The sequence below is a fragment of the Dendrobates tinctorius genome, unplaced genomic scaffold (assembly GCF_039654945.1).
Source record: "Dendrobates tinctorius isolate UK_male_01 unplaced genomic scaffold, ASM3965494v1 ptg000059l, whole genome shotgun sequence".
NCBI classification, from domain to species: domain Eukaryota; kingdom Metazoa; phylum Chordata; class Amphibia; order Anura; family Dendrobatidae; genus Dendrobates; species Dendrobates tinctorius.
The window spans coordinates 19,307,567-19,379,655 of NW_027361727.1; the positions used below are offsets into that span (position 1 = coordinate 19,307,567).

A 72,089-nucleotide genomic window follows, 5' to 3' on the forward strand; every position below is an offset into this window, starting at 1 on the left:
CCCCTCTCGTCTTCTATATGGAACCTAAAAAAAACGACAGTTTCTTTATTAAGTGCAAAATTAAAGCTTTTCTGTACTATTAAAAATGCATCTGCACCAAAAATGCATCAAATAAGGGGAGGCAGATTGTTATTGTGTAGTTTGGTGCAGATTCTGCACAAAACAAGAAAAAACCACAGTATTTCTGCAATGTGTGAACACGGCCTTAGAGACACAAAAAAAAAAGGCGGATGTCGTATATTGAAGCTACATAGAGATAAGAAAGTTCTGGAGGCTCCAACTGTGAATCAACAAAAATTAAACACACAGGTCCCAACTAGAGATGAGCAGGACACACAGATGACGTCCCGCTGCCCGGACTATGAAAAGCCGCCAGAAGGTTAGAGATTTGTGGCCTTCCATCCATCTGCCAGGTACCACTGAGCCAGAGACTTGTGAATCGATCCGCTCATCTCTAGTGCCAACTGTCCCGGATACAGTGGACAGTCCCGGATTTGGGTCTATGCCCTGCAGTCTCAGGCGTCTACTGAATGTCCCTCACTGCCAGCGCACCTCTGACAACTCCTCCTATCAGGGGAGAAAGAAATGGGAAATAGGCTTGGCTTGGGGAGTGGCCAAAATTTGCCACAACGTGCGCTGCATCATCTGTCCCCCTCTCCGTTCTTCAAACATTGGGGGGTATGGGCACCTACGATGTTGGACTTGGTCTGTTTCGCTACTCTCCTGTTCCACTACCGATATCCTGCACGGATCGGTCACATCCTGCAGTTCTTGCTATGAGAGCAATTTGTGCAAGGACTTCTTATTCCCAAGCATCGAGGTTCTCACCTGGAAGGCGACGTGATGGATCTGCAGGACGTCCATTCAGGCAGCGTGTCACTTGTATTACACAAAGGAACCTCTGATCTCGGGAGCAGAACAAGCGCAAAGACGGCTGCAGGAGGTGCTTCAAGTTCTGCGGATCGGAGGAAAACTGCGATCGACTTTCCTGTTTAGAGAAAGCCGGAAAGGGAAATAATAAAGGAAATGCAAAAAAAATTCCTGGGGTGGTTTCCTCCGCATCTAATGATTGCCTATGGGAAATTTACTGAGCGTCGCCACATCGTAAACAGACATGCTGCGTTCTGAAAAGACGCGCCTAATGTCCGCTTATGCAGGTCTGTCGCCTGCGTCTTTTAACGCATAGTGGAGGCGGGATTTCATGAAATCCCCTCCACGATGCTGTAACATCTGGACGCTGCGTGTTTGACGCTGTGTGGCGCCCTGAGGGTTCAGTCGCCACAGAGGTACTGCACCTCCTCCTGAGGTATGGTACCCCACCATCCAGGTAAGGTGGAGACACCTGACCACACTCCAACACCTGCATCCGACACAACATAGTAGTGTAGCAGAGCACCCTTTGGTGGCTCCCTGCTTGGAACACGAAGCGTGCTGGGAGGCGGGTGGAGTTAGTTGGCACCAAAAGAGCGGGAAGAGGATAGGATTTAGTCAGTCTGACAGAGTCAGAGGAAGAGTGAAGATCCCGAGTGGGATGGATTAAGGAAGTGCTGCAGCCGACCTTAGTGACCTGGGTCCGCTGGCACAAAAGAGGAACATTGATGGAAAGCCTGCCTGACTCTCTCCATAAGAAGGAAGGATTAGTACGGAATGTAAGGAGAGGAGGACTAAGGATTAGGGTTAGAGCAGAACCCTTCCCAAGTTCACAGCGCAAGGCCGGGGTCCGGTCCCCGAGGTTGTATGGATACTAATGGTCCTGCAGCAGACACCGGAGGAATAGAAGTTGTCACCACTTTATTCCCACACAAGACTTGGGGGCACAACAGCAACTATAGTGAGCCGGGACTAGGTAGTAAGGAGTCCCCGAAGCAGGCTACAGCTGTCTGCCGTACAAGTAGAGTTCATAGGAACATCTGACAGGAGGAACTCCAGTGTAACTCAGTACTGTGAGTACTTCACTATAGGCGCAAAAGGGAGACGTTCAGAAAAGGCACATATGTTGGCGGAGTGTTGGAAGGGAGTACTTCATCTTGCCTGGAGGTTGGCTGAGCCCCTGACCTGGAGGACACGGCACAGAGGCGGGCACCTGTGTGCACAACAGACTGTGAGTAAAGCTTTGGAATTACATGCCCTGGTGTCCTCCGCTTATTCCGGCGCCAACCTGCCCAGCACTGCTACATCCCTTGTGCCTGACACTACACCATCTACATGTCACTTCACCTACTCTGCCCTGAGACCACAGCCCTGCCTGTGGAGGGCTATAACATCATTGCTGCACCACACCATCTGTCCCAGAGGATCTGTCTGCAGCATCGGCTTAACATCTCACTTGCCGAACACCACAGGTGGCGTCACAAATCATTCACTCATAAACTTTATTCCAACATTACTTAACCCCCCTTTTAAAAATGGACGCCCAGGGCCACGGACCGGGTCACAGCTACCGTGACATCTCCCATTGAAATCCACCGGGTCCGGCTCCGAGTACCCCACGGCCCTGGCACGGGGCGATCCAGCTGCGGCTGTACGCAGCGTCAAACCCGCAGGGTTTCCTGACCCTGGAAACATATCCTTAGGGTTGGTCTAAAGTTAGGGTTGTAGTTATGGTTGGGATTACAGTTAGGGTTGGGATTAGTGTTAGGGGTGTGTTGGGATTAGGGTTGGAGTTAGAATTGGGGGGGTTTCCACTGTTTAAGTAAATCAGGGGTTCTCCAAACGTGACATGGCGCCATTGATTCCCGCCAATTTTGCGTTCAAAAAGTCAAGCGGCGCTCCCTCCCTTCTGAGCCCTGCCATGTACCCATACAGTGGCTTTTCCACACATATGGGGTATCAACGTACTCAGGAGAAATTGCACAACAAATTTTGTGGTACATATTCTCCTGATATCCTTGTGCAAAAGAAAAAAAAAATGGTTCCAAAGTAAATTTTTTGTGAAAAAAGTAAAATGTTCATTTTTCCCTTCCACATTGCTTTAGGCCCTGTGAAGCACCTGAAGGGTTAATAATCTTCTTGAATGTGGTTTTGAGCACCTTGAGGGGTGCAGTTTTTAGAATGGTGTCACTTTTGGGTATTTTCTATCATATAGACCCCTCAAAGTGGCTTCAAATGTGATGTGGTCCTAAAAATAAAATGGTGTTGTAAAAATGAGAAATCGCTGGTCAACTTTTAACCCTTATAACTTCCTAACAAAAAAAATTGGTTCCAAAATTGTGCTGATGTAAAGCAGACACGTGGGAAATGTTATTTATGAACTAATTTGTGCGATATGACTCTTTGATTTAAAGGTACAAAAATTAAAAGTTTAAAAATTGCAACATTTTCAATTTTTTTTCCCCATTTTTCGCTTTTTTTCCATAAATAAACACAAGACTTATCGAAGAAATTTTACCACCAACATGAAGTACAATATGTCACGAAAAAACAATGTCAGAATCACCGGGATCCATGGAAGCGTTCCAGAGTTATTACCCCATAAAGGGACAGTGGTCAGAATTGTAAAAATTGGCCCGGGAGTTAAGGGGTTAAGGTAAACAATGGGGGAAAATGCAATGAAAACATTCAAGACAAAAAAAAAAAATAATAAAAATTAATAAATAAATTAAAACGAATTAAATCAAGATGAAAAAAAAATTATAGATCTGGGAAGACACAATTGAAACTAATGTATTTATTTTTGCAGTTTTTATTTTTTTTTTTAAGTACAATTAATGTAAAAAAAAATGCTTTTTTTTTTGTTTGCTATTTCACACAATGCCACCAGGGGGCGCTGATGGTCACAGAGCAGGGAGAGAGTGGAGCACACAGACACTGGAGGAGGCGGGACACGGCAGACACGTGATGCGGTGGACGTGGTCAGAGCGGGGTGACTTTCTGCTGCTGCACGCTACTTCCGGTAACGCTTCCACTGCCCGTCATGTCATCCACCGGCGGCCGTGAGTCTCCGCTGTCCCCGCGGGCTTTGGAGAATTGTTTTACCTGTAAATTATTGTGCGGGGGCGGCCTGATCGGTGCCGGCGGCTACGTCTACGCTAAAGCTCGGAGACACGTGGTGGGAAACATGAGCTCAATGGGCACCATGGCTCAGATCATGTTTGCTATGGGTAAGCTATAAATGGACTAATGGACAGCCAATCAAGGTAGAGAAAGAAGACGGTGCAGGAGCGATGTCATCCAATCGGATGAGAGTAGTGAAGTAATGGCAGCCAATCAGATGAGAATCGTGGGATAATGGCAGCCAATCAGATAAGTAGTTTGTAATGGCAGCCAATCAGATGAGAATCGTGGGATAATGGCAGCCAATCAGCTAAGTAGTTTGTAATGGCAGCCAATCGGATGAGAGTAGTGAGTATTGGCGGCCAATGAGATGAGAATTGTGGGATAATGGCAGCCAATCCAATGAGAGTATTGGCAATTAGTATAGTTCTAATATATATTTTTTAAGCAATGTTGAACTTTGTAGAGATTAGCTTGTGGTGTTACTTTATAAGATCAGCTACTTTTTCATTTTTTCACTGATGGAGCGATGTGAAGTTTTGTGCCTTTTAAAGACATTGTTGACCGTTCCTTCTCATTCCCCACGCTTGGTCCTGGTAATATAATAAACCCTATACTCTCCTCCCGGGCTGGCACCGTTCCCTCATTCTCGTCATTCGCTCTCCCTGGGGCTGTTGTGACCCGTCGTACCCAGTCAGCTCCGGCGTCGCTATCGCAACCTTCTGTTGAATTGGGCGTGAAGAGGAGTCACAGAGATCAGCTGCAGCCCAGACTCCCTCTTCATGTTTGATTTGTCCAAAGACGGGGCCCGTGACGCCAACGCTGATTGGGCGCCGGGGTCACAACAGCGCGAGAGCCGACCCGGCTGGAACAGCGCCGGCACAGGAGCCCCGAGGAGAGCGAGAGCCGACCCCGCTGGAACAGCGCCAGCATGGGAGCCCCGAGGAGAGCGAGAGCCGACCCGGCTGGAACAGCGCCGGCACGGGAGCCCCGAGGAGAGCGAGAGCCGACCCCGCTGGAACAGCGCCAGCACGGGAGCCCCGAGGAGAGCGAGAGCCGACACCGCTGAAACAGCGCCGGCACAGAAGCCCCGAGAGCAAGAGGCAACACCACTGGAACAGCGCCGACACAGGAGGAGAGTATAGGTGTTTTTATTTTATCCTAGTAGTGGACAAACCCTTTAAGCCTGTATGATCACTGACAGGCTGAGCTTCATAACAATGGAAAGATGGTGGCGGCGGCAGTCTTCAGTACACCTACGGCTCCAAACTGGACACCCCACGAGGATTGCGGCATTTAAGTGGTTAAACAGCAGCAACCAGAGCGGGCTCAGAATGCAGCTGTTAGATGCAGGTCCTGGCTGTGTTACACAGCCGGCACCCGCCATGTATGGACTCTGCTCCCGTGCCCGTTCCATGCCCACACTCCTGACATGGGCTTTATATTACCAGATAGATTCCAAAGGGGGTATGCCTTGAAAATAGTTTGTGATCTAGTCACAGTCCCTGTGGTCCGATGTCCCCCTTTCTGAAAGCGGTGTACGGAGCAGTGGTCACACTACTGCTCCGTTCATTGGAGCACTGTTATCTCCATCACTCCCATAGACATCGATGGGAGAGGCAGCGGGCAGGCAGGACCCTAAGTCTGTTCCATTCCCTCTAAACTGGGGGGCTGCAGAACCCAGATTTAGTGATCATTGGGGGGTCCAATAAACTTTTTTTTTTCCTTGTTTTATTTGGGCCAATCCATTTAAAATGGATTTCTAGCAGCTATAGCTTATGTTTACTTTGGGGTCAAATAATTCCCACATCGACCATTAGTCAGAGTACTGATTGTCAGGATCGCTGTGGGCCACAGAGGTCGGACCCCCATCGATTTTTTTTTTTTTTAATTTTTTTTTAAATGGACAACCCCTTTAAGTGCCGTAAATATCATTGATCACAATGTTTTCTTTTGTCTCTCAGGTTTGGCGGCATTTGGAATAACAATTCTAGCGAGACCTCAAGGTTCACCGCCCACTAAGTAGGGGCGATCCGGTGACGGGATGGACATCGCGCCACTCAGTTATTATTTAAGGACTTTTCCCCTGGCCGGCGGTCATCTTCAACAGCTGCCATGGGGATGACGTAATGGATGTGTATTAGATGAGGAGCAACAGAGCCAAATGTGACAAGATGCACAGGGGCTTCGGCCTTGGAGTTGGAGGCCGCTCTTAAGTGAGGCCTGAAGGCCCCGCGTGCATGAAATCGTGTAACCCTTAAAAGACTAGTGGCACTCACGTTGCATTGAAGCCTATGAGGCGAGATTGCCTGCAGCCGAAAAAATCATCCACTAGTTGCCAATAGCACAGCGAGGCCGGCAGATGCGCAACCACCATCTACATATCACGGGGTGGTCCTGCCCTAATGGGGGGGTCCCTTTACATCATCTCTACTGACTGTCCGAACAAGCGCTCAGGACTCCTCCGTACCATCGGGGACTAGTGAACTGATGCCACTGCTTTATCCATGACTGCTTTATGGCTTCTGCGGTGAACTGATGCCACTGCTTTATCCATGACTGCTTTATGGCTTCTGCGGTGAACTGATGCCACTGCTTTATGGCCTCCGCGTTGTATTGATACACATCTTTATAGAATGCATCAATAAACCAATGCTACGTAATATTGGATTACCGGTCATTTGTGTTTTATTAAAGGGGGTCTATATATAGATTTTTTTTTCTAATAGGTGAAAGCCGGCAAATCAATGGAGGGGGGGGTCGAGCTCACCACCGACTGTCTTAACCACTTGCCACATGTGCGCTGTTTCTGCAGGAAAGCATGCACAGAGCGGCGTATGGCTCATAGAAAGGCTCCAGGATCCGGCGCGTTCATGCTTCACCTACACGCTACTTATGCGGATGGCTGTAATTTGCCGCGGCTGCATGTCTCGTGGCCGTAACACATGCAGTGATTGGCTGTTTGTTAGGTACGGTAATTCCTGCATGTGTTGCAACTGTTGAACAGCCGCGAGACATGCAGTCGTGGCGACTGGAGCATTTTTTCGAGCATACTGAAAATACTCAGGACAAGAGCATGCTCAGATAACACCTGATCCTAGCACACTCGCTGATCACTATTCACACTTCAGGATGTAAACTCTCCCGTAAAGATCAGCGGTGCCAAACGGATAAAAGAAAATTTGTCATCAGGAAATAACTGTGTTTAAGTCTGATTTTAACGTATTTTATATATTTTTTTTTTTATCAATCTATATTAAATAGAAAAAATATCTTGGATTTTACACACTCTGGCCATAAGGTCTAATGTTAAGACTATTGCTCCCTGTTGGTCACATGGACGTTAGCCGCAACAGAGTGACGGAAACCCTAAGACTATGTGCACACTGTGAGGAAACGGAGGCAGACATTTCTGCACCGTTTTTTGCATCTCTTGGCAGGAAAAAGGGCACGGTTTTTGCCCTGCGCTTTTAAGTGAAGTCAATGGTGCAAAACGCAGAGAACGGACGACGCAGATTATTCTCTGCACCAAATCTGCAAGTCAAAAAAATAAGTAACTTGTGCCAAGAGACTACAGGTTCCTCATTCACTTTGCTGGCATCAGGATTGCTGTAAGTTTTTCTAGCAAATCTACATGGCAAACAAAACGCACCAAACTTGCAATGTGTGCACAAGCCCTATTTGTTTGCGTAGAAGCATTATCTGAGCATGCTCTAATCAAGGCAAAAGGTCATTTTTAAGGGAGGAGGAGAAAGTGAGCTGTGACATCACCCATTCTGAATAGTGGATCTGCTGTTAACACTTCTATAGACAGCAGATGGATCAGCTCATCTTCTCTCCCTGCTGTACAATGCCTGATAACACATATATATATATAGTAGGTAAGAGGATCCACCTTTCACAACGGGATGGCACAGCTCACCTCCTCCTCCTAATAAACAATGACTGATAACACCTCTATATACAGTAGATATCACCTATTGTGAATGGTGGATCCTGCGTTATCTACTGTATATAGAGGTGTTATCAGTCATTGTACAGGAGGAGGTGGGCTGTGATATCACCTATTGTGAATGGTGGATCCTGTGTTACCTACTGTATATAGAGTAGTTATCCATCATTGTACAGGAGGAGGGGGCGAGTTGTGACATCCCCTATTTTGAATGGTGGATCCTGTGTTATTACAGCTCACCTTCTGTACAGTGACTGATAACACATCTATACAGTAGATAACACAGGATCCACCATTCACAATAGGTGATGTCACAGCTCACCTCCTCCTCCTCCTGTACAATGACTGATAATACCTCTATATACAGTAGATATCACCTATTGTGAATGGTGGATTCTGTGTTATCTACTGTATATAGGTGTTATCAGTCATTGTACAGGAGGAGGTGGGCTGTGATATCACCTATTGTGAATGGTGGATCCTGTGTTATCACAGCTCACCTCCAGTACAGTGACTGATAACACATCTATACAGTAGATAACACAGGTTACACCATTCACAATAGGTGATGTCACAGCTCACCTCCTCCTGTACAATGACTGATAACACCTATATACAGTAGATAACACAGGATCCAACATTAACAATAGGTGATATCACAGCTCACCTCCTCCTGTACAGTGATTGATAACACCTATATACAGTTGAAAACATGGGATACATCAGTCACATTTGGTGACGTCACAGCTCACCTCCTCTTCCTCAACAACTGATAACACCTCTATCTACAGCAGATAACACAGGATCCACCATTCACAATAGGTGATGTCCTCCTGTACAGTGACTGATAACATGGGATACATCATTCACAATAGGGGATGTCACAGCTCACCTCCTCCTCTTGTACAATAACTGATAACACAGGATCCAGTCACAATGACCTCATGCTCATTAGACCCTTCAATACAGGTCTGGGGATCTGAGTATTGTGGTTATGTACATGTGTTGTTTCCTGAAACAACAGGAACCTAGAGTTTAAAAGCCCCAGTGACTGGTGTGAACCCTACAAGATTACCATTTTTTTTTTTTTTAAATACAGATTGTGATTGGAAAAAACAAATAATGTAAGACAAAGCATGAATTAAACAAGTGTTCATTTTCTGATGACACATTCCCTGTAAGTGTTTAATGTCGGGATAGAATCAATGGGTTACGATGGATTTTCAGGCAGTTCTTCTGGTCCCTCGCTGTCGGTGGAAACACTATAATGACCCCCTATGACAGACATGACCGAGAGAGCAGGGTGTCACACAACAGCTTTATTACCCCGGAAATACTTAATCTAGTACATCACACTCCGGGGAGGTGAGGGAGTCAGTCTGTGTGATCCTCCTTACAACACAAGTTGCTGATTTTCCTCCGTGTTGGTCTCCGTTTTCAGGTTTTCTCCGCTTTCACTTTTTTTTTTGGTTGATTTCAGACGGGAAAGATCTTTGTGCAGTTTTATTTTTTAGCAACAATCAAGACTGCAGAAGGCACCAAACCTGGAGAAAAGTCACGACAATCAGAGCAGGCGAGAGACAAAAAAGGCCACAATAATCCCAGATAAAAACACATAAAAGCAGCAAAGATATCAACAGAAAAGGTCTAAAGGTGGCGCAACGTGTCAGGCCACAATACGTTTATGGCCTCAGTTGTCTCCTCACAACTTTCATCGCCGCCGATAACTTTCAAACTGGCTAAAAGTACATTTCACATCAATATGTGAGGATTGAAGCATGGCAGAACAATGTACAAATATAGGACTGCAACGATCACAAGAGGTCATCCTCTATGGAGGAAAGAAGATGTAATCATCAGCACAGACTGTGGATCCTTTACTTTATGAGCATTAAGACTACGGATTCTTTATTGTACAAGTAGTGAGACTGGATTCTTTACTGTACGAGCTGTGAGCCAGAGGATTCTGTACTTTATGAGCAGTGAGACAATGGATTCTTTACTGTGCAAGTAATAAGACTACAGAGTCTTTACTGTGTAAGTAGTGAGACTATTATTATTGTGAGAGCTGTCAGTATATGGATTCTTTCCTGTATGAGCAGCGAGATTAGACTCTTTACTGTGTGACCCGTTAGACGATGGATTCTTTACTGTAAGAGCAGTGAGGCTATGGATTCTTTACTATAAGAGCAGTGGGGCTATGGATTCTTTACTGTAAGAGCAGTGGGGCTATGGATTCTTTACTGTAAGAGCAGTGGGGCTATGGATTCTTGTAACTTGCAAAATAAATAAGGAGAATGGTGGCACTCACCGTCCCTTTAAAAATGCCTTTTGTTGGAACATCATAACATTCCGCAGAGGCAGGAGAGTATAGAGTGGATGCCGCGTCCTGACTTTTATGATGTTCAAATAAAAGGTGTTTTTAAAGGGACGGTGAGTGCCACCATTCTCCTTATTTCTTTTGCAAGTTACAAGCTACTGTCTACTTGGTCTGGACGTGCACCCAAGATCCCAGTGTAGGTGTTTTATGTAAGCCAAGGATGTAACCCGATGTTAATACGATAGAAAAAGCACTGCCATGCTAAACCTTTTTGTCTTCAGTTGTATTCACAGACTATGGATTCTTTACTGTGCGAGCTGTGAGACTATGGATTCTTTACTGTAAGAGCAAGGAGACTATGGATTCTTTACTGTAAGAGCAGTGAGACTATGGATTTTTTGTTGTATGAGTAATGAGACTATGGATTCTTTACTGTAAGAGCAGTGAGACTATGGATTCTTTACTGTAAGAGCAGTGAGACTATGGATTCTTTACTGTAAGAGCAGTGAGACTATGGATTCTTTGTTGTATGAGTAATGAGACTACATATTCTTTACTGTATAAATAGTGAGACTATGGATTCCTTATTGTGTGAGCTATAAGTCTATGGATTCTTTACTGTACGAGTAGTGAGACTACAGATTCTTTACTGTAAGAGCAGTGAGACTATGGATTCTTTGTTGTATGAGTAATGAGACTACATATTCTTTACTGTATAAATAGTGAGACTATGGATTCCTTATTGTGTGAGCTATAAGTCTATGGATTCTTTACTGTACGAGTTGTGAGACTACAGATTCTTTACTGTATAAGCAGTGAGACTATGGATTCTTTACGGTATAAGTAGTGAGACTATGGATTTTTTTACTGTGCAAGCAGTGAGACTATGGAGTTCTCCAGTTAGAGCTAATGACGGACTGTAAACGAAGTTTTCCTCTAAGGAAGAATGTGAATTTTTTTAACCCCTTACTAATAGTAGTAGCACGCCGATGTCGGTATCCCCCGCTTTGATGTGGGCTCCGGCGGTGAGCCCACATGAACAGCTGACATGTGGGCACAATAGTCGCGGGTGGAAACGCGATCCACCCATGTCTAATAACTAGCTAAATGCCGCTGTCAAACGTTGACAGCGGCATTTAAATGGCGCCTCTGGCCATCGGTGACCCACGTCACGTCATCACGGGTCACCGGTGTGTCGGCATGACAACCTGAGGTTTGGAGACCTCTATGGTTGTCAGTGCCGAATTGCTATGAGCACCACCCAGTGGTTGGCGCTCATAACAAGTCAGTGATTCTGCTATATAGAGGTGATCTGATCATCGCCTCTATGTAGCAGAGCTGATTAAGTTGTGCCAGCTTCTAGCCTCCTATGGAGGCTATTGAAGCATGCCAAAAGTAAAAAAAAAAAAAAAAAAAAAAAAATTGTATAAAAATATATATAAAAAAAATATATATAAAAAGATTAAATCACCCTCCTTTCACCCCATTCAAAATAAAACAATAAGAAAAAAATCATACATACACATATTTGGTATCACCGCGTTCAGAATCGCCCGATGTATCAATAAAAAAAAGGATTAACCTGATCGCTAAACGGTGTAGCGGGGAAAAGGAGTCAAAACGCCTGAAATACCTTTTTTTGGGTCGCTGCGACATTGCATTAAATTGCAATAACGGGCGATCAAAAGATCGGATCTGCACAAAATTGGTATCATTAAAAACGCCAGCTCGCCGCACAAAAAAGAAGCCCTCACCCGACCCCAGTTCACAAACGTTTGGAATTTTTTTTTCAGCACTTAGGTAAAAGAGAACCTGGACATGTTTGGAGTCTATGAACTCGTAATGACCTGGAGAATAATAATGGCAGGTCAGGTTTAGCATTTAGTGAACCAAGCAAAAAAGCCAAACAACAAAAAACAAGTGTGAGATTGCACTTTTTTTGCAATTTCACTGCACTTGGAATTTTTTCCCGTTTTCTAGTACACGACATAGTAAAACCAATGGTGTCGTTCAAAAGTACAACTCGTCCCGCAATAAACAAGCCCTCACACGGCCATAGTGATGGAAAAATAAAAAAAAAGTCATGGCTCTGGGAAGAAGGGGAGCGAAAAACGAAAACGCAAAACCGGAAAAAGCTCCGGCCATGAAGGGGTTAATGATGCCTGTTCCTGGATTTGCCATTCCCCACAGTATCTATGGTAAGGGGGGGTCTATTATTTCCGGTATAACACATTTACCGAATAGTCCAAGCGGGGGAGTAGTGGACTATAAACTGAAATGACTTCTCACCAAGTTCCTGTAGTGGTTTCTCCATATCTTCCTCTGTGAAGACTCGCCGGGGGAAAGAAGTCAGAAGGTTGAACGGCCCCTCTGGACCGCCCGGCCAGTTTAGCTCCACATATAAGCGGACGGCTGCCAGTTGCTCACGGGCACGAAATGTATGAGACAGGGCTGTGCCATCAAGTAGGCGCACCTGTGGGCGGAGGAGACTATTAGGGTACGTGCACACCAGGAGGTTACAGCAGACCGGTTATACCTGCGGTCCGTTTAATTTATGCTGCAGATTTTCAGTCTGGGTTCATTCCCCCATTTACCTGAATCCGGCACTCATCGTATTCCTTCTTGGCGAGAGGCTCCTGTACAGGGGACGATGGGGAGGGCGTGGGCGCTGCCGGAGGCGACTCTGCAGGGGGAGATATTGGATCTGATGTGGACCCTCCGTACTGAAACAAAAATCGTAAGGCAAAGCTGAATCGGCTGCGGCACATGAAGGCGGATATTACTAAGGTTCACATCATCAGAGACTACGGACAAAGGCTTATATCAGAAGGATCATCCGATGTACAGAATATTCCTGATGGAAGGGCTCAGTGTCCGACCTTATAGGCATACATCACTAAGAGGCTCCCACTGGGAAAAATATATATGCACGTGTGTGTGTTAGATATGTGTGTGTGTATAATAATAAATTTTATTTCTATAGCGCCGACATATTCCGCAGCACTTTACATTTCAGAGGGGATTTGTACAGACCACAGACATTACAGCATAACAATAATCACATAGATCATAACAGATACCAAGAGGAATGAGGGCCCTGCTCGCAAGCTTACAGTCTATGAGGAAAGAGGTAGACACGAAAGGTGGGTGGTAACAATTGCTTTTATTGTTTGGACCAGCCATAGTGTAAGAATTGTTGCAGCATGAACCTGTTAACAGTCTAAATATGTTACAGTACAGACACAGAGGGCTATTAAATGCATAAAGCGTGTGAGAATATGATGCAAAGATCCTGAATATGGTAAAAAAAAATTTGAATGAGCCACACAGGGATCGTTAGGTTAATGCGTTGAGGCGGTAGGGAAGTCAGAACAAATGCGTTTTTAAGGCACGCTTAAAACTGTGGGGATTGGGAATCGTATTAACCTGGGCAGTGCATTCCAAAGAATTGGCGCAGCAGGTGAAAAGTCTTGGAGATGGGAGTGGGAGCTTCTGATTATTGTGGATGCTAACCTCAGGTCATCAGCAGAGCGGAGGGCGCGGGTAGGGTGGTAGGCTGAGACGAGGGAGGAGATGTAGGGTGGTGCTGAGCCATGGAGGGCTTTGTGGGTGAGGGTAATAAGTTTATACTGAATTCTGGAGTGGATGGGTAGCCAGTGTAATGGCTGGCACAAGGTAGAGGCATCGGTGTAACGATTGGTGAAGAATATGATCCTGGCTGCAACATTCAGGACAGATTGTATACCGTATTTTTCGGACTATAAGACGCACCCGACCATAAGACGCATTCCAAATTTTCAAAAAGAAAATAGGGAAAAAAAATAATGTGTCAAATGGGGGTCCGTCTTACAGTCCGAATTCAGTTTACTGGGGGGGGGGGGGGATAGGTAGAGGTGCAGGAGTGGTCACAGGGTTGTTTGGTGGTCCAGGCTGGTGCAGTGGCCTCTGGGAAAACGCATCCCAGGCTGGTGATGCTCTGTGCTGCGTGGGGGGGTCCGCTGGAATTTTGTCAAAGCCCAGAGGCCCCCGCACCTCCATTGCTGCGATGTGGTGGCCTCTGGGAAAATGGCCGCTGGGGGCAGCGCATGCTCAGATTCAGATCTCGGCACCTAGATCTCATCCCATTACAAAGATCTGAATCTGAGCATGCGCCGCCCCCCAGCGGCCATTTTCCCGGAGGCCACCGCATCACAGCAATGGAGCTGGGGGGCCTCCGGACTTTGACAAAATGCCGGCGGAGCCCCCCCACACAGCACAGAGAGCCGCTGCTGCCCCAGCACAGAGCACCGCCGCACAGAGCACAGCTGCCGCAGCATTTGTAAGTATGTTCTGACTATTAAGACACACACCCATTTTCCCCAAAAAATTTTTTGGGAAAAAGTGTGTCTTATAGTCCGAAAAATACGGTAGATACAAATATATATATATATATATATATATATTACACATGCACATAAATAAATATATATATATATATATATATATATATATATATATATATATATATATATATATTATATATAGCTCAAAGTGTGTATGTGTGTGTGTGTGTATGTCCGGGATTGGCATCTGCACCGTTGCAGCTACAGCCACAAAATTTGGCACAGTCACACGTCTGGACCCCGAGAGCGTCATGGGCTATGTTGTGAGGCAAAATTTTAACCCCGCGCGTTCCAATTCACCAAACAATTTTGCCCCTATCTACATACTGGGGAAAAAGTGTGTGCGCGTCAAGCCCCGCCCCTCATTATGATGTCACAATGGTTGCCATGGCGACGCTGATGTCATCATAGGTTGCAAGCCCCGCCGCTCATTATGATGTCATAATGGTTGACTATAAGATGGAGGATGTATGATGGGTATATGGCCACTGGACTATGGGATTGAGGATATGTGTGATGGGTATATGGGCATGGGACTATGGGATGGAGAATGTGTGATGGGTATATGGGCACTTGACTATGGGATGGCGGATATGTATGATGGGTATATGGGCACGGGACTATGGGATTGAGGATATGTATGACGGGTATATGGGCACGGGACTATGGGATGGAGAATGTGTGATGGGTATATGGGCACTTGACTATGGGATGGAGGATATGTGTGATGGGTATATGGGCACTCGATTATGGGATGGCGAATATGTATGATGGGTATATGGCCACTGGACTATGGGATTGAGGATATGTATGACGGGTATATGGGCACGGGACTATGGGATGGAGAATGTGTGATGGGTATATGGGCACTTGACTATGGGATGGAGGATATGTGTGATGGGTATATGGGCACTCGATTATGGGATGGCGAATATGTATGATGGGTATATGGCCACTGGACTATGGGATTGAGGATATGTGTGATGGGTATATGGGCATGGGACTATGGGATGGAGAATGTGTGATGGGTATATGGGCACTTGACTATGGGATGGCGGATATGTATGATGGGTATATGGGCACGGGACTATGGGATTGAGGATATGTATGACGGGTATATGGGCACGGGACTATGGGATGGAGAATGTGTGATGGGTATATGGGCACTTGACTATGGGATGGAGGATATGTGTGATGGGTATATGGGCACTCGATTATGGGATGGCGAATATGTATGATGGGTATATGGCCACTGGACTATGGGATTGAGGATATGTATGACGGGTATATGGGCACGGGACTATGGGATGGAGAATGTGTGATGGGTATATGGGCACTTGACTATGGGATGGAGGATATGTGTGATGGGTATATGGGCACTCGATTATGGGATGGCGAATATGTATGATGGGTATATGGGCACGGGACTATGGGATGGTGGATATGTATGATGGGTATATGGGCATGGGACTATGGGATGGAGAATGTGTGATGGGTATATGGGCACTTGACTATGGGATGGCGGATATGTATGATGGGTATATGGGCACTCGATTATGGGATGGCGAATATGTATGATGGGTATATGGCCACTGGACTATGGGATTGAGGATATGTATGATGGGTATATGGGCATGGGACTATGGGATGGAGAATGTGTGATGGGTATATGGGCACGGGACTATGGGATGGTGGATATGTATGATGGGTATATGGGCACTGGACTATGGGATTGAGGATATGTATGATGGGTATATGGGCATGGGACTATGGGATGGAGAATGTGTGATGAGTATATGGGCACTTGACTATGGGATGGCGGATATGTATGATGGGTATATGGGCACTCGATTATGGGATGGCGAATATGTATGATGGGTATATGGGCACGGGACTATGGGATGGTGGATATGTATGATGGGTATATGTACACGGGACTATGGGATGGAGGATAATTATAATTTGTTATAACTATCCACAGTTAGTTACTATGCCTGGGCAGCGCCGGGCTCTTCAGCTAGTATAAAAATTTCTAGGGGGTTAAAATTTCGCCTCACAACATAGCCTATGATGCTCTCGGGGTCCAGACGTGTGACTGTGCCAAATTTTGTGGCTGTAGCTGCGACGGTGCGGATGCCTATCCCGGACATACACACACACATACATACATACACATTGAGCTTTATATATTAGATATAAGGGACCAGACCCAGACACTACTGGTTTCACGGATTGGTAAGAATGACTGGAGGTGTACCCTACAGTCCAGGATCCGCTGGTCGCACTCACCCTTCTCGCTCGCTCGGCTTTGTCTCGCGCAATTTTCTCTTTGACGCGTTCTCTGTAAGGAAGGAGAAAGTGAGGCGATGACTACTCTACGCTTGTGCATCACGCTATTCACACCGTACCACCATGTATGAAGCCCTAATATCCGACGTCACCTCTTTGCCGTACTGACCCCAACCATGAATGGGACATTTTTCATTTTGATCTGTTTTTATCTTTTCGCTCCCCTTCTTTCAAAATCCATAACTTATTTTTCCCGCAGACATAACCGTACGTGGGCTTATTTATTACGGAACGATTTGCAGCCCTGAGTGACAGCATTTACTTCACCGTTCCGGAAAACTGGAAAAAAAAATGTACCAAACTTGTACAGGGTTTTTATATATTTATTTTTTTTTACATTTTTTATATGGTCACAAAAAAAATTAAGAACTTTGAACACGCACATTTGGCTTCTGTCGCATTTTTCTGAAAGCTGTGACTTTTTATTTTTCTGTCGCTGGAGATCTTTTTTTTTTGTGTATGCAAAAGCTGTAGTTTTTAACGGTACCATTTTGAGGTACATGCAATTTTTTTTTTTTTTTTTTTTTTGGGGGGGGAGAACAAATATCTTTAATAACATTTTTTAATGTAATTTTCACTGTAATTTTCACTGTACTTTTCAATGGTCTTTATGGACCTGAACCTGCGATCGTCAGTTCGTCTCGTACTACATACAGCAATTCCTCTGTATTGCAGCAATAAAGGGAAAGTGACCACCTCCTATGACGCCCGGCCACAATATGGCAGTGACCGGGGGGCTTTCCGCAGGTTTCAGGCTGCAATGGTAACCCGTCAGCACCTTGCGGTTGGACACTTACGTTCGTGCCTCGCACTGGCAATCAAACCGTTTAAATGCTGCTGTTAGTTATTAACGGGGCATCTAAACGGTTAAACAGCAAAGATGGTTTAGCAACATAAATGGCTCATTTTCTACTAATTGTAGTATACTGATGTCAGAATGTAGTCGTTTAGAGTACAGGTGATGGCAGTGATGGGTCAAGCTCAGCCTTCGTGTCTCACTAACTCTGGGTAGGAGATTGTCCTGGTAAGCCCAACACTTAAGAGGAGAAAGGTGCGGACCCATCACTGCCATCATCTGTACTCCCAATGAGTACGCTCTGATATCAAGGTAGGTGAAGACTGGCAAAAAGACTGGGGAAAAGCCAGGGATTTGGATGCCACGTACACAAGATGTTTTTTTCTGAATGACAACAAATCCCCAAGTAAAGTGATTTGCAAAGTTTCAACGGTGTTATCTGAGCATGCTCATGTGCTAACCAAGTGTCTTCGGCATGCTCGAAAAAACCGCGGTATAGGAAGAGCAATGATCGTTACTAGCAATCACTGGGTGTAATGCACACTCTGCTCACTTCCGGGGACGCTTCCTGTTAGAAAAATAGGGGACGTTGAGATTTGGTGATTCTATGCACCTGATAAGGGGTACACAGGCGGCCATGCTTGCGTACAGTGCTCTCTTCTGAAGCGTCCTGAAAACTAGGATAGACTTTAGGGAGAGGGTCATATGTCCGCACGTCCGCCTCTCCGGCGTGTGACTGTAATGCGGGAGTCAAGTAAAGTCGGAGCTGCCCCCATCCGTCCCGCGGATATGTACTGAAGGGTCATCAAACCGGGCAACCTATTCCCTTAAATCAGCATTTTTGCCAGCGGTCGCTTCACCTGGCCATCCTTTCCTCCTGTTTCTCCCTCCTCCTGTCTTCCGCTGCTTTCTGCATTTCTTGCTCCTGCATCTTCTGTCGGATTACGGATAACTCCTGTCCTTGCTTCCGCCTCTGTTTCTCCTGCTCGATTCTCTCCCTCTTTTCTCGCTCTTCTCGCTCTTGTTGCTTTTGTGCTATCAGCTCCATCATCCTGTGGACAGATATCAGCAAGGAATCATTCTCAGCATTTAGTGTCATATTAACATTTCAGTCGATCATCAGTAATAATAATATTAGCAAATCCCTCCATTTAGTAATGTAGTACAGTTCTGATTAGCTATGTTGCTTACCCCATGTGCAGGGCATTGCAGTAGCTTAGGTATCCATGGTTATAACTAACTGTCACTATATGAGTGGTCGTAACCATGGATACCCAAGTTGCTGCAATGCCCTGCACATAGGGTAAGCGATATAGCTAATCAGAAGAACTATAATACATTTCTAATTGGAGGTATATACTAATATTGCTAATATGTTATAGTATGTTATTGCACATACCATGTATTGGGATAGTATTTTTTTTCCCTTTAAGGCTGAGTTCACACGTGGCGTTTTTTTTCGTGCTTCCGCGGCGGTTTTAACAGCGCGATTTTGCCGAGAAAAATAAGCATTCCTATGGGATTCCGCAATGCTGTGCTGATGCTGCGGTTTTTACCGTGGCGGAATCGCTTCGCGGTAAAAAACGCAGCATGCGCATTAATTTTGCGGAATCGCGGTGATCCCGCACCCATAGGAATGCATTGTTCCGCTTACTTCCCGCATGTGGCTGTGCACACCATGCGAAAAGTAAGCAGAACATTTGCGGATGGTACCCACAGTCCGGAGGAGAGGAGACTGTCCTCCGGGCTTTGGGCACCATATCCCTGTAAAAAATAGAATTTAAAATAAAAAATATTGTTATTCTTACCTTACGGCGTCTCGCGCAGCCTTCCCGTCTCTCTCCACGCTCCCGTTCCCAGTAATCCTTTGCGAAAATGCCCGCGATGGCGTCCGTTCACGCGGGATCGCGAAATCTCGCGGTCATTCGCACGACGTCATTGCGAATTACCGCGAGTCATCGCGGGCATTTTCGCAAAGGATTACTGGGAAGACTGCGCGGGACATCGGAAGGTAAGAATAACACCATTTTTTATTTTTTTTACTTTTTATCTTTTACTACTGATGCTGCATAGGCGGCCTCAGTAGTAAAAAGTTGATCACACTTGTCAAACACTATGTTTGACGAGTGTGACCAACCTGTCAATCAGTTCTCCAAGCGATGCTACAGATCGCTTGGAAAATGCTAGTTTTTCCACGGGAAAATCGCGGGAATTTAAAATGCGATTTTCCCGCGGAATGGAATTCCGGAATTCTAGCGGTAATTTCCGCGAGAGTTCCGGTACGTGTGAACTTAGCCTAAAGGGAATGTCCCAGGATGTTCCCGTACCAACAGCCACACATGCCCAGTCCTACCTCCTGGAAGTTTAAACAGAAGCGCAACAGAGGGATTCCTACTATTGTACAGGCTGTCCATAAGAATCAGCAGCTTCCTATCACTAGCACATTACATGGACACTCTGAAAAAAAATAAAAGAACAGTAGGGGGCGCCGTAGATATTGCAACAAAAACGATGGGTCCCCTACCCATGGGCACCCCTCCTCCGACCACGTCATGGCGTCGGCCACCAGATACGGTAAGCCTCAGGGATCAGAGATGGACGGTGGTAATTCAGTGGTTAAACAGCAGCAATCTGAGCTAGTTCTGGTCGATGCTGTAAAAGGCAGGTGCAGGCAGTATAACACAGCAGGCAGCCACCATGCTAAGAGCAGGCTCAGCTCTTGAGCCCGTTCCATACATCCAAGCCAGATGTGTGACGTACACGTACATCAAGCATCTAGAAGGAAGTAACCATATTCATTATCAATTAGCAGGAGGATAAAACTATGGGAAACCTCATTGAAAGACCGCGCGTAAAAAACTAACACGGCTCTGCTCCTATCGAGGTTGCTCTTAACGGGTAATGATAGGTTAGTTCGCCCCCCCTTGTCGCGAACCCTATAGATCCTGGTGCTCTCATTAAATTTACCTTCTCGTCTGCCGCTCCTTCTCCTCCTCGGTTAAAGACGCTCTTTCTTTATAGGAAACAAAAGGGTCAACACCGATTAGACAAAATTACGCCGCCCCCGCTCACCGTCGTCTGACCCTAGGTAGTCCCCATTAAAGTCCCCACTGACAGTGTACCTGGAAAAAAAAAAAAAAAAGGACCGAGCATCCAACAATATGGAGCCAAAGTCTGGTCCTGCCCAATATATAGGTTAGAATTTCTAACCTGAACTTGCGTCCATTTCCGGTGAACCTGTGTCCATCTCTTGCGGCTCCTGCCTGCTCGCATCCTCTTTGGTGTCCAGCACAACCGGCTCATCGATGTCAGGATCATCTTCATGTTCCATCAGCCTGGAAGAGCCACAATGAGACTGCAGCAAACATTGGGACCTGTGTACACTGTGCACGGAGATGACGCTCCTTACCAGTCCATGGCCGACTCTATTCCTTGATTTCCAGTGGCAGCCACGGCTTTTTCCCTGTTCCAGGAAGAGACGGCACAAAGGTTTATTTTGAGCTCCAGGGCGCGGGGGCAACTCTTAACTACTGCACCAGCTATAATTCCTAATAGATTAGGGGCATATATGCACTCTGCAGTTAGCACCTAGAGGCAGAAAATCCAGTGTCTGTTATACACTATGCTTTATTCACCATCCCCGAGTCCGGAGGGGAGTCTCCACCGCTGTTTCCTGTGTGCGGTGTTATTGTCTGCAGTGAGAGCCAATCAGTGAGCTTGGAGCGGGTGTGTTCTTTCTACACGAACATAATGATTGGCTGCTGAGCTATCCATGTGACGTCAGCACAGCAGCTAAAAAGTGACGCCGGACGCATTGGCGCTCGACCCAGGGAGGGTAAGAAAAGCACGGTTTGTCTGCCTTAGATCGTGATTTTCTGAAAAGAGACCCCTTTAAGCCATTCAACAGAATGGATCAAATAACCAATGGCCCAGTGGTCCTCATCTTTAGCCATTAAAGAACTCCGATTCCAATGGTGCTAAAACTGGTAGACTGGTGAGGATCCCAGTGACTAGACCCCAGAACGAGGGACCTGCTGCACCATTCACCCCTTAATGACCACCGTCTTGTGTCCAGGGACAGTCACCGGTCTAACAGTTATACCCAAACCAGTAGATAGGGAGTTTAGGCTGGGATACCCCTTTAATGTAAATATCGGTGGACAGATTTTGCAAATATCAAGTCACCCGTAGCTCAGATCTACGGCGTAGGTGCCGCCTTGTGGGAATGTGATGACGTAACGTGGCTAAAACAATCCACCTTCTTTTGCTCCAGCGCTCATCACTTGACTGTGACCCTACAACAAAGGACTCCATGCATTTCTATGGGCTGTGGTGAGACCAACTATGCCTTGCTTCCTCAAAGTTTCAAAGGCATTGGGAATAAAAGTGTCCGACAATGTAACAACCCCACCCATCATGGGTGTCCCCTAGTAAAAGATTCTCAGGACCCTGGTGCGATGTCTACGCTGCTATTTGTGGCTGATGATCCAGACTTTCTCGCCCAACACTTGAATGCCGACATCTAGAGTACCCCCCCAATGACGTCATCTGATGACTAGCGACTTGGCCTAATGCGATGTCCCGGGGTGGTCTACTGATCACAAGGATGCCACCTTTGAGTGCTGGCCAAGGATATTAACGTTGATACTGGACCAGAAGCTTGCAAATCTTTTGGCTCAGCCGTATTATCCCCTTTACCATATAGAGCTCTCCCCGTCTTCTTAGGTGGTTACTGTCGGATAGCGCTTGTGTAAACGAGCAATTTTGCAATTTACTGCTAATTGAAATTTGCAGCCATTCTTGAGATATTAATGCATTTCTATTGCTTTTCTCGTTGCCTCGGAGACCGACCACCGCTGCTGTCTAACTTGGAATCACCGCCTGGGATATGGAAATAAATGGCGCTCTCCAACTGTCCTGACTAGCTTTAAAAATAATGCTTACAAGCCTGATAGAAAAGTAAGCACTGTGCATATTCTGCTGTCCAAGCAGAGGTGGTCGGTTTCCTAGGCAACGAGCTGTAAACAAAAAGTTATTATCTCAAGAACGACTGGAAATTTGAATAGGCAGCAAATTGCAAAATAGCTTGTGTTTGCGAGCACTGTCGGTTAATGGGCCATGTCTGGTACTGCGGGTCAGCGCCATTGAAGTGAATGGAGTTGAGCAGCAACATCACATGCAACCTGTGACACGGTTTCTGGAGGATTTTTTCTTTTTCTCATACTGTACCATAGAGGAGTTGAATAAAGAAATATATATATTACGCTCTGCTCGGGGGGAATCCCATCTCTATGAGGCTTTCCAGCGCTGAACACTCGGACATTTCTAGAAATAGGAAACACAAGGGTACAACGGTCAAGGACTACGTAGGCTTTTTCAAGAGTACAACTTATCATTTAGCCAAACAATCGGTGACAAGTGCGTGACCAATAGGGGTCCCACCACTGGGGCCCCATTGATAATAAGACAGGGGTCCCAAATTTCCTCCATAGGTTGTAGGACAGATGGAAATGACCCATGGGCAAAGTTTCACAAATCCATGTGTTTCGCACCACAGGTATGGACCGCGATGTAAGGATAGGTGATACGTTGTCATCATGGTAAAATGCTTTCCGGTAGAGTATAAACCTAAATGTATCTTCTAGATATATTATAACACCAGGAGTCCCTAAAATAACACAGCTGTGCAGGCAGAGAGACATGTGTTTCACCCAGGCTTCATCAGGTGGTTTAGGTACAGAGCACCACGGCCATTTGTCAACGGTAACAAACCCAGGTTTCATGAGAGCGCGAGTCCCCCGTTTGAAATGAGAGATCAAGCATGCGCCCCACCACTCAATTCAATGTCTTTAAGACTGACTGAGGTAACCCAGTCCTGCATTAGGGAGGGTTAATAGAGACCTCAATTGTTAAGCTTGGGTCAGGAAACCCGCTGCCAACCTGTTCATTGTGATCAAGTATTCAGACAGTGAAGCACAGATTTCTGAAGCCTGAGTTACTTTTTACAAGCCTGGTTGTGTTTTTCAGTGGCACCATTCTGAAGTACATATACTTTTATAGTACAGCCACGCCATGGTCCCTACCTCTGATGAAGCCGTAAAATATGCGAAACATCTTGTGTTTTAGATTTAAAAAGATCCTGGCACATTGGAAAAGCTATTTACCTGTAGATAGCGGGTCAATTTGCAAGTAAATAGCGTTACAGTCCTGCCCGGCTGCCATGCTGAAGGTACGGATACCGGGAGAAAATGAACTTACGGTATTTCTTGTAAAGCATCTGGGGGAAATAACACATTTCTGGCCATTTTACCAATTCTTAGACTGCTTTTTTTCACCTCTGCAGGCTCCTAATTTTTAGTTCTCTCTGAGCTTGTGGGAAAAGACTAGCTATTAAAAAACCTTCTACATACTACACAAGGAAAGAGGCTCCTGCTCTCCCTTCTACGTAGATCACAGAGAGCAGCATGGAGGACATTATACAGCAGTACTGAGCTGTGCGACTGTGAATCCAGCATGGAAGTAAAATACATTTCCTAAAGCTGCAGCACAATCTGCCTGGTGTCTCCCAGTTCTGAGCGCTCTTCATTCCTCTCTCTTTGTAGAGAATAATAGGAGCTGTAATCTGAACCCGCAATGACCTGGCAATCCATTTCTTGACACAGATAGATTTGAGTCGATTTTTCTTTTTTTACCTAGCGTGGATGAGGGTTTCAGGAAATGGGGGAGAGGGGAAAAGTGGCTTATAATTTCACAGTCCATACTCAGCCCGTAATGCACAGATTGGATACAGGATTTTCCTGACCTGAACTCAGCAGCCTCCCATAGAGAATTAAATGGAATCTGCCAGCAGGTTTTTGCTACATCACCTGAGCAGCATGATGTAGTGGCACAGACACTGGCTCCAGTGATGTGTCACTTAATGGGTGCAGTAGCTGTGATACAATCAGAGACAGTACTTAAATGCAACATGAAACAGAGCTGGGAAAGCTGCCCCCCCCCAACACACACACACACACACCAGACTCTGTATGTAAATTGTCTATAGACAGTAAGCTGCTTATCACAGGAGGGGGCATGGTCAGACCAGAGATATTGTGCCAGTTTGTCAGGGGCAATGATAATCACCAGGTGATAAAACCTTCACTGTAAGTAAACAACAGCACACAACCTGATAAGCGACACATCATTGAATTATGTGTTTTAAAGAGGTTGTCCATTCCAAATCGATAAACACAGAATGACTACAGACTTATGAATCCCCTGAGCGCAGACACTGTGCGCTGCGGGAATTCCCCAGTTTCTGAACTGGGACCGGAGGGTATGAATGAGCTATACACACTCCCGGCCAGTGCAAGCAGCCTCATTCCATACACTTGACTATGCCCCGACTGCAGACTTATCGGCTTGGACCGGACAGTCCCTACCTCACGCTGGCCTCAGATTACATAGTAAAAGCCTGCTGACAGATTCCCTTTAACAGAGGGGCAGTTCATATTACCGCCATTCACACCAGCTCTTCAGAACACCCGTCCTTTGGGATCGGTACATGTCCTAGCAGTCGGACCCCCTGCAATTGGGAACTTACAAACTGTAGAATACCCCTTTAAGTGATAAGTGAAAGGTCTCAAACACACATACAAAAGGAAAAACAAATGAAAAAACCAAACACTTCGAGAGATTTTTAAGACTTTCCAAAAAGAAAAAAAAAGAAAAAGCATACATGCGGCAGTTCAGAGACGTCTGTCTCCAGCAGATTCCTTGGCACAAGGCATAGCGATGGTAGCGGCGATTGGCCATTTGTAAAAGGAGTTTATTTACAATTTGTTTGTCTTTTGTAACTATTTACACACATTGTATTTATTTCATTTTCTCCTGCGGTTAGGACTGACAACAGAGCATTAGGGTGGGACAGATTGGTGGGAGGTCAATGCCCGACACCCGGTCGCCTCCGATCAGCTGTTACTGCTGCTGCCAAAAACAGCTCCTACTGTTCTGATACTAACAGATGATTTAAAGATGGGGTGTAGTGTGGGACCCCAATAATCTGATAATGATTAGAGATGCTGCAAATCGATTCGCAGGACTCTTTCCATCTAGGACCGTCAGACGGGAGCCCTGAGAACCACCCCTCACCTCTTGGCACTTGAGGTTCTTCTTTTGATTAGCTGGTCTGGTGCCACATCAAGCAGCAGCAACGACGTCACGCAGCAGCAACGACGTCACGCAGCAGCAACGACGTCACGTAGTAACAATAACATCAAGCAGCAACAACGACGTCACGCAGCAACAACGACGTCACGCAGCAACAACGACGTCACGCAGCAACAATAACATCAAGCAGCAACAATGTTGTCACGCAGCAACAACGACGTCACGCAGCAACAACGACGTCACGCAGCAACAACGACGTCACGCAGCAACAACGACGTCACGCAGCAACAACGACGTCACGCAGCAACAACGACGTCACGCAGCAACAACGACGTCACGCAGCAACAACGACGTCACGCAGCAACAACGACGTCACGCAGCAACAACGACGTCACGCAGCAACAACGACGTCACGCAGCAACAACGACGTCACGCAGCAACAACGACGTCACGCAGCAACAACGACGTCACGCAGCAACAACGACGTCACGCAGCAACAACGACGTCACGCAGCAACAACGACGTCACGCAGCAACAACGACGTCACGCAGCAACAACGACGTCACGCAGCAACAACGACGTCACGCAGCAACAACGACGTCACGCAGCAACAACGACGTCACGCAGCAACAACGACGTCACGCAGCAACAACGACGTCACGCAGCAACAACGACGTCACGCAGCAGCAACGATGTCATGCAGCAATAATGTTGTCACGCAGCAACAATGTTGTCACGTAGTAACAATAATATCAAGCAGCAACAATGATGTCACGTAGTAACAATAACATCAAGCAGCAGCAATGATGTCAGGCCGCCAAGATAATGTCACACCAGGTGAACTAATCAAGAGGTGTCAGGAGGTGATCAGCAGTTCTCAGGGCTCCATGCAGAGGCCACAGATGACCACCATGGCTGATGGAGCGGCTTCTGCAAATCACCGATGTCCTACCCTAAGGATTAGTTATCAATATCAGACACCTCAACAACCCCTTTAAGGCTCCAGACATTCCCTTTAAATCCAACCCCATAGATGAAATACGTGATGCCAGGAAAACAATGGACCGGCGAGGGGTCCGGTCATCCGAGCAGCCTCCGCCTAGCCCAGCACATGCAGGGTTAACCCCCCCGCCTAGGACTGACATGCGGCACATCTATACAAGTGTATATATGTCTGCACGTGTGTGACCGCAGACAATGCGCCGGTGCCGGGATGGACGAACGCCACAACCGCCTCCTGCACCAAACAACGAGATAAGCGCCACCATCCTATACACCGGGACAGAGACGGAGTCAAGAGGCCGCTGACGTCACGTGATCTCACTCACCGGCGGCTCCTGGAAAACCACGTGACGCTGCACCCGAAGAGGGGCGGGGGATGGAACCGCGTCCCACTATGTACGGAAGCCGATAGGGGACAATAGAAGCTCAATGGAGGTTTTTTTTTTTTTTCCGCTTCTTCCTCGTGCGTAATGCGTAGCGCGTACGTCGAGGAGGCGGCCCTCAAACCGCTGCTTAGCAACGGGAGCGGTGACTGCGCTGCGGCCTCGCTGCCGGCTGTTTCTCATTGTTGTCGGCCGGTGACCGCACGGCTCAGCAGTCTGCGTGTGTATTACGGCCAAGTGTATGAGCTGCGGCTTCTTGTCACTCTTTATATCGTGCAAAGAGAGAGGTAGAACAATGGCGTCTTCCCCGGCACAAAGGGGTTGGAGGCGAATATTTGGCTTATGGAGAAGTGCAGCGAGCGCAGTGTACATGGCGCACAACACGTCATTCTATGCATCGCTCCCATTCACTCCCCTTCTTCCCGGGGCCATAGCTTTTTTATTTTTCCCTCACTATGGCCGTGTGAGGGCTTATTTTTTGCGGGACGAGTTGTACATCACTATTGGTTTCACCATGTCACGTACTCTAAAGCAGGAAAAAAATTCCAAGTGCGGTGAAATTGCAAAAAAGTGCAACCCCACACTTGTTTTTTTGTTTGGCTTTTTCACTAGGTTCACTAAATGCTAAAACTGCCCTGCCATTATTATTCTCCAGGTCGTTACAAGTTCATAGACACCAAACGTGTCCAGGTTCTTATAAAAGTGGTGAAAAAAAACTCCAATGTTTGCTAAAAAAAAATTGTGCCATTTCCGATACCCGGAGCGTCTCCATTTTTCGTGATCTCGGGATAGGTGAGGGCTTATTTTTTGCGTGCCGGGTTGACGTTCTTTATGATACCATTTTGGTGCAGATATGATCTTTTGATCGCCTGTTATTGCATTTTAATGCAATGTCGCGGCGACCAAAAAGATGTAATTGTGGCGTTTCGATTTTTTTTCTCGCTACGCCGTTTAGCGATCGGGTTAATCCTTTTTTTATTGCTAGATCGGGCGATTGTGAACTCGTCGATACCAAATATGTGTATGTATGATTTTATTTTTATTGTTTTATTTTCACTGGGGCGAAAGGGGGGCGATTTGAACGTTTATATTTTTTTCATATTTTTAAATCCTTTTTTTTTTACCTTTGGCATGCTTCAATAGTCTCCATGGGAGGCTAGAAGCTGCTATAGCTTGATCGGCTCTGCTACAGAGAAGCGATGCTCAGATCGCCTCTATATAGCAGAATTACAGGGCAGTACGGTGACTCAGTGATTAGCGCTGCAGCCTTGCAGTCCTGGGTTCGAATCCCACCAAGGACAACATCTGCAAGGAGTTTGTATGTTCTCCCTGTGTTTGCGTGGGTTTCCTACAGGTACTCCGGTTTCCTCCCACATTCCAAAGACATACTGATAGGGAATGTAGATTGTGAGCCCCATCGGGACAGTGATGATAATGTGTGGAAAACTCCAGGAGACCTCTGGTTGTTATGCCGACATATCAGTGACCCGCGATCACGTGACAGGGGGCAGCAGTGCGCGTATCTCGGGCCTGGTGGCCGGAACTGCTTGTTATATGCCACTATCAGCGTTTGACAGTGATATTTAACTAGTTAATAGGCGCGGGCAGATCGCGATTCCTGCCGCGCCTATTGCTGGCTTACCAATGGAGCCCGCCTCAAAGCGGGGGATACTGACATCGGACGTACTATCCCGTCCAGCGTCAGAAAGGGGATGTACAGTATGTATATATATATATATATATATATATATATACAGCATTACTGTGGCATAGCTGTACACAGAACAAGTGATCAGAGAAATGCAGCTTCAAGGGACTCTGTCAGCACCGAATGACTGTTCAAACCAAGCCCAGGCACCCGATGCATCATGATACACACCTTCCCTCCTGCTTGTTTTCCCTCTATCTCCACCCTCCCATCTTTGATCGACAGCTCTGCCTTCATAAAGCTAGAGAAGGATAGAGATGGAGGGAAAACAAGCATACTCAGATAACCCAGCACGTTCGCTCATCACTATTAGCAATCGGTACACAGTGAGCGCACTGTCATCATGCCCACTGCTCCATGACTGACATCGTGCTCCGCACACACATTGTTGATCAGGATGATAGCTTGCGGAGGAAATGATTACAGTGTGCTCACTGTACACAGCCCCGACGCTGATCTGATGACCGTAAATAGGCGGCTGCAGGGAGAATAAAACAAAATATTCTCCCTACGGCCACACTTCCAAATAAAGGGGTTGTCTGGCCTTGGTGTGACTGCGGACTTGTGAATCCTTATAGCATAAACAATACACCCTGTGAGGATTATCTGGCACTGGGAGTTGACAGGTGCGTGGACTGCAAGTATGTGATTTGCATACAAGCGGTCGCATGCTGACTAGATGGGCGCAGACTCTCTCGACACAAGTGAGGTTGGACACGTCTAGTCAGAATGTGGCCAAAAGTATGCAAATCACATACTCGCTGTCACATTCCTGGCACCGGAGAATACTGACAGCACGCAGTGTGCACGCTGTAACAATTCACAAGTCTGCAGTCACATAGTGACTGCAGACATGTACCCCAAGCCTGGACAACCCCTTTAAGACACCTGAAGATTTTTAAAAAATGGTGTTTTCACGCAGATTGACACTTTGGCTGCACATACATACTGGAGGATAAAAAGAATTTGAACTGCCAGAATTGTTTTTTATTTGCCACAAACCCATAAAAAGTCCCCCATTCACTCCATAAAAAGTCAATAAAAAGGGTCAAAAACTTGCATATACTCCAAAATAGTATCAGTAAAAACAATAGTTCGCCATGCAGGAAAAAACCCAAAACACTCGCATAGGTCTATCCTCAGAAAAATAAGAAATTACAGATTTCAGAAAATGGCAAAACAAAGGGAAAAAAACTATTACAAACTTCAGATTTTTTTTGACAACTAAAATTTACTATATAATCGTCTAAGGCTACTTTCACACTTGCGTCTTTTTTGCGCTGCGCACCGTGCGCAGTGCAAACGCACATAAAAAACGCATCATGCGTTTGTGTGCGTTTATTTGCGCTGATGTGCGCATTACCAGAAAAACGCAATGAGTGGGCACCATCCAACTATTAATATAAAAATAACACCACGGGGATCACCACATGCAAGTAAAGTGAACCCTAAGAAGTTGCAAGAAAAGGACTATGCATATATGTAGGATCACCACGCAGAAAACAGCTTATTCAAAAAATATATATATGTATAACTTTGTTTGCAGAAAAGCATCAAAAAACAACACACAATTGGTTAAAAACATTTAAAAACAGTACAAGGGGACAAAAACATCACCAAGAAATCACAAGCAAGGTGACTAGTAGCATACAGCCCCTGGCTGCAAAGAATTATTGCACTCAAAAAATCATTATCATATCCTTATAGTCAAACTGCTAATATTATTCGATATAAACAGACAGAATTAGGGGAGTAAGAGAACCATGCATACCAGGATTGGGGGGTGAGGGGACCATGCATACCAGGATAGGGGGGGCGAGGGGACCATGCATACCAGGATTGGGGGGTGAGGGGACCATGCATACCAGGATTGGGGGTGGGGGACCATGCATACCAGGATAGGGGGGGCGAGGGGACCATGCATACCAGGATTGGGGGGTGAGGGGACCATGCATACCAGGATACGGGGGTGAGGGGACCATGCATACCAGGATAGGGTGGTGAGAAGACCATGCATACCAGGATTGGGGGGTGAGGGGACCATGCATACCAGGATTGGGGGGTGAGGGGACCATGCATACCAGGATAGGGGGGGAGAGGGGACCATGCATACCAGGATTGGGGGGTGAGGGGACCATGCATACCAGGATTGGGGGGTGAGGGGACCATGCATACCAGGATTGGGGGGTGAGGGGACCATGCATACCAGGATTGGGGGTGAGGGGACCATTCATACCAGGATTGGGGGTGAGGGGACCATGCATACCAGGATTGGGGGGGTGAGGGGACCATGCATACCAGGATACGGGGGTGAGGGGACCATGCATACCAGGATTGGGGGGTGAGGGGACCATGCATACCAGGATTGGGGGGTGAGGGGACCATGCATACCAGGATTGGGGGGGTGAGGGGACCATGCATACCAGGATTGGGGGGTGAGGGGACCATGCATACCAGGATTGGGGGGTGAGGGGACCATGCATACCAGGATTGGGGGGTGAGGGGACCATGCATACCAGGATTGGGGGGTGAGGGGACCATGCATACCAGGATTGGGGGGTGAGGGGTACCATGCATACCAGGATTGGGGGGTGAGGGGACCATGCATACCAGGATTGGGGGGTGAGAGGACCAAGCATACCAGGATAGGGAGTGAGGGGTACAATGCATATCAGGATAGGGGGGGTAAGAAGACCATGCATACCAGGATGGGGGGTGAGGGGACCATGCATACCAGGATTGGGGGGTGAGGGGACCATGCATACCAGGATTGGGGGGTGAGGGGACCATGCATACCAGGATTGGGGGGTGAGGGGACCATGCATACCAGGATTGGGGGGTGAGGGGTACCATGCATACCAGGATTGGGGGGTGAGGGGACCATGCATACCAGGATTGGGGGGTGAGAGGACCAAGCATACCAGGATAGGGAGTGAGGGGTACAATGCATATCAGGATAGGGGGGGTAAGAAGACCATGCATACCAGGATGGGGGGTGAGGGGACCATGCATACCAGGATGGGGGGTGAGGGGACCATGCATACCAGGATTGGTGGGTGAGAGGACCATGCATACCAGGATTGGGGGGTGAGGGGTACCATGCATACCAGGATTGGTGGGTGAGAGGACCATGCATAGCAGGATTGGGGGGGTGAGGGGACCATGCATATCAGGATAGGGGGGTGAGAAGACCATGCATACCAGGATGGGGGGTGAGGGGACCATGCATACCAGGATTGGGGGGTGAGGGGTACCACGCATACCAGGATTGGGGGGTGAGGGGTAGCATGCATACCAGGATTGGGGGTGAGGGGACCATGCATACCAGGATTGGGGGGTGAGGGGACCATGCATATCAGGATAGGGGGGTGAGAAGACCATGCATACCAGGATGGGGGGTGAGGGGACCATGCATACCAGGATTGGGGGGTGAGGGGTACCATGCATATCAGGATAGGGGGGTGAGAGGACCATGCATACCAGGATGGGGGGGAGGGGACCATGCATTCCAGGAAAGGGGGGTGAGAGGACCATGCATACCAGGATAGGGGGGTGAGGGGACCATGTATACCAGGATTGGGGGGTGAGGGGACCATGCATACCAGGATTGGGGGGTGCATTATTCTTAAATCTTTATAAATAAACTACATACATATTCTAGAATACACGATGCGTTAGAATTGGGCCACCATCTAGTATATATATAATACACAAGTTTGGTATTTCCATAACCATATGGACCGGGTAATTTTGTACTCCGCAATAAACGCTATAAAAAAATATATATTTATATATATATATAAAAATGAAAAAAAAAATGACAGTATTGCGCTTTTTTTTTACATTTCACCCCATTTGGAATTTTTGTGCCATTTTCAGTAAATTACAAGGTAAACTGAGTGTTGTAATTCCAGAATACAATTCTCAGAAGAAAATGAGCCCTCATATGGCGATGTACATGGGGAGGTGGGAAGAGGGTTTGGTTTGTGGAGGAAAGAATAAAAGCGAAAAAACTTCTATTATGAAGAACTATCAGATACACGTTACAGTGGGTACGGAAAGTATTCAGACCCCTATAAATTTTTCACTCTGTTTCATTGCAGCCATTTGGTAAATTCAAAAAAGTTCATTTTTTTTCTCATTAATGTACACTCTGCACCCCATCTAGACTGAAAAAAACAGAAATTGTCACATGGTCATACGTATTCAGACCCTTTGCTCAGTGTTGAGTAGAAGCACCTTTTGAGCTACTATAGCCATGAGTCTTCTTGGGAATGATGCAACAAGTTTTTCACCCCTGGATTTGGGGATCTTCTGCCATTCTCCCTTGCAGATCCTCTTCAGTTCCGTCAGGTTGGATGGTGAACGTTGGTGGACAGCCATTTTCAGGTCTCTCCAGAGATGCTCAATTGGGTTTAGGTCAGGGCTCTGGCTGGGCCAGTCAAGAACGGTCATAGAGTTGTTCTGAAGCCACTCCTTTGTTATTTTAGCCGTGTGCTTAGGGTCATTGTCTTGTTGGAAGGTGAACCTTCGGCCAAGTCTGAGGTCCAGAGCACTCTGGAAGAGGTTTTCATCCAGGATCTCTCTGTTCTTGGCCGCATTCATGTTTCCTTCAATTGTAACCAGTCGTCCTGTACCTGAAGCTGAAAAACACCCTCATAGCAGGATGCTGCCCCCACCATGTTTCACTGTTGGGATTGTATTGGCAGGTGATGAGCAGTGTCTGGTTTTCTCCACACATACCACTTAGAATTATCACCAAAAAGTTCTATCTTCGTCTCATCAGACCAGAGAATCTTATTTCTCATAGTCTAGGAGTCCTTCATGGGTTTTTTTAGCAAACTCTATGCAGGCTTTCATATGTCTGGCACTGAGGAGAGGCTTCCGTCAGGCCACTCTGCCATAAAGGCCCGACTGGTGGCGGGCTGCAGTGATAGTTGACTTTTTGGAACTTTCTCCCATCTCCCTACTGCATCTGTGGAGCTCAGCCACAGTGATCTTGGGGGTCTTCTTTACCTCTCTCACCAAGGCTCTTCTCCCACGGTTGCTCAATTTGGCTGGATGGCCAGGTCTAGGAAGACTTCTGGTGGTCCCAAACTTCTTCCATTTAAGGATTATGGAGGCCACTGTGCTCTTATGAACCTTCAGTACTGCAGAAATTCTTTGTAACCTTGGCCAGATCTGTGCCTTGCCACAATTCTGTCTCTGAGCTCCTTGGCCAGTTCCTTTGACCTCATGATTCTCATTTGGCCTGACACACACTGTGAGCTGTGAGGTCTTATATAGACAGGTGTGCACCTTTACAAATCAAGTCCTATCAGTTTAATTACACACAGCTGGACTCCAATGAAGGAGAAGACCCATCTCAAGGAGGATCTCAAGGAAATGGACAGCATGTGACAAATATGAGTGTCTGAGAAAATGGGCTGAATACTTATGACCATGGGATATTTCAGTTTTTCTTTTTTAATATATTTGCAAAAATGTCTACATTTCTTTTTTTTCAGTCAAGATGGGGTGCAGAGTGTACATTAATGAGAAAAAAATGAACTTTTTGAATTTACCGGGCGGCACGGTGGCTCAGTGGTTAGCGCTGCAGCCTTGCAGTCCCAAATCCCACCAAGGACAACATCTGCAAGGAGTTTGTGTGTTCTCCCTGTGTTTGCGTGGGTTTCCTCCGGGCACTCCGGTTTCCTCCCACATTCCAAAGACATACTGATAGGGAATTTAGATTGTGAGAAATAAAGATTATTTATTATTATTTATATTTAATTTACCAAATGGCTGCAATGAAACAAAGAGTGAAAAATTTAGAGGGGTCCGAATACTTTCCGTACCCACTGTATATAGGAAACTTATCAGAAAATCTATTTTTTTATTTTTTTCTCTGCAGGTTTGCAATCTGTGACTGTCAACAAATAAATTTCTGAAGTTGGCGGAGACACAAGGACCGTGATCACCGAAGATCTTCATCCCATACGATTCAGGAAACAATGGCGAACTATAGATATTCACATTTTGATGACTTTGGGAACCTAAAGCCAAGGCCAGATACTACCCAGATAAACTGTGATCCTGAGAGTTCACATCTATACGGGGTTCCTCTGTTCTCGTCTCCGGCACCACAGAGCGATCGCACCATCACCTACCCTGATACTCTACGCAGTCAAAGCGAAGGATGGCAGTATGACGACAGAGTGTATCCTGTAAGTCTATAGTGATGCAATACACTGTACCGCTGTATATAACAAAAGGGGCTTCCGGAATAAGAATCATTAAAACGGATCTGTCAGCAGATTTCACAATGCAAATTGTAAGCATTGTTAAATAGATATATTAGACTTGATGATGCTGGCATATTTACTGAGCCGGGACCATAGGGTACATATGCCTTATACATACACAGTACAGGCCAAAAGTTTGGACACACCTTCTCATTCAAAGAGTTTTCTTTATTTTCATGACTATGAAAATTGTAGATTCACTCTGAAGGCATCAAAACTAGGAATTAACACATGTGGAATTATATAATTAACAAAAAAGTGTGAAACAACTGAAAATACTGTATGTCTTATATTCTAGGTTCTTCAAAGTAGCCACCTTTTGCTTTGATTACTGCTTTGCACACTCTTGGCATTCTCTTGATGAGCTTCAAGAGGTAGTCACCGGAAATGGTCTTCCAACAGTCTTGAAGGAGTTCCCAGAGATGCTTAGCACTTGTTGGCCCTTTTGCCTTCCCTCTGTGGTCCAGCTCAACCCAAACCATCTCGATTGGGTTCAGGTCTGGTGACTGTGGAGGCCAAGTCATCTGGCGTAGCACCCCATCACTCTCCATCTTGGTCAAATAGCCCTTACACAGCCTGGAGGTGTGTTTGGGGTCATTGTCCTGTTGAAAGATAAATGATGGTCCAACTAAACGCAAACCGGATGGAATAGCATGCCGCTGCAAGATGCTGTGGTAGCCATGCTGGTTCAGTATGCCTTCAATTTTGAATAAATCCCCAACAGTGTCACCAGCAAAGCACCCCCACATAAATCACACCACCTCCTCCATGCTTCACGGTGGGAACCAGGCATGTAGCGTCCATCCGTTCACCTTTTCTGTGTCGCACAAAGACACAGTGGTTGGAACCAAAGATCTCAAGTTTGGACTCATCAGACCAAAGCACAGATTTCCACTGGTCTCATGTCCATTCCTTGTGTTCTTTAGCCCAAACAAGTCTCTTCTGCTTGTTGCCTGTCCTTAGCAGTGGTTTCCTAGCAGCTATTTTACCATGAAGGCCTGCTGCACAAAGTCTCCTCTTAACAGTTGTTGTAGAGATGTGTCTGCTGCTAGAACTCTGTGTGGCATTGACCTGGTCTCTAATCTGAGCTGCTGTTAACCTGCGATTTCTGAGGCTGGTGACTCGGAAGAACTTATCCTCCGCAGCAGAGGTGACTCTTGGTCTTCCTTTCCTGGGGCGGTCCTCATGTGAGCCAGTTTCTTTGTAGCGCTTGATGGTTTTTGCCACTGCACTTGGGGACACTTTCAAAGTTTTCCCAATTTTTCAGACTGACTAACCTTCATTTCTTAAAGTAATGATGGCCACTCGTTTTTCTTTACTCAGCTGCTTTTTTCTTGTCATAATACAAATTCTCACAGTCTATTCAGTAGGACTATCAGCTGTGTATCCACCAGACTTCTGCACAACACAACTGCTGGTCCCAACCCCATTTATAAGGCAAGAAATCCCACTTATTAAACCTGACAGGGCACACCTGTGAAGTGAAAACCATTTCCGGTGACTACCTCTTGAAGCTCATCAAGAGAATGCCAAGAGTGTGCAAAGCAGTAATCAAAGCAAAAGGTGGCTACTTTGAAGAACCTAGAATATAAGACATATTTTCAGTTGTTTCACACTTTTTTGTTAATTACATAATTCCACATGTGTTAATTCCTAGTTTTGATGCCTTCAGAGTGAATCTACAATTTTTATAGTCATGAAAATAAAGAAAACTCTCTGAATGAGGTGTGTCCAAACTTTTGGTCTGTACTGTACATTCAGCCAGAGCCCGTCCAGTGGGGGCGGCCTCGCTCTCCATACACTTGTATGGAGTGCGGCTGCACCCTCTAGTCGCCCATGCCCACTGGACAGCCACATCACCAGATAGGCCATGGCCCGGCTCTGGCCGGGAGTATGTATAAGATATACATACCCTCCGGTTTCGGGTCAGAAACCGGCAAATCTCCATAGTGCACAGTGCATACACTGGGGGGATTCATAAGTCTGCAGTCACACAGAGTGACAACCCCCTTTAAGACCAGATTGTACAACCAAGAGAAAATAATTATTCTTTTATGTATTGACACCAACTGTAATACTGGTAATAACACACCTTCAGTAGCAAAAATATTAATAATCAGTAAATGAAACTTTGCACATCTGCCTTCGATCATCGTAATAGAGCTTGGACGATTCAATATCCTTAGCCACATATTAAAGGGAATCCGTCACCAGGTTTTGGCCACCTAATCTGAGATCAGCATAATGTAGGGGCAGAGACTCTGATTCTAGCGATGTGTCTCTTAACGGGCCGCTTGCTGTAATTTTGATAAAAGGACTAGTAAACTTGCTACCAGGTAGGCCTCCATATTCATTGGCTCTGTGTAACCCTGCCCTCACCACTGATTGGTAGCTTACATGACAGTGTACACAGGAAGCTTCCAATCAGGGGTGTGGGCGGGGTTATTCTGGGCTCAGCATTCAGAGAACCGATATATCTGCAGCAGAGAAAACAATCAGACAAGCATATGAAAAATTGTAGATTTTGTGGCCCAGAAAAAAATACTATATAATTTTTTTTTTACCTGTATGGTGTTCTGTATATCTGTTTTACATCCAGAATTAAAAATATAACTATATACCCAATTCAGTTTTTTTTATGTCATTTTTGTGATGGATCCATTTTTCTTACACGCCCACTGAAAACATGAATTTAGGACCCATAAGCGCCTCGTTATCTTCGCCCTCGGCAGCTTGTCCTTTCTTTTTTTGAAAATGATGATAATTTTCACTACATTTTTAATTCAAACTTTGGGAGTTACTCTCAACTTTACCACTTACTGTAAATGAATGATTATTAGAAGTCACTGTGACACTACGAAAGCCCGGGGCTGAGGACCAGGGGCTTCTACACAGAATTCTCCGTTACCTTCTGATAGTCTTAATACTTTACAGTATGGGAACATTATTCCTTATAATGCACATATGAGATGCTGCGGAACATCATTGTGAAGAGATGGCAGCGCCTTGTCAGTCGCTAATAGAATAATATAAATGACATTTTTCCATTTAAAAATTAGATTCTACAGCAGATGAGGAGTGTATTAGAGTAAATCCCAGAGTCGTATGGGCCACAATGCCTCCAAAAAGTGCTAGCCACAATCCCCCATGTATAGTGTCAGGCATTGTGCCTCCAAACAATGTAAGTCAATGTGCCTGAAAATAACCATCCAACAAGTTGTAGCCACTTTGCTCTATATACACTACAGTGCCAGCCACAATGTGCTCATTAATACAGCCGACCCTTTACATGCCCATCTATGCCTTGTGTGCTATGTTTGTACAGTTTAAATCAGTTATAAAATTTGGCTATTTCGTTTTCGCCATATTTAACCAAATTGTCAGACGGTTTGTCGTCTTTGTTTCTTATTTACGCTTTGTATTTTGAAATGCAAACTTTACGGCTATTTGAAAAAGGGATCCATCACCAGATTTCATGTCAGAAAAACTCCATGCACTACTAAATAGAACTCATAACTGATGAGACTGGTGTGAACGTAATCCCTGCCTACCTAGAATTCACAGCTCGTCAGTGACCCTCCTCCCTGCTGCTGCCGAATCTCCAACCACCTAGCCTGATTTAAAGCTGCCCACTGACCCCCCTCTTTGCTACTGAGTTTCCGCCTACCTAGCCTGATTGACAGCTCTTCAGTAACCCTCCTCGCTGCTACTGAATCTCAACCCACCTATCTGGATCCATAGCCCCTCAGAGGCCCTCCTCCCTGCTTTCGAATATCCAACCAACTAACCCGATTCACAGCTCTTCATTAACCCCTTTCCTACTGCCAAATTTCCAGCCACCTAGGCTGATTCAGAGCTCCTCAGTGACTCTCTTCTCTGCTGTTACAGAGTTGTCACTCTTCTAGCCTGATTGACAGCTCCTCAGTGACCTCCCTCCCTTGTTCTTACTGAATCTTAGACCACCTACCTGGATTCATAGCCTCTCAGAACCCTCCTTCTTGCTACTGAATATCCACCCACCTAGTATGATTCATAGCAGAATTATCTCTTACAGAGCAGAATTATCTCTTCATGTTACAGAAAGAGAAGAAATTCGAAGTGCACCTGAAGAAACAGAGGAATGGAGACATGTGACCCAGAGAAGCAGGAGGATCAGGAGGCAGTCAGCACCCATACTGCTCAGAAACCAGTACCAGGCTCTCACGCAGGAAAACAATGAAGAAATACATCAGGATAAGACTTTGCCAACAAGCAGCAACCTTGTACGCCTTCAGAGTCCTCCTGGATGGAGAAAGAAAAATGTTGTGAAGAAGAAACGGAGAGTGGTGGTCATGGGGGATTCCCTGTTGAGAGGAACTGAGGCCGCTATCTGCAGACCGGATATAACTTCAAGAGAAATGTGCTGTCTTCCAGGTGCAAAAATTAAAGATGTGTCTGACAGGATATCAGGACTCTTCAGACCTACAGATGACTACCCATTCCTGCTACTACATGTGGGGACAAATGACACTGCAAGAAACGACCTGGAAACCATCTGCAGAGACTTTGAAGACTTAGGTAAGAAAGTGAAAGAACTGGGAGCGCAGGTGGTCTTCTCTTCCATCCTCCCAGTGGATGGCCATGGAACAAGGAGGTGGAATAAGATTCTGCAGGTGAACAACTGGCTACGTCGATGGTGCCGTCAGCAACGATTTGGATTTCTGGATCACGGAGTGAACTACTTATACGATGGACTACTTGCTAGAGATGGGGTGCACCTTACGAAGACTGGTAAGCATGTATTTGGAAGTCGCCTTGCTACACTTGTAAGGAGAGCTTTAAACTAGAACAACATGGGAAGGGAAACAAAAGACCAGAAAAAGCCATACACCTGACAAATGCTATTGAGAACTCTGCTATTAGAAGTGGAAAGGAAGAACAAAGACGAAAGAATCTAATTAATAAAAATATTGGAGAAAGAGAAACCAATCACAAACTAAAATGTTTCTATACTAATGCACAAAGCATGGGCAACAAACAAGGAGAATTGGAACTACTAACACAGGAAAAGAAATATGATGTCATTGGAATCACTGAAACTTGGTGGGACAATACACATGATTGGAATACAAGACTAGAAGGATACACCTTATTTGCAAGAAACAGACTTGATAAACGAGGAGGGGGTGTCGCATTGTATGTTAGAAACGCGTATATCTGCACAGAGATTGAAGCTTCAGAGACTGGGAGTTCTGTGGAAACTGTTTGGGTAAGAATACAAGGACAGAACAATGGAAAGGACACCATTGTAGGCATTTACTACAGGCCGCCTGTGCAAGCTGAAGCTTTGGATGAACTCTTTATGCATCAAATGGCCAAGTTCTCCAAAAAATATGACATAGTTGTCATGGGAGATTTCAACTATCCAGACATTTGTTGGGAATCTCTCTCAGGCAAAACTAACAGGTCAAGGAAATTCTTATCCTCTCTTGCTGACAACTTTATCTTCCAAAAGGTAAGGGAGAAAACAAGGGGAACTGCTACCTTGGATCTAATCCTTATAAACAGGGAGGAAATGGTTGAGGAGGTAAAAGTGGCTGGGACCCTAGGAGGTAGCGACCATGCTATTTTAGAATTTTGGATAACTAGAGGCGGAAGACCTGTGAAGACTCAGACGTCAAGGTTAGATTTCAGAAAGGCAGATTTTAAGGGATTCAGAAAGAGAATTGGAGGGATCCAATGGCTGGATATCCTTAAAGACAAAAATGTCCAGGAAGGATGGGAAATCTTGAAAAATGAAATTCTCAAAGCACAGTTGTTAACAATTCCGAAAAGAGGGAAGAATAGGAAGCAGTTAAGGAAACCAGGATGGATGAACACAGAACTTAAGCACATGCTAAAAAGGAAGAAAAAAATGTTTATAAAATGGAAAGAGGGAGGCATATCTAAAGAAGAATATAATGCTGTCTGCAGAACCTGCAGGGCACAAATCAGATTAGCTAAAGCTGAAAATGAATTGAGGCTTGCAAGAGATGTCAAAAGCAATAATAAAGGATTTTGGGGATATGTCAAAAGTAAAAGAAAAGTCAAAGATGCTATAGGATTTTTACAGGATGAAAATGATGAAATGGTAAGACAGGATGTTGAGAAGGCTGAACTTTTAAATTCCTATTTTGCATCTGTTTTCTCTCAGAAAGGAAATGTAACATCAACTGTTATTCACTGTCCTATTAAGGGAATAGAAGAATCCAGGATATCTATAAACAGAAAGATAGTGAGGAAACACTTAGCTAGCCTAAATGAATTCAAGTCTCCAGGTCCAGATGAATTACACCCCAGAGTACTGAAGGAGATAGCAGAAGAAATTTTTGAACCCCTCTCTATAATCTTTGAAAATTCTTGGAGAACAGGAGAAGTGCCAGAAGACTGGAGAAGAGCAAATGTTGTTCCTATCTTCAAAAAGGGGAAGAAGGTGGACCCAGGTAACTATAGGCCGGTGAGTCTGACTTCTATACCAGGAAAGATCTTTGAACAAATTATTAAACAACATGTATGTCAATACCTGGATAAGAATGAAGTGATTAAACAGAGTCAGCATGGGTTTGTAACTAATAAGTCATGTCAGACTAACTTAATTTCCTTCTATGACGGTATCACTGATTGGGTGGATCAAGGAAATGCTGTAGATATAGTATATCTTGACTTCAGCAAAGCATTTGACAAAGTCTCTCATACAATCCTTATTGAAAAAATGATTAAGTATGGAATGGACAAGGCAACTGTTAGGTGGATTCATAACTGGCTTAGTGATCGGACCCAAAGAGTGGTCGTAAATGGCTGCACATCCAGTTGGAAGAATGTCTCAAGTGGGGTACCACAGGGCTCTGTCCTGGGCCCTGTATTGTTCAACATCTTTATCAACGATTTAGATGAAGGCATTGAGGGTAAACTGATTAAATTTGCTGATGACACAAAGCTAGGAGGGATAGCTAATACTAGAGAAGAGAGAGAGAGGATTCAAAAAGATTTAAATAAACTGGAGAAGTGGGCAGCAACAAACAGAATGGTTTTTAACAGGGAGAAATGCAAAGTACTACATCTGGGCAATAAAAATGGAAAAAGCATATATAGAATGGGAGGAATAGGGCTAAGTGACAGCACATGTGAAAAAGACTTGGGTATACTAATAGATCACAGACTGAATATGAGTCAACAGTGTGATGCAGCAGCAAAAAAGGCAAATGCAATTCTAGGATGTATTAACAGAAGCATACAGTCTAGATCACGTGAAGTCATTATTTCCCTCTACTCCTCTTTGGTCAGACCTCATCTGGAATATTGTGTCCAGTTTTGGGCACCACATTTTAAAAAAGACATCAACAAACTGGAGCAAGTTCAGAAAAGAGCGACCAGAATGGTGACCGGTCTGCAAACCCTGTCTTATGAGGAAAGGTTGCAGGATTTGGGAATGTTTAGTTTGCAAAAGAGAAGACTGAGAGGAGACTTAATAGCTGTCTACAAATATCTAAAGGGCTGTCACATTGTAGAAGGATCAACTTTATTCTCATTTGCACAAGGAAAGACTAGAAGCAATGGGATGAAACTGAATGGGAGGAGACACAGATTAGATATTAGAAAAAACTTTTTGACAGTTAGAGTGATCAATGAGTGGAACAGGCTGCCACGAGAAGTGGTGAGTTCTCCTTCAATGGAAGTCTTCAAACAGAGGCTGGACAGACATCTGACTGGGATGATTTAGCGAATCCTGCTTTGAGCAGGGGGTTGGACCAGATGGCCCAGGAGGTCCCTTCCAACTCTACGATTCTATGATTCTATGATTCTATGATTCTATGATTCATAGCTCCCCAGTGACCCCCTCCCGTCTACAGAATTTCCACCTACGTAACCTGATTCAGAGCCCCTCAATGACCCTCCTTCTTGCTGCTACTGAGTCTCCATCCTCCTAGCCTGATTGACAGCTCCTCAGTGACCCTCCTCCTTGCTGCTGAATCTCCGATCACCAAGCCTGTTTCACAACTCTTCATTATCTCTCCTACCTGCTATGAGAACTCACGCTGCTCAGTACAAGCTGCAGCTGTCAGTCAGGCTAGGTTGGTGGAGATTGAGCTTGAGATTTAATTTTCTATTTGAACTTGTAAAATACTAATTTTAATATCACATCACATTATATAATTTCTGATTATGTAGATTTATTATATGTACCGTAAATTTAATATTTCTTTCCCTGTAGGACTTCAGGCCATATACAGCATATCATAATGACAATACCGGATTACTGTACTTATACGTACATCCACTTAATGGACTCATTCATCCTGCAACTGCTTCAGATTTTGCTGCAGGTACGAAGGCTTCAGATTTTACAAGTAACATGAGGATGAGATGGCCGCTGAGAAGTGATATGCTGCAGAAAAGGAAGTGTCAGGCTATTATGAAGGCCAACAGTCAGAGTAAAAACTGCAGATTTCAGGATTTTTTTTAAATCTAATCTATCCATCCAACCAACCATCCATCTAACCATCCATTCATCCAACCGTCCGTCCATCCATCCAACCAACCATCCTTCCAACCGTTCGTCTGTCCGTCTGTCCATCCAACCATTCATTCATTCATCCATCCAACCATCCGTCTGTCTGTCCGTCCGTCTGTCCGTCCGTCCGTCCATCCATCCATCCATCCAACCATCCATCCAACATTCGTCTGTCTGTCTATCTGTCCATCCATCCAACCATACATCCAACCATCCGTCTGTCTGTCCGTCCGTCCGTCTATCCTTCCATCCATCCATCCATCCAACCATCCATCCATCCATCCAACATTTGTCTGTCTGTCCGTCTGTCCATCCATCCAACCATCCATCCATTTATCCATCCATCCATCCATCCATCCAACCATCCGTCTGTCTGTCCGTCCGTTTATCCATCCAACCATCCATCCATCATCCATCCAACCATTCATCTGTCTGTCCGTCTGTCCATCCATCCAACCATTTATCCATCCATCCAGCCATCCATCCAACCTTCCGTCTGTCTGTCCGTCCGTCCATTCATCCAACCATCCATCTGTCCGTCCATCCAACTATCCATCTATTCACCATCCACCTCTCTATCCATCTAATTATGGAACATGGAAAATTGCAAAAAAAAAAATCACCAAAACATATAAAAAAAAGTTTAAAGGGTTTTTATAATTTTTTTAAAGGCTACCTGCATACTGCTGTTTAAATGATCAAGCAGAGCTTTAGTTACTGACCGACCCCCTGCATCGGCACTGGCTCTCTGCTGCTGCTCCCGATGATTGTTTCTGTGCTTCTGCATTGGCATCATGACTTCCAAGCAGCCAATCAATGGGCTCAACAGTGCGTTCTGCCTACATCTGCAGAGCCACTGAGTCCAGTGATTGGCTGCAGCGGCCATGCGATTTGTAGTCATGATGTCACCTTCTTGATGGAACTGTATTGATGAGAAAAAATGTGAAGAAGAAATTTGACTTTTTAAATTTCTTTTTGTGCTTGTTAACAGAAAGTTGTCCGAGTTTATTCACACCCTGTGACGACCAATATGTAAGTGCATCATTGACTGTGACGTCCATTTTCTGTTTTGTGCTCTGTTCGACCCTCATCTAGATTTACTGTTAGGCTGGAGTCACACTCAACGTATAAAAAATTGGTCCGATTCTCTCAGCCGAGAGTCCCACAAATGTTCTCCGTGTGTAACACGTTTGCAATGCGATGATGTGATTTCCTCGTACCTTCGGCCTTAGTTGTATTGCGACTCACACGCCGAGCACACATCTTTCACGGCACATGATGGCTGAAGTAAAGACCATCATGTGCCTTTAAGGCCTCGCTCCTACTGGCATATATTCTCTCATGCTAGAGAATAGGGCTGATTTTGTTAATGACACTCGGATCAATCTCTGTCAGAGTTTGATCCGAGAGTCATCTGAGTTTGATCCGATTCTCTCGCCTGAGAGAATGGGAGCACAGGTTCGGAGAAGATGGAGAACTTAATTTCTCCATCTTCTCCATTGTCTCCGTGAGAGTACATCGGACTGCATTGGGATGACAGCCGAGTGCAGTCCCATGTTCACACGCACACATAGACTTGTATGGGTGCGCATGATCTGAATTCTGTAGCCACTTGCAGCATGCAATCGGCATGAGAAAATAATTGCAAATAATTTGAGTCCTGTCAATGCTGCCGGCATGAAAGCACAAAGTAAGTAGATAAAAAGATAACTTATAGTAGTGAACATAACTATTTTTTAAAAGTGAAACCCCCATGATGTTTGTAGCAGTGTATTGAGCTTATTTGGGGACCCCATAGCAGGTTGGATTTTTTTTTATGTGTTAATACCACTTTTGACCACAAGAGGTCACCAAGGACTTAATGTTTATCTTTTTTTTATCCACCTGCCAAGTTATAACTTGACAGTTCCATAAAAAAAACTAAGACTGAGGAGGATGAATGCAAAAAATATTAAAGGGGAAGCCAGTCTGATTCATGCTGCTCAAACCACTGGCAGCGTAAATCAGACACCGGCTGCAGCCATACGTTTAAAAGATGACTGAGGACTTTGTGCCTTCGATGACAACTTCGAGGCAGGTCCCCAGTTGACTTTTCCCTGCCTGAATCCATTTGACTGACAGGTCTCTTCCTATGTGTGCAAAGACATTTCAGTAAAAGGGAGCGGGGCGAGGAGAAGCCTCTCTGGACCTACCTTGGATTAGTCAGCCATGACACATAGTTCCCTGATGGCATTTGTTTCAAACGCCGCAGCGTGAAAGAGAAAACACTTTACCATCACCTGTTTACACAGGACGTTGTGCTGTCGAGCACAATGATTTTAAACAATATTACTTATCCATACAGCCAGAGACTGGTGCTTTCTAACTTATCTGGGCAGCTAGTGTCAGTCATTTGCTCACTTGTCACGGGTAATCTCATGCTCACTGAGCCAGACGACAGGTTCCTGGTGCCTGCTTACTTGCACAGTTGAGCCGGACCACTCACTCACCACCGTACCTACTGCCCAGATTTACTACCTCAAGCAAGAAATTCATTTTCTTGTATGTACCATAGTAGTAAAATGCATACTTTTGGATATTGACTGCTGCTGACATTACATTTTTAGCTTTTATTTTTCAAGAACCTTTTGCTTATTTTATATCATATTGTAGTGCCAGTGCTCCATTATACAGTATGTCACCCTTTATCTCTTGATACCAGCCCCAACTGAGATCAGCTGGCACCAGTACCACAGATACAGATTTTCACCAAAGCTGTTTCAAGAACTTCACCGTAGATGATAGCAGACGTCCGATTCCTTCCCCAGGACTTTTCAGTGAACGTCCTTATTGTCAACAAAGTGACCGTAACCCAACGGTAACCAGATATTTCGTATTATAATGTGCATCCTACATTAACTCCCACTCAGTGTGAACAGTAAATGTAAATATATTGTGCACATAGATATGATTGTGTAGTATATTATTAGTGGTATTATGCATTGTGTATTATTATATACTGTACATGCACAGGCTCTATTAAAGACCCCGGCCCTTTCTCTATATGGATATTGTGACCCCAGCATGCAGTATAAAATCAAGTGATCGAGTTTTCCATGAATCATTTTCAGTGTGAATTCACATTGCAATGAGAAAAATCGATCAAACTGAGCTATTCCAAATTGTTACGCTGGTTACTTGCATGCTTTCCTAGCACCATCATACTCACTGCATTCACCTCTCTGCTCCTCCCAGTGTCAGGCCATCATGCTGAACTGTCTCTAGCAGCACTCCCAGTACTGCCGCATCCTCATGTGACTGGAGAGTCTCCACCTGGCTCTAGGGAGGCGGCCAGACTCTGTAGGAATTTAACCCGCTGTGTCCTGCCTAGTTTTGCCTCCCTATCCTATCCTCTGCCAGCAAGGGATATATTAGTCAGCTCCTCCCTCCACACCTTGCCTGAACTTAGGTTCCTAGTTTCAGTTGTCTCTAGTAATCTGCCAAGGTGCATGTTTGTTTTCACTCTCCTGGTACTGATCCAGCTTATTCATTTGTTTTGTCTGCCCTCTCAACCCCAGCTCCATATTTTGATCCTGGGCTGCCAGCCATGACCTCAGATTATCTGATTATGTCTCTGTTTTTGCCCTCTGTACTTCAGTGTTGTGCCTCTGACCCTTCGGTCATCTGCTGGAGGTCCGATCACTGCCCAGGAATAGTAGCTGGTGGCTACTCTAATGGTCCAAGCCTATACTCACCTTCAGAGGCTCTAGTGAAGACCACATAGTCATTTAGCTACGCTCCTCCAGGGTAAAGCCAGTGACACAGTGGGTACACACCCACCGTCATCACACAAACAATGCAAGGACATCAGCCCCCTGATGATATCCTGTTATAGGCAGGGTGATAGAAGAAGGGAGAAGTGAGTGCAGGGCCATTCTCCTGTGACATCCCATTTACAACTCTCTTCCAACGCTATTTGCGTTGCTAAGTGCAAAAAAAACAGCTTAGAAATTAATTGCAAGCCTAAAGAATTGGCTTTATTCAGCTTTTACATGACTTGATGATAGTGACAATCTTGCATACACCGGGCAATAGTTCCCTTCTTTAACTCAAACTAACCATTAAAGGTAAATTATTGCTTTATTGAGGTGATGGATTTGTCGGACCATAGACGTTATTACACCCAGCAGAGCCCATTGGCATCACCAAGATGGCTGTTGTCTTGACTCAAAAAATTGCGATTCACTCTAAAATAGCCTACAAAAACAGATGCGATCAGAGCCTAAGTTAGTCAATTAAATAACTTGGGAATTTGTAAGACTAGAGCTATAACATTAGAATTTTCCTATTTTCACATTGCTTTAGGAATTGCGTAACAGTAATAGTAAAATTCTGTACGTGAACAGCCCTATTACCGGGGAACTAAAGAGCTACCGAGTTTTATCTCCGTCTAAGCAACAGCCTCAACAAGTGGCTCCAAACCCATTAAGAACTGAGAACATTGGAAGATTTTCAGGTATCAGTTTAGCCATATTAGTAAAGCTAGTTGTTACTTATCTTTATTTTCTTAACGGGAATCTGCTATATTGAACCTACAGGTCTATCTGTGGGCAGCATATGATAGAGCAGGAGTGGCTGAAGGGAATCTGCTATATTGAACCTACAGGTCTATCTGTGGGCAGCATATGATAGAGCAGGAGTGGCTGAAGGGAATCTGCTATATTGAACCTACAGGTCTATCTGTGGGCAGCATATGATAGAGCAGGAGTGGCTGAAGGGAATCTGCTATATTGAACCTACAGGTCTATCTGTGGGCAGCATATGATAGAGCAGGAGTGGCTGAAGGGAATCTGCTATATTGAACCTACAGGTCTATCTGTGGGCAGCATATGATAGAGCAGGAGTGGCTGAAGGGAATCTGCTATATTGAACCTACAGGTCTATCTGTGGGCAGCATATGATAGAGCAGGAGTGGCTGAAGGGAATCTGCTATATTGAACCTACAGGTCTATCTGTGGGCAGCATATGATAGAGCAGGAGTGGCTGAAGGGAATCTGCTATATTGAACCTACAGGTCTATCTGTGGGCAGCATATGATAGAGCAGGAGTGGCTGAAGGGAATCTGCTATATTGAACCTACAGGTCTATCTGTGGGAAGCATATGATAGTCTACTCAGCCACTCCTGCTCTAACACATAGGTCTGTAGGAAAAGTAACTTTGAGTCCTGTTTTTTGGAGTCCAGTAGGTGGTTTCATTTAGCGATTGTCAGTCTTCCCTATGTGGAAGTATAAAACAGAGATAGTGATCAATAACTGAGTAGGACCACCCAATGGACTCCTAAGCATAGAGTGAGCACGGATTTATACCACCAGATCTGGTCATGGCTGAAAGTGTAGGCAGCCTTGAAATTGTTCCCGAAAATTAAGTATTTCTCCCAGAAAATTATTGCAATTACACAAGACGCTTAGCCAGAAGGATTTTGGTTTACCCATGTACATGGCAAACTGCAGTCTACCTTTTACATGTCTCTGTGTCAACAGTGGGGACCTCCTGGATCTTCTGTCATAAGGTTAAATTTCATTCAAATGTCGATGGATAGTTCGCGCTGACACTGATGCACCCTGAGCCAGCAGGACAGCTTGAATTTCTTTGGAACTTGATTGGGGCTGCTAATCCACCATTTGGACTTTCCTGCACTGCAACTTTTCATTAATTTTTCTCTGCCGTCCACGTCCAGGGAAATCAGCTACAGGGCCATGGGTTGTAAATGTCTTCATTATGTCGCACGCCGTGGAAAAAGGAACATCAAGATCTCTGGCGATGGACTTGTAACCTTGAGATTGTTGATATTTATCAACAATTTTGGTTCTCAGACAGTTCTCTTCTCCTCTTTCTGTTCTCCATGCCTAGTGCGGCACACACAGACACACAATGCAAACATTAACATTGAGTCAGTTTCTCTAGGGGCAGACATATCATTGGTGCAACCTATGTGGCCACAAAGGTGCCCGAGAGGTAAGGGGGTCAATTTCTACCTCCAAAGCAGGTGCAATTTTGCATTTTTATGAACTCTTGGGCTGCAAAGGGCCCATCAATTGTTCTTGTACAGGGGCCCTTTTCTGTCTGTGTCTGCCAGTGAATTTCTCCTCCTTTTTATCTGGTTTCAGGTGTGATTTTCATATTGCCCTCACATGTTACTTGCCACAGGTGAGTTTGAATGAGCATCACATGTTTGAAGCAAAATTGTTTACTCTCAATTTTGGAAAGGTGGCAACAATTTTGTCCAGCCCATTTTTGGGGTTTTGTGTGAAATTATCATAGAATCATAGAATGTTAGAGTTGGAAGGGACCTCCAGGGTCATCATGTCCATCATCATGTCCCTGCTCAATTTAGCACAGGATTCACTGACCATCTCAGACAGATGTCTGTCCAGCCTCTGTTTGAAGACTTCCATTGAAGGAGACCTCACGACCTCTCGTGGCAGCCTGTTCCACTCACTGATCACCCTCACTGTCAAAAAGATTTTTCTAATATCTAATCTGTATCTTCTCCTTTCAGTTTCATCCCATTGCTTCTCGTGTTTCCATGTGCAAATGATAATAAGGATGATCCCTCTACAATGTGACAGCCCTTCAGATATTTGTAGACTGCTATGAAGTCTCCTCTTAGCCTTCCTCTTGCTCAAATTATGTCCAATTTGCCTTTATTTCCTCTGTTTTTTGTGTTGTTCAAATATACACAAAAGATATAAACATGTGAGTAACAAAACGTGTAATTGCAATAATTTTCTAGGAGAAATATTTCATTTTCTGGAACAATTTCAAGGGAGCCAACACTTTTGGCCATGACTGTGTATATAAGATAGAGTATTATTCTGATAAAAAAAAAAAAGAGAGATTCTGCCATTTTGGAACCTCATTCACTATGATTAGTATTATAAAATGTAAGCTCAGTTTTAGAACACTTTTGACATGTTATAAAATTATATTAAGGCTCTAAGAACTAAGGAGTCGAACCCCATCGATCCTTAAAGAATAATGATACTTTGAGCGTATTTTTTCATATTTGGCAGGCATCTGGCTGAAGATCGGTGGGGGTCAGGGTCCTAAGACCTACACCAATCACTTAATAGCCCCCCCAGACAGTACAAATACAAAGCAGAGTATGAATTCAATAGAAAGTATTGACTATGAAGCATATACTTTCTATTGAATCCGTACCCCCCAAACAGGGGCTGTGCGCTTCTGTCTGCTGAGCTGTTTACTATTCAGGGTCTATTGAATGATCGGTGTCGATCAAAGTTTAGAGTAAAAGGCTGCTCCCTTTCAAGATTAAAGCTGCATTAAGTAAGCAAGCAGCACCTTGACCCCTATTCATCAAAACTTCTGACATTTCAAACCAGATCTGGACTTGTAAAATGTCATTTTAATATTAGTATTATACAGTTATGCTGACATGGATTTTCAAAGTAAGTACACCAACATCATCAGGTCTAAGCGACCTATGTAATAATGTATGCAGTTTGTATTGAGAAATCTAGTGACTTATTCCCTTCAAGAATTAAATGCGTTGTATGAAAGAAGCCTACTTTTTGTTTGGAAATTCTAAGTAGTAGAAACGTTGTCGACTAATATATGACTTGAAATCCTGGAGCGAAAATCGTCATCCGGCCCTGAAACAAATGACAATGAAATAATGAACATTGATGTGAGCACTTACTAAAACCCTTGGGACTCCTCTGCAGAGGCAGTTTTTGCTAGAGACTTACAATAGCATTAGCTTCCATCTTGAGACAACATGTATAGATAGATTACAGTTAAATAGAAATGCACAGATGTACTCCTATTTTTTATTCCTGCACTCCCACCTGATTGTCTCTCACACAGTGCACTTCTCATATACAGGATGCATTTACTCAGAGGCGTAGCTAGGGGTTCAGCTCGGGGGGGGGGGGGGGGAATCTGAGTGGGCCCCTAACCAGTGACCCTGATTACAACTCAGGTGGCGAACCCAGTTGCAGTAGCTCTGGGTGGGCCCCCTCAGAACAAGGGCCCGGGGCGACCGAACCCTCTGCCCCCCTGGTAGCTACACTACTGATTTACATCCATATAGTTAAGCCACCTGTGTTCTTCCATTTAGCCTCCATCTCCATTCCTAGTTCTCATCCTCCATTTTATTCTTCTGCGTTCTGCTACAAATTCCATAATTCATCATTATCGCATCCCACGAGCAGCTAGTCAGCCTGCTGAGAAGACACTAATATTACCCTTCCTTTTATATTCTCCTAAATAAGCTAATATATTATAAGTAGTGTTGAGCATTCCGATACCACAAATATCGGGTATCGGCCAATATTCGCGGTATCGGAATTCCGATACTGAGTTCCGATACTTTTAGCATATCGAATACCGGAATCGGAAGTTCCCATAATGCTATGAGCCAGTTTGATTTGATTCAGCCAATGACAATCCTCAGGAGTGTGGGCACATCCTGTTAGGCATGTAGGCATGTTAAGTAATGGCGATTGGCTGCTGTAATGATGCACTATAAAAGCCGCAGCCACCATTTTGGGTTCACTTTGGCTGTGAATTCAGTCAGGGACAGGCTGCTGTTCAAGACTGTGAGGGACAGTTAGAGATAGCGATTTTCCAAATCATATTGTGCTTTACCCAGGCTACATAAAAAACCACTGTAGCTTTATTTTGCCTTGCAGCACTGTTCACAGCTGTCTGCAAGGTCTGGGTGAGTGCAGCTCACGCTGTGTAGTGTGTCCTGCAGCCACGTCTTGTTGTAGGCCGCTCAGCGTGCGTCACTGCCTCACATATTTTTCTTTTATTGCTGCTCATTTTTCATTCTCCTATTAGTGTGCATCCATCCGTATCCATATACGTTGGTTGCAAACACTATAGGAGTAGACAGCGGAGCCTCTCTGCAGCCTTTCAGTGCTAGTACCCAGTTATCTGCACTGTTCACGGCGGTCTGAGAGGTCTCTGTGTGTGAGTGCAGCTCACGCTGTAGTGTGTCCTGCAGCTATGTCTGGTTGTAGGCCGCTCAGCGTGCGTCACTGCCTCAGACATATTTTTCTTTTATTGCAGCTCATTTTTCATTCTCCTATTAGTGTGCATCCATCCGTATCCATCTACATTGGTTGGTTGCAAACACTATATAGGAGTAGATAGAGGAGCCTTTTTTCTGGCTTGTGCCCTTCAGCCGCAGCCAGATTAGTATTACCCTATTTTTTGGAGCCTCATCTTTTGCATTGTAGGTTACCATCCTGCATTGTAATAGCTCCAAAAAGTTTGCGATACTATCGCTTTCAAATCTTTGGTCACATCCTTTTTGTTTTTTTGAAAAAAACAAAACAAAATAAAGTTCACCAAACACTCCATTTGACAGTTGTGTAGGCCACATTAGCTCATATTAAAGTGTAGTCCACACGCTTTATAAAATTAGTGTTTCTTATACCTGTTAGCAGCTGTTAAGGAATAAGCACACTAAGCCCACCCTTTGTACTTTTCTGCCTATCTTTATCAGTCTACCAAGAAGAAGAAGGCAGGGAGTAAGGCACGTGGGCATGGAGTTTCAGCAGGGAGAGGACGTGGGCATTCTGCAGGGAGAGGACATGGGGATTCTGTGCCTGATGCGGGCACCAGTGAGTCAGCATCCCCCAGTTTTACCAGGCAACAGTCCTTTATGCGCAGCTTTGTAGGACCTCGCCGTACCCCACTGCTGCAGGAGGAACAAATTGAAGCCGTTGTCGGATGGATGGCAGCTAACGCATCGACTTCAATGACTTCCACGTCCTCTCAGGGCCAGAGCACTGAAGAGCAACCATCTGTTTCTTCACCATCTGCCAAATTGCCCAGGCAGTCAGAAAGCCCTGTACAGGAGCCATCACAGTCTCTACTTCTGTTCTCTGAATCTGTTGGCTTGGAAAGAGGGGGCCAGCCAAGCAGCATTCAAGAATGTGAAAATGTGAAGAAGAGGGAGTATGCAGTGATGCGCAACTGCTTTGTCCCTCTGAATCTGAAGAGGCGGGTGGGCCAGTGCCTATGGTCAGCACACCTCAGTACTCATCAGATGATGACGAGACTCAGGTGCCACTTTCTGGTGCATACGGTGCTGGCGAGACTACCCAGGAGAAGCAGGTGTTTGAAGAGGGGAGTGTAGATGATGAGGTCCTTGACCCATCATGGCGTGAGGAACAGGAAGGTGGTGGGAGCAGCTCTGAGGAAGAGATTCCCCGAACAGCCAAAACAGGAGGGAGAGGGAGGAGGCAGACTTGGTTGCCTGTAGCCTCCACTTTGGCACCCGTGAGGAGCATTCCTCTTCCAAAAGCCAAAACGGGCGCTCCCAAGACTTGCAGTGCGTGGTCCTTTTTTGACACAGTTTCAGATGACATTTGCTTTGTCAAATGCAAGCTGTGTCATCAGAAAGTCAAAAGAGGGAAAAGTGTCAGCAACCTCAATACCACAAATATGTGGAAACATGTGCGGACCAAGCACGTGGTGGAGTTACAAAGACACACGGAAGACGTAGGCCAACCTACAGCACCACCTACCACCTCTTCAGCTCATGTTGTAGCTTCTTCCTCCAGCTCACACACAGCTGGTTCGGCTTCCTCACAGGATTGCCATGGAAGAACCTCTGGCACTGTTGTCCAGAGACCCAGTGACATTCCACCCACAGCACCACGTTCCCGTTCATCCTCACACTCCCAGGCCACTCTACAGCCATCGGTAGCACCGGCATGGGAGAAAAGGCGGCCATACTCGGCAAACCTTCCCCGAGCACAGGCTCTGAATGCTGGCATTGCCAAATTACTGTCCCTTGAAATGCTCTCATTCAGGCTGATGGAGACTGACACCTTCCGGAACTTCATGGCATTGGCTTTCCCACAATACACCGTGCCCAGCCGCTTTTATTTCAGCAGGCAAGCCGTCCCTGCCCTGCAAAATCATGTGGAGGGAAAAATTAAACATGCGCTACTAAACGCCGTCAGTAGCAAGGTCCACCTGACCACCGATGCGTGGACCAGTACCCATGGACAGGGACAATACCTTTCCCTCACTGCCCATTGGGTCAATGTTGTGGAGCCGGGTACAGATCTTGAGAGTGGCGCTGTACGTGTTCTGCCAACTCCAAGAATTGCAGGAATCCAGTCTGTACACATTGACTTCTCCTCATACTCCAGTTCCTCAGAATCAGCGCTGCAGGAGCCTGTTACGACCGATATGAGCACAGCCGGGACAACTTACAAAGCCTCATAACACCGTTGAACCGGGAGCGTAAAATGCAGGAGTACCAAGACACACTGGTGCAGTCCATCATGTTCTCCATTCCACCCGAGAGCAGTGCTGCTAGTGCTTTACAAAGCAGCTCTGTGCGTCGAGGCATCGTGGCAGTGGAGGAAGCTCTGCACAAAGAAGGAGCAGAGGCAGCGCCTCAGCACAAGGGAAGACCAGTAATGTGGCAAAGTTTTGTGTGCCCGCCACAAATGTCTACACCATCACAGACGGCTCCAGTCAGCAGGAGGCAACATTTCCGTCAGATGGTGACAGACTACATGTCTTGCTCTGTCAGTGTACTCCCAGACGGCTCTTCCCCCTTCAAGTTTTGGGTCTCTAAGCTGGATACATGGCCAGAGCTTAGCCAGTATGCATTGGAGGTGCTAGCTTGCCCTGCTGCCAGTGTATTATCAGAACGCGTCTTTAGTGCCGCAGGTGGTGTACTAACAGACCGTCGCACGCGACTATCCTCCGATAACGTTGACCGGCTTACTTTTCTGAAAATGAACAAGGCCTGGATCTCGCCAGAATTTGCCAGTCCTCTTCCAGAATAAATAATTGGTTGGCAACAGTATCCAGGTCTCCAGTTGTGTTCATGTTTCTACAACCTGAACTGTAATCCCTGGGCTTCAACACAGCCAGTTGTTGCTCAGAAGTGCCGTCTGCACAGAGAAAAACACTAGCTCCTGTGTTAGTGGGGTTCAGTAACGCCAGCTGCTCCCCTGCTGTGTGGATGGCAATGTCTTCTGCTGCCTCCACATTCACACTACTACTGATTTCAAACTTGCTCCAACTAGGCCTCTGGCTCCACTCTGTCTCTAGTATTTCCCCTGGCCTCCAACACCACCAGTTGCTGCTCAGAAGTGGCGTCTGCACAATCAACACTTGTTCCTGTGATACTGGGGTTCAGTAACGTCAGCTGATCCCCTGATCATAGTAGTGGGAATGTGGACAGAGCAGGAGACATTGCTGGACACACATCAGGGGATCAGCAGACGTTACTGAACCCCAGTAACACAGGAACAAGTGTTGATTGTGCAGACACCACTTCTGAGCAGCAACTTGCGGTGTTGGAGGCCAGGGTAAAGGCTGGTCCTTGGTAGTGCTTTGTAGCACAGGTACCTCCTGCTTAGTAACCGTGTTCCAGCACCGTCAGCTGGTCCACGGTTGTGCCATTGGCTCTTGTTCTTTCAGCTGCCACTCTGGGTTCCAGCACCGTCAGCTGGTTCTCGGTAGTTCCATTGACTTTTGTAGCTTCTGCTACCCATCCGAGTTCCAGCACCATCAGCTGGTTCTCGGCAGTGCCTTTGGCCTAGGTGCCTCCTTCTCGGTATCCGAGTTCCAGCAACGTCTGCTGGTCCTTGGTAGTGCTTTGTAGCACAGGTACCTCCTGCTTAGCAACCGTGTTCCAGCACCGTCAGCTGGTCCACGGTTGTGCCATTGGCTCTTGTTCCTTCTGCTGCCCCTCCGGGTTCCAGCACCGTCAGCTGGTCCTCGCTAGTTCCATTGACTCTTGTAGCTTCTGCTACCCATCTGGGTTCCAGCACCGTCAGCTGGTTCTCGGCAGTGTCTTTGGCACAGGTACTCCCTCCTGCCCAGCCTGGTTCCAGCACGCCTGCTGTTTCCGGGTAGTGTCAATGTCACTTTGCCACCAATACGTTGTCCTTTCGTGTTGCGGTTGGGTTAGCCGAGTCTATGTGGCCTGCGGGTTCTGGTAATAAAGGCTGGTTCCGTAGTGCCAATATATGACTTTCACCCCCTGTAGGACTGTGTGTTTCGGTAACTGCGGCTGGCTGGCGGGCTTGCAACTTTGTTTTTCAAGGGTACCTTCTGCTACCCATCCGGGTTCGAGTACCGTCAGCTGGTTCTCGGCAGTGCCTTTGGCTGAGGTGCCTCCTTCTCGGTATCCGAGTTCCAGCAACGTCTGCTGGTCCTTGGTAGTGCTTTGTAGCACAGGTACCTCCTGCTTAGTAACCGTGTTCCAGCACCGTCAGCTGGTCCACGGTTGTGCCATTGGCTCTTGTTCCTTCAGCTGCCACTCTGGGTTCCAGCACCGTCAGCTGGTTCTCGGTAGTTCCATTGACTCTTGTAGCTTCTGCTACCCATCCGGGTTCCAGCACCGTCAGCTGGTTCTCGGCAGTGCCTTTGGCCTAGGTGCCTCCTTCTCGGTATCCGAGTTCCAGCAACGTTTGCTGGTCCTTGGTAGTGCTTTGTACCTCCTGCTTAGTAACCGTGTTCCAGCACCGTCAGCTGGTCCACGGTTGTGCCATTGGCTCTTGTTCCTTCTGCTGCCCCTCCGGGTTCCAGCACCGTCAGCTGGTCCTCGCTAGTTCCATTTGCTCTTGCAGCTTCTGCTACCCATCCGGTTTCCAGCACCGTCAGCTGGTTTTCGGCAGTGTCTTTGGCACGGGTACTCCCTCCTGCCCAGCCTGGTTCCAGCACGCCTGCTGTTTCCGGGTAGTGTCAACGTCACTTTGCCACCAATACGTTGTCCTGTCGTGTTGCGGACGGGTTAGCCGAGTCTATGGTGCCTGCAGTTTCGGTGCTTCCTATGTGGCCTGCGGGTTCTGGTAATAAAGGCTGGTTCTGTAGTGCCAATAGGACAAGCACCCCCTGTATGACTGTGGGTTTTGGTAACTGCGGCTGGCTCGCGGCCTTGCAACTTTGTTTTTCATGGGTACCTTCTGCTACCCATCAGGGTTCGAGTACCGTCAGCTGGTTCTCGGCAGTGCCTTTGGCTGAGGTGCCTCCTTCTCGGTATCCGAGTTCCAGCAACGTCTGCTGGTCCTTGGTAGTGCTTTGTAGCACAGGTACCTCCTGCTTAGTAACCGTTTTCCAGCACCATCAGCTAGTCCACGGTTGTGCCATTGGCTCTTGTTCCTTCTGCTGCCCCTCCGGGTTCCAGCACCGTCAGCTGGTCCTCGCTAGTTCCATTTGCTCTTGCAGCTTCTGCTACCCATCCGGGTTCCAGCACCGTCAGCTGGTTCTCGGCAGTGCCTTTGGCCTAGGTGCCTCCTTCTCGGTATCCGAGTTCCAGCAATGTCTGCTGGACCTTGGTAGTGCTTTCTAGCACAGGTACCTCCTGCTTAGTAACCGTGCTCCAGCACCGTCAGCTGGTCCACAGTTGTGCCATTGGCTCTTTTTCCTTCTGCTGCCCCTCTGGGTTCCAATACCGTCAGCTGGTCCTCGCTAGTTCCATTTGCTCTTGCAGCTTCTGCTACCCATCTGGGTTCCTGCACCGTCAGCTGGTTCTCGGCAGTGCCTTTGGCCTAGGTGCCTCCTTCTCGGTATCCGAGTTCCAGCAACGTCTGCTGGTCCTTGGTAGTGCTTTGTAGCACAGGTACCTCCTGCTTAGTAACCGTGTTCCAACACCGTCAGCTGGTCCACGGTTGTGCCATTGGCTCTTGTTCCTTCTGCTGCCCCTCCGAGTTCCAGCACCGTCAGCTGGTCCTCGCTAGTTCCATTTGCTCTTGTTCCTTCTGCTACCCATCCGGGTTCCAGTACCGTCAGCTGGTTCTCGGCAGTTCCTCAGCCTTCTTGTACCTTCTGCTACTTTTCCAAGTTCAAGCTTGTGGAAATGGTTTTTGGTTCTCACTCTGGATCTCCCTGACGACGACCCTGAAGACGACGACCCTGAAAACCACACCGAAGAAGACCAAAAAGATGACTTTGAAGAAGATGACCAAGAGGACAAAGAACATGAAGGCAACCACCAAGATGCAGAACAACAAGAGACAGAAGACCAAGAAGCAGAAGAATAAAAAGCAGAAGAACGAAAAGCAGAAGAACATTAAGCATAAGACTAAAAATCAGAGAAAAAGATATTATCTAAAGTATAAGCAGAAGAAGACTAAGCAGTGTATGGGGGTGAGTCCGTTCCTCCTCGTGGTGCCCCTGGAAAATGCCTGCTGCTGCAGGCCAAACTGAACGCGGACAAATCCTGTTGTAAATCTTTTGTGACAGGCAGAACGGAAGGTGTAATCTTCAAACTTTTATAGATAACAACTACAGGAATGCCTGTCACGAATAAGAATATGATGAAGAAGAAGAATAGGAAGAAGATGAAGAAGTAGAATATGAAGAAGAATAATCGTTGAATAAGAAGAATATGAATAATGTACAAAAAAGAATAATAGGAAGAAGGTGAAGAAGAAGAAGATGAATAAGGTGAAGAAGTTGATGAGAAAGATGCTGCTGCTGAGGATCATGAAGGAGAAAAGGTGGGAGAAGTAAAAAAGGTGAAGAGCATGGAAGTAGTGAAACATACATATCTGACAAAATATAAAAAAGGTTAACATTGTCAATATCTTTGTAACTCCGAACGTCTTTAAAAAAAAAAAAAAATATTCCTGCTATTCCATTTGATTGGGCTAAACCTCTATGCCTTTCATGTCTCCTCCACCTCCCCCAATACATTCTACATTATTCTTAGTTGTTTTTCTTCATGTAGAATTAACCTACAAGGAAAGAAAGGTTTTTTTTTAATTACGATATTTCTGTCCCACTGACTTGAATGGGACTTCCGGTATCGGAATCGGCGATACCCAATACTTTTTGGGTATCGGCCGATCCAATCTGATCCGATATTTCTCAATATCGGATGGTATCGCTCAACACTAATTATAAGTATATGGTCAGGAAAGCTGAACTGTGATTGCCTACATTGTAATTGTATGACAAGAGCTGTGCAGTCATCATCATTATTTTGATAGCAGTTTCTTTATACCCAAGCTGCAAAAAAGTCTGTATAAAAATCTGCACCAGTGTCATCCAAATATTAATTACATGATGTTGTGTCTTTACCTTTTGCTACTAATAAACAGTACATTATGTGAATGTGTCAAATGCCTCTCTGCACTAGTATGACCATCTAATTGTCCTGTTATTGTTACAAATAGCACATACAATGTGTAGATCTATGGTGGATCTGTCACTGGGCAGCGTTAAAATGGCTACCAAGGACAGACTTGGCACAAGCCACTTTGTTTACCACATCCCAGGGGTTGCTCTGGTCTTCAACCATTTACCCCTGGTACGGAGATCTGGACTTACCCAGGGGCTCCTAGGTTGGGCCCACAGAGTCAGCTGCTGGCCGATGGTGCAGCCTGGCAGAAAGAATGATCCGATAGCTTGGTCATAACCAAGAGGTTGGTGCAGGGACAAAATCGTAAGGCAGAAGAGTAGTCAAAATTAGGAAAACAAGCAAGATACACAGAAGTTCAATGAAGCTAGTCAGGTTACAATTGTCAGAGGACAGCAAGACTCCAGTAACCAAAATAGCCTGCAGCCACCTCCAAGGAAGCAAACATCAACAGAAGTCAACTCTAAACCTCTCAGCCCGGACGCCACCACAAGTGTAAGAAGAGACGGAGCTAGAGTTGTCGCCCGCAACGAGAGGATAGCACCACCCGGCGACAGAAACAGAGACAGACAGGTCAGGCACTAACACAGATGTCACAGTAAATGTCTCAAATGCTTCAACACATTTCCATCTTTGAGTATACACTGGGTACATCGGGAAGATAATGAAAGCGTGAAGAGCACTTAATGAAAAGCACTGCGGTGCATTGCCGGCCGGCTGATGGTTGGGAAAGATATAAGATCGCGCATGTCCAATTTCAGACTGCCAATTGCATTGTTCCCCTGGAGATAAGCCACTGGCAAACGTGTGAGTTGGCGGTTCTCTGATAGAAGATGCATTAGCACACATCGAAACGAGTGCTCCGTTGTTCAGGAGAGTCGGCTGAGATGGCTGTTAGACGAATGATCAGCTGAAACATCTAATATATATGGCCGTCCCTAGCCAGAGTCCCGATGGCAGACACTGTTAATGTGCACGCTAAAATAAAATGCAGACAGTTCTCAGCCAAAGTTCTAATAATGGACCCTGGCAAAAAGTGCACAGTGAGTAACGTGTAATTCGATTTAACCACGCCAGAAACCTGATAAATATGCACATAGATAAAGTGCCATTTATTATAAGCACACTATTGACTGTACACAATATGTAAACAGCAGTTCAATATAACCACACCAGACCCCTGATTGTGAACACTAGCAGACAACCACAAAACACAAAGTACGATTTGATGTTCAACGCCAGAAACATTGGTAACTGTGCTAAAAAAAAAAAGTGCAATTAGATATTGTCACGCCAAAACTCCGATGGTGGAATCTGGCTGTACAGATGCCGAATCTGTAGTCAGCCAATAGTCTTTCAATTCTTGTTTGAGGGATTTTCCTCCATTCTTCCTTGGAAAATTCTTCCAATTCTGTGAGATTTCTGGGTTGTCTTGCATCCTCTGCTATTTTGAGGTCTCGCCACAGATTTTCAATGATGTTCAGATCAGGGGACTGCGAGGGCCATTGTAAAACCTTCAGATCGTGCCTTTTGAGGTCGTCTATTGTGGATTTTGACATGTGTTTAGTATTATTATCCATTTGTAGAAGCCATCCTCTTTTCAACTTCAGCTTTTTTTTTACATATGGTGTTATGTTTGCATAATTAATTTGTTGAAATTTCATTGAATTCATTCTTCTCTGTACCCATGAAATGTTCCCCATGTCATTGTGAGAAACACAACCCCAAAGCATGATTGATCTATCTCCATGCTTAATGGAGATGTTCTTTTCCTGAAATTCTGTGCCTTTCTTTCTTCAAACATACCTTTGATCATTGTGGCCAAAGAGTTCTATCTTAACCTCCATCAGTCCACAGGACTTGTTTCCAAAATGCATCAGGCTTGTTTAGATGTTCTTTTGCATTTTTTTGGCTCTGAATTTTATGTTGAGGATGCAGGAGAGGTTTTCTTCTGATGACTCTTCCATGAAGGCCATATTTGTGCAGTTGTCTCTGGACAGTAGAACATTATATCACAACTCCAGAGTCTGCTAAATCTTTCTGAATGTCTTTTGCAGACAAGCGGGTTTCCCTTTTGCCTCTCTAAGAATCCTACGAGCAGCTCTCACTGAAATTTTGCTTTGTCTTCCAGACCTTATCTAGACCTCCACTGTTCCTGTTGACTGTCATTTCTTAATTACATTACTGAGGAAAGGGTAACTTGAAAATGCTTTGCTATCTTCTTATATACTTCTCCTGCTTTGTGGGCCTCTACCATTTTCATTTTCAGAGTGCTAGGCAGCTGCTTAGAAGGACCCATGGCTGCAGTTTTTTGGCATAAGGTTAGAGGAGGCTGGGTTTTTATAAAGTTGGGAAATTTGCCTCACCTAGTCTTCCCTAATGATGATAGTGAACAAGCCACAACCCTAACAGGCTTATTAAGGTCTGAAGCCTTTGTCAAAGTTATCTGAGCACACAAATCTCCAAAGGTGCCCAAACTTTTGCATCAACCCATTTTCCTTTTTGTAATTTCGAAATGTAAAAAATGACAATATACATATTTTGCCTAAAATGCAAAGGAAATGTGTCATCTTTAACTTTAGACCTTTTAGAGATCATTTCATCTTCAACTTGCTTAACTGTTCCCAATAACCGTAATTTTGACCAGGAGTGCCCAAACTTTTACATGCCCTTGTATATATGTATATATGCAATGGCCTCCACAAAATAAGAAACGCTAATATATCAGCATTTTCTTAGGATTTAACATTTACATTTTCTCCTGTTTTTGTGAGTTTCACATATCCACCACATGATAGTTAAATAGCACTGACGTATCCTGTCGTATACACATTGCTGTGTTGGGTATGGTTTCTGTATAATCCTATGGTCATGTTTTTTATGTATTTATTTTAAGATGGTTCAGATCCACCACCGATGCTGCGAGGCTTCTTACCTTCATTTTCTATGTCACATTTGCCAATACATGACGTAAGTTTGCACAATATATTCGTATATAGTAAGCTTAGTACTACGCTCCTATAGAGCATGAAATACCAATGCTCAAACCCTTTTTGTATGTTTGAAGAAAGCAGTTGAAAGCAGCAGAGCTCAACACTTCACCATTGACCAATAGCCGGTCTTGTATGCAAGGTGTGCAAAACTTACAAGTATGAGTGTTCATTAGGGATGAGCGAGTATACTCGTTAGGATTCGGTACTCGGCGAGTAATGCTGTACTCGCGGTACTCGAATCCTGGCGAGTATTTCACTACTCGCCTCGCAATATTCAGCACAGCCCGCACAGTCCAGCACAGTTCCCGCACAGCCCAGCACAGTCCCCGCACAGGCCAGCACAGTCCCCGCACAGGCCGGCACAGTCCCCGCACAGCCCAGCACAGTCCCCGCACAGCCCAGCACAGTCCCCTGTTGTGAGTTCATTTTCCTCTTCACTACTGAGGCCCGGGGAACTCCCTCTTCTGGTGAAGAAAGGTAGTGAGCCTGATTGTCAGACACCTGGGGCTGATGATGATGACTGGCTGAGTGGAGTTGATGACTGGATATAAGGCTGCCGACGCCCTTCTGGCCTGCGGGTGATTTCTCTGTGGACTTCTAGGAAACCAGTCTGATTCCTGCTCATCTAAAGCTAAGATTTCTGCTTTGCCTTTTTGCATTAGTGTTTTGTTTTCCTTGCTTTTCTGGATTCTGCCATTCCCTGCTGGGGTGAGCTGAATCTCCTTTTGCCTGTTGCTCTGTCTTCAGAATATTCCTGAGTACTGACATAGCTTTTTTGAAGCCTAGCGTCTTCAGGGCCTTTTTTACTGTCAGTTGGTTGGCTCTTATTTTCATAGGGTTTTTCACGGATTGCAGACAGCAGCCTTCCTGTCCTTTCCTATCTAAGCTAGCGTGGGCCCCATCTTTGCTCAGTCTATCTTTCTGTCTGTGTTTTGTTCTTTCTTCTTGCTTCACCGTCATTATATGTGGGGGGCTGCCTTTTGCTTTGGGGTCTGCTCTGGGGCAGTTTAGATTTCCCTTTCTGTCTTTAGGCTATGTAGTCCTCCGGCTGTGATCGAGGGGCCTAGGGCATCGTAGGAGCCCCCCACGGCTACTGCTAGTTGTGTTGATAGGTTCAGGGGTCTGCAATCCGATAGCTGCCAACTTCTCTGGTTTTCTGGACTTAGCTAGCATTTCTATTTTTGCCTCCTACGGTGACTCAATCATAACAGAATCACCCGCCATACCGCAGATTCTAGGGTACTCAATAGCAGGAAAGAATTGTATAAAAAAAAAAAAGTGTATATTTTTTCCTCTATATCTCTGAGGCCGTAGGGGGATTTTTTTTTCTCTCAATGGAGATAAAGCAATTGTCTGATCGTGTGGAGCAGCTCGCTGCGGAAGTGCGGGGAATTTCCGCCTACCTTGCTCATTCACATGCTGCTGAACCAAAGATTCCTACACCTGATGTATTTTTTGGGGATCGGTCTCAATTTTTGAATTTCAAAAATAATTGTAAATTATTTTTTGCCTTGAAGCCTAACTCGTCAGGGAGCTCCGTGCAGCAGGTTAAAATTGTCATCTCTTTGCTGCGTGGCGATCCCCAGGATTGGGCGTTTTCTTTGAAACCAGATGATCCTATTCTGACTAATGTGAACGCATTTTTTCAGGCCTTGGGGTTGTTGTATGACAAACCTAATGCCATTGATCAGGCTGAAAAGACCCTGCTGGCATTGAACCAGGGTCGTGATTCTGCAGAATTGTACTGTCAAAAATTCCGAAAGTGGGCAGTACTTACTACCTGGAATGATAATGCCTTGGCTGCTCTCTTTCGGAAGGGGTTATCAGAAGCCATAAAAGATACTATGGTGTTCCCTCTGGTGGATACTATGGTGGATACTATGGTGTTCCCTCTGGTCTTGACGATTCTATGTCTTTAGCCATTCAGGTTGATCGGCGTTTACGCGAACGCAGAGCTGCACGAGAGGTGTTGCCACCTGTTGAACACATGTCTGAACCTATGCAATATGATAGAGTTTTTTCCAGAGAGCAGCGTCAGGAGTTCAGAAGGCGTAATAAGTTGTGTTTTTTCTGTGGAGATGCCTCGCATATTATTTCTGTCTGTCCTAAACGCGAGAAACGCTTTGCACACACGTTTTCTGTTGGTGGTGTTCAACCTAAGTTTCTTCTGGCTATTACTCTGATCTGCTCCCTGTCCACATTTTCCGCCAAGGCTTTTGTGGATTCGGGAGCAGCTCTAAACCTAATGGACTTGGATTTTGCTAAACGTTGTGGATTTCCGATGACACCTCTGCAGACGCCTATCCCTTTGAGGGGGATTGATGCTACTCCGTTGGCTAAAAATAAACCTCAGTTTTGGACCCAGGTGGTCATGCGGGTCGCCCCAGACCATCAAGAAAATTGCAGGTTTTTGGTGTTACATAATCTGCATGATACTATTGTTCTGGGGTTTCCCTGGTTACAAATTCATAATCCAGTTTTGGATTGGAAATCTGTGTCTGTGGTGAGTTGGGGTTGTCGGTGTGCCTTTAGTGAGGCTCCGGTGTTTTCCACCTCTCCTCAGTCGCATGATGTTCCTGATTATTTGGCGGACTTTTATGATGTATTTAGTGAGAATGAGTCTGCGTCTCTGCCTCCTCATAGGAGTTATGACTGTGCTATTGAACTGAGCCCGGGGTGTAAATTTCCCAAGGGTCGGCTCTTCAATTTATCTGTACCCGAGCACGAGGCTATGCGATCCTATATTAAGGAGGCGTTGGAGAAGGGTCATATTAGACCATCCTCGTCACCCTTAGGTGCCGTTTTTTTTTTGTAGCCAAAAAGGATGGATCATTAAGACCTTGTATTGATTATCGTGCTCTCAACAAAATTACTGTTAAATATCAGTATCCGTTACCCCTGATTTCTGATCTATTCTCCAGAGTTAAAGGTGCTTGCTGGTTTACCAAGCTTGACCTCAGGGGGGCGTATAATCTTATTCGCATTAAGCGTGGGGATGAATGGAAGACGGCGTTTAATACTCCGGAGGGACATTTTGAGTACCTGGTGATGCCTTTTGGGCTCACTAATGCCCCTTCTGTCTTCCAGTGCTTCATGAATGATATTTTCCGAGATTTTGTCGATAAATTTTTGATTATCTATCTGGATGATATTTTGATCTTCTCCAAGGATTGGGATTCTCATGTGGAACATATTCGGACTGTGTTCCGGATCTTGAGGGAGAATTCCCTGTATGGCAAAGGATCTAAATGCCTTTTTGGAGTACAGAGGATTTATTTTTTGGGATTTATTTTGTCCCCGTCAACTATTGAAATGGACCCGGCCAAGGTACACGCCATTTACGATTGGGTTCAGCCCACTTCTTTGAAGGCCCTCCAGAAGTTTTTGGGTTTTGCTAATTTTTATCGGAAATTTATAGCAAAATTTTCTAGTATTGCCAAGCCATTGACTGATTTGACTAAGAAGGGTGCTGATGTGTTAAATTGGTCTCCGGAGGCTGTTTCTTCCTTTCAGGAGCTGAAGCGAAGATTCACCTCTGCCCCGGTTTTGCGGCAACCTGATGTCTCACTTCCGTTCCAGGTAGAGGTGGATGCTTCTGAGATTGGTGCAGGAGCTGTTTTGTCCCAAAAGGATCCTGTAACATCTAAAATGAATCCCTGTGCTTTCTTTTCCCGAAAGTTCTCTCCATCTGAACGTAACTATGATGTGGGGAATCGGGAACTGTTAGCCATGAAATGGGCATTTGAGGAGTGGAGACATTGGTTGGAGGGAGCTAAGCATCAAGTCGTGGTCCTCACTGACCACAAGAATTTGATTTACCTTGAGTCGGCTAAGCGCTTGAACCCTAGACAGGCTAGGTGGGCCTTGTTTTTTACACGTTTTGATTTTGTGGTTTCTTTTCTTCCTGGAACTAAGAATGTCAAGGCTGACGCCCTCTCTAGGAGCTTCTTTGCTGATTCTCCTGTGGTGACCAAGCCTGCTACCATCTTAGGCGAAGGGGTAATTCTTTCTGCCATCTCGCCCGATTTGAGACGTGCTCTGGAAGAGTTCCAGGAGGACAAACCTGAGCGTTGTCCCAGTGGAAAGTTGTATGTTCCTGACCAGTGGAAGAAGAGAGTGATGTCTGAAGTTCATGGCTCTGCTTTGGCTGGTCATCCAGGTATTTTTGGTACTAGAGATCTGGTGAGTCGGTCTTTTTGGTGGCCCTCCTTGTCTCGTGATGTCAGGAATTTTGTGCAGTCCTGTGGGACGTGCTCCCGGTCTAAATCGTGTTCTCGCTCTAGTGGGTTGTTGATGCCTTTGCCTGTCCCCAAGAGGCCATGGACCCATATTTCAATGGATTTCATCTCTGATATGCCTGTCTCTCAAAGGATGACTGTTATTTGGGTGATTTGTGATAGGTTCTCTAAGATGGTTCATCTTGTACCACTCCCTAAGTTGCTGTCTTCTTCTGAATTGGTGCCCCTGTTTTTACAACAGGTGGTTCGCTTGCACGGGATTCCTGAGAACATTGTATCTGACAGAGGAGTCCAGTTTGTGTCTAGATTTTGGAGAACTTTCTGTTCCAAGCTGGGAATTCAGTTGTCCTTCTCCTCTGTTTTTCACCCTCAGTCCAATGGGCAGACAGAGAGAACAAACCAGACCTTGGAGTCATATTTGAGATGTTTTATTTCTGCTGATCAGGATGATTGGGTTTCATTTTTGCCCTTGGCCGAATTTGCTTTAAATAATAGAGCTAGTTCTGCCACTTTGATGTCTCCTTTTTTTTGTAACTTTGGGTTTCATCCTCGATTTTCTTCAGGGCAGGTGGAGCCCTCTGCCTGCCCAGGGGTTGACACTGTGGTGGAGAGAATGCACCAGATCTGGGACCAAGTGGTGGATAAGTTATCTCTCTCCCAGGAAAAGGCCCAGCGGTTTTCCAACCGACATAGGACCATTGGTCCCCAGTTTAAGGTTGGTGATATGGTGTGGTTATCATCAAAAAATATTGCTATGAAGGTGGCTTCTCCTAAGTTTAAGCCTAGATTTATTGGACCTTACAAGATTTTGGAGATTATTAATCCGGTCTCTTTTCGTTTGGCTCTTCCTGTCACATTTAAAATCCATAATGTGTTCCATAAATCTTTGTTGAAGAGGTTTGTTGAACCTGTTGTTCCGGGGGTTGCACCTCCAGACCCTGTATTGGTTGAAGGTAACATGGAATATGAGGTAGAGAAAGTACTGGATTCCCGTCTGGCTAGACGGAGACTCCAGTATTTGGTTAAGTGGAAGGGTTATGGTCAGGAGGATAATTCCTGGGTCTCTGCCTCTAATATTCATGCCAAAAGATTTTTGCGTGCCTTTCATCGGGCTCACCCTGATCGCCCTGGTGGCGTGGTTGAGGGTTCAGTGACCCCTCCTCAAGGGGGAGGTACTGTTGTGAGTTCATTTTCCCCTTCACTGCTGAGGCCCAGGGAACTCCCTCTTCTGGTGAAGAAAGGTAGTGAGCCTGATTGTCAGACACCTGGGGCTGATGATGATGACTGGCTGAGTGGAGTTGATGACTGGATATAAGGCTGCCGACGCCCTTCTGGCCTGCGGGTGATTTCTCTGTGGACTTCTAGGAAACCAGTCTGATTCCTGCTCATCTAAAGCTAAGATTTCTGCTTTGCCTTTTTGCATTAGTGTTTTGTTTTCCTTGCTTTTCTGGATTCTGCCATTCCCTGCTGGGGTGAGCTGAATCTCCTTTTGCCTGTTGCTCTGTCTTCAGAATATTCCTGAGTACTGACATAGCTTTTTTGAAGCCTAGCGTCTTCAGGACCTTTTTTACTGTCAGTTGGTTGGCTCTTATTTTCATAGGGTTTTTCACGGATTGCAGACAGCAGCCTTCCTGTCCTTTCCTATCTAAGCTAGCGTGGGCCCCATCTTTGCTCAGTCTATCTTTCTGTCTGTGTTTTGTTCTTTCTTCTTGCTTCACCGTCATTATATGTGGGGGGCTGCCTGTTGCTTTGGGGTCTGCTCTGGGGCAGTTTAGATTTCCCTTTCTGTCTTTAGGCTATGTAGTCCTCCGGCTGTGATCGAGGGGCCTAGGGCATCGTAGGAGCCCCCCACGGCTACTGCTAGTTGTGTTGATAGGTTCAGGGGTCTGCAATCCGATAGCTGCCAACTTCTCTGGTTTTCTGGACTTAGCTAGCATTTCTATTTTTGCCTCCTACGGTGACTCAATCATAACAGTCCCCGCACAGCCCAGCACAGTCCCCGCACAGTCCCCGCAGAGCCCAGCACAGTCCAGGAACAGGCCAGCACAGTCTCGCACAGCCCGGCACAGTCCCCGCACAGCCCAGCACAGTCCCCGCACAGCCCAGCACAGTCCCCGCACAGTCCCCGCAGAGCCCAGCACAGTCCCCGCACAGTCCCCGCACAGCCCAGCACAGTCCCCGCACAGTCCCCGCAGAGCCCAGCACAGTCCCGTACACGCACAGTCCCCACACAGCCCAGCACAGGCCAACACAGTCCCGCACAGCCTGGCACAGTCCCCGCACAGCCCAGCACAGTCCCGAACAGCCTGGCATAGTCCCCGCACAGTACCTACTTAGTACTTGCTTAGTGATAGAAAGCAGAGGGTGGTTATAAATGGTATATTCTCTAACTGGGTCGCTGTGACCAGTGGGGTACCGCAGGGGTCAGTGTTGGGACCTATTCTCTTCAACATATTTATTAACGATCTGGTAGAAGGTTTGCACAGTAAAATATCGATATTTGCAGATGATACAAAACTATGTAAAGCAGTCAATACAAGAGAAGATAGTATTCTGCTACAGATGGATCTGAATAAGTTGGGAACTTGGTCCGAAAGGTGGCAGATGCAGTTTAACAATGATCAATGTGAGGTTATACACATGGGAAGAAGGAATCAATATCACCATTACACACTGAACGGTAAACCACTGGGTAAATCTGACATGGAGAAGGACTTGGGGATCCTAGTTAATGATAAACTTACCTGGAACAGCCCGTGCCTGGCAGCGGCTGCTGTTATGAATGAGTCACCGTAGGAGGCAAAAACAGAAATACTAGCTAAGTCCAGAAAACCAGAGAAGTTGGCAGCTATCGGATTGCAGACCCCTGAACCTAACAACAACAACTAGCAGTAGCCGTGGGGGGTTCCTACGGTGCCCTAGACCCCTCGATCACAGCCGGAGAACTACATAGCCTAAAGACAGAAAGGGAAATCTAAACTGCCCCAGAGCAGACCCCAAAGCAATAGGCAGCCCCCAACATATAATGACGGTGAAGTAAGATGAAAAAACACTCACACAGATAGAAAGATAGGCTGAGCAAATGATGGGGCCCAAGCTAACTAAATAGGACAGAATAGAAAAGCTGCTGTCTGCAATCCGCCAAAATCCTCTCAAAAACAAGAGCCAACGGACTGATAGGGAAAAAAGCCCTGAAGACGCTAGGCTTCAAAAAGACTATATCAGTACTCAGGTATTATCTGAAGACAGAGCAAAAAGGAATTCAGCTTACCCAGCAGGGAAAGGCAGAAATCCAGAAAAACAAGGCAAAACAAAACCAAAACACAAATGCAAAAAGTAGAGCAGAAAACTTAGCTTTTGAGGAGCAGGAATCAGACTGGTCTCCAAGAATCCCTCAGAGTAATCACCCGCAAGGCAGAAGGGCGTCGGCTGCCTTATATCCAGTCAGCAATCCCAGTCACCAAGTCATCATCATTTTGCTCAGGTGCTTTGTAATCAGCCTCACTACCTTCCTTCACCAGAAGAGGGAGTTCATCAGACCTCAATGGTGAAGGGGAAAATGAACTCACAACAGGCTGCCAAGGCAAACAAGATCATGGGGTGCATTTAAAGAGGTCTGCATACACATGATGAGAACATTATACTGCCTCTGTACAAATCTCTGGTTAGACCGCACATGGAGTACTGTGTACAGTTTTGGGCACCGGTGCTCAGGAAGTATATAATGCAACTAGAGCGGGTACAAAGAAGGGCAACAAAATTAATAAAGAGGATGGGGGAACTACAATACCCAGAGAGATTAGCAAAATTAGGATTATTTAGTATAGAAAAAAGACGACTGAGGGGCGATCTAATAACCATGTATAAGTATATAAGGGGACAATACAAATATCTCTCCGAGGATCTGTTTATACCAAGGAAGGTGACGGTCACAAGGGGGCATTCTCTGCGTCTGGAGAAGAGGTTTTTCCACCAACATAGAAGAGGATTCTTTACTGTTAGGGCAGTGAGAATCTGGAATTCCCTGCCTGAGGATGTGGTGATGGTGAACTCAGTCGAAGGGTTCAAGAGAGGCCTGGATGTCTTCCTGGAGCGTAACAATATTGTATCTTACAGTTGTTGTTAGGTTCTTTAGAAGGACGTAGATCTGGGGATTTATTCTGACAGAATTTTATAGGCTGAACTGGATGGACTAATGTCTGTTTTCGGCATTATTAACTATGTTACTATGTTACCTGCAAATCCCAGCACAGTCCCACACAGCCCGGCATAGTCCCCGCACAGTACCTGCAAATCCCAGCACAGTCTCGCACAGCCCGACACAGTCTTCGCACAGGTCAGCACAGTCCCGCACAGCCCGGCACAGTCTTCGCACAGTCCCGCACAGCCTGGCACAGTCTTCGCACAGGCCAACAAAGTCCCGCACAGCCCGGCACAGTTTCGCAAAGTCCCCGCCCAGCCCAGCACACACACACAGCCCATTAATCGCATTTCCCATAGACTTACATTGGACTCGCTACTCGTTACGAGTACCCGAGTATTAGGAGGTACTCATAACGAGTACAGCGAGTCTGAATACTTCACTATTCGCTCATCCCTACTTACAAGCTCTTTACTATATAGGTTGTTAGTGCTGCTCTTCTGCGGGCTGGAGTGCCAGTAATCAGGAAGGCAGGATGCAGGAGAGTAGAGCACTCCTGAGGAAAGATTACGAGATAACCCCTTTAAGAAGACTTCTATGCCAGCATAGGAAGACTTATGAGCCATGCACTGCTTCCTGTATAGATAGATAGCTTCTTAACAAAGGAAGAGAACAGGGTCTCTATTGTCAACTATCGGAATTAGCAATTCAATATTGACCCTTCAAAGATCCTTGCC

General features: G+C 45.7%; 1 protein-coding gene and 1 long non-coding RNA gene across 2 annotated transcripts; one reads left to right on the top strand and one right to left on the bottom strand.

Annotated features, from left to right (window-relative positions):
- The first annotated feature begins 3,783 nt into the window (after window positions 1-3,783).
- On the top strand, window positions 3,784-6,663 carry LOC141092399 (uncharacterized). Its single transcript, XR_012232788.1, has 2 exons — window positions 3,784-3,892; window positions 5,958-6,663. It is a non-coding gene; the product is annotated as an uncharacterized lncRNA (long non-coding RNA).
- Window positions 6,664-9,249: 2,586 nt separating this feature from the next.
- On the bottom strand, window positions 9,250-27,427 carry UBXN1 (UBX domain protein 1). Its single transcript, XM_073578523.1, has 10 exons — window positions 27,272-27,427; window positions 23,057-23,117; window positions 21,202-21,255; window positions 21,003-21,127; window positions 20,760-20,805; window positions 18,653-18,844; window positions 16,937-16,988; window positions 12,860-12,988; window positions 12,555-12,738; window positions 9,250-9,489 (listed from the first exon to the last, which is right to left on the bottom strand). The coding sequence occupies exons 2-10, from the start codon at window positions 23,113-23,115 to the stop codon at window positions 9,449-9,451; spliced, it is 882 nt and encodes a 293-aa protein (XP_073434624.1). The 5' UTR covers window positions 23,116-23,117; window positions 27,272-27,427; the 3' UTR covers window positions 9,250-9,448.
- Between the last annotated feature and the right edge of the window lie 44,662 nt (window positions 27,428-72,089).

Bases quoted from the DNA above. Each gene is read 5' to 3' on its own strand.
- UBXN1 (XM_073578523.1), bottom strand. From the start codon at position 23,115: ATGTCCGAGTGTTCAGCGCTGGAAAGCCTCATAGAGATGGGATTCCCC. The intron at 21,128-21,201 runs GTAAGGAGCGTC...TGGCTCTTCCAG, and splicing joins ATAGAGTCGGCCATGGACTG to GCTGATGGAACATGAAGATG. The intron at 18,845-20,759 runs GTAAATTTAATG...ATCTGTCCACAG, and splicing joins AAGGAGCGGCAGACGAGAAG to GATGATGGAGCTGATAGCAC.